At 41.4% G+C, this 72,089-nt stretch overlaps 1 protein-coding gene across 1 annotated transcript; it reads left to right on the forward strand.

Annotated features, from left to right (window-relative positions):
* Positions 1 to 18,819: 18,819 nt before the first annotated feature.
* Positions 18,820 to 48,789, forward strand: FAM199X (family with sequence similarity 199, X-linked). Its single transcript, XM_058658360.1, has 6 exons — positions 18,820 to 19,330; positions 28,645 to 28,864; positions 39,176 to 39,325; positions 39,546 to 39,707; positions 40,816 to 41,082; positions 42,485 to 48,789. Exons 1-6 carry the CDS (start codon positions 19,134 to 19,136, stop codon positions 42,653 to 42,655), a joined length of 1,167 nt encoding a protein of 388 aa, XP_058514343.1. The 5' UTR covers positions 18,820 to 19,133; the 3' UTR covers positions 42,656 to 48,789.
* Positions 48,790 to 72,089: the final 23,300 nt, after the last annotated feature.

Here is a 72,089-nt window from a genome sequence, read left to right on the forward strand (position 1 = left end):
TAGAGGATTAGCCACTGTATCAAACCCAATCCTTACTTCTTTAACACCCAAAGTTCCAGTCATACACTACAGTGTAATGGACTCACCCCAAAACTCAAGGCTTAAAACAATAATTATAGTGAGTATGTAGGACAGAAGTTGGACAAGGCTGACTGGGCAATTCCTCTGTCAAATGTAGCATTTTCTGAGATCACTGGTATCTAGTCAGTTGGCAAAGTTGGTCGGCGGCGGGGAACAAAATGGATTCTCTCACTTGCCCAGCACTTTGGTGGGCATGTCTGGAAAGCTAGGTTCAAATGTACTGCGCTTGTTCACTTGCTTGTTCTTGCTCACCATGCCCCAGATTCTTTCTCTCTCTTCGTGATGTCATCTGAGGTCTTTTGTACATGGCTTCTCTAGCAGAGCACTCAGCCTTCCTGCACAGCTGCTGAGGGGCAAAAGAGCTGCAAGGCTTGGCGATCAAGCAGTGTCAGTTTGCCCACAATCTGTAGAGCAGTTGATTGACAGGGCCTGTCATAATCCAGAGCAGAGACTTAGCCAGGGATTTGGATATGGAAAGAAATTAATCTCTCTTTTCTGGCTTGCCTTTCACTATTTGGGCTGCTTTTCAGTCTCTGGAGTTAACACATTTCTTATATTCTAGCTGTAACTGGGCTTTATTACCAGGTCTCTTCACACTTTTGCAAGTGCTGTCTGGTTATATTATCTGCATCTCTGGTCTCATCCATCACCTATCTATTGATGCACATCAACCTGTACCTCCATCCCATTCTTCTAGTCTGGAAGACACTTCTATCCTCTACGGATGTTTCAAACATGGGCAAAGCTGAGTTCATCTCTCTTACATTTGCTCTCTTTCTTGTCTTTGCTCTCTAGCATTTACCATCCATCTGGGAATCATCCTTAACTCCATCCTCTGTCTTATTCTCCTGCATATGGTTGGTCAGCATTCCCTAACTATTCAACCTGCAAAAAGGTGTTTCAATTTATCCACTTATCTCTATTCTAGACAAGGGAAGGAGTTCAACCATGCATTCATTCTGATCTATACAATGAACAGCAATTATAGTTTACTGTAACAAATTCAATTACTTCTTATCTTTAAATGAGAGGTCATTCACAAATCTCAGCAAATGGGGGGGGGCATTTAATTTTAAAAAAAAAAAGCTCTTCAAAGAGAAAGTCACTCAGACTGCCGGCAGTGGAATTCTGATGGTTTAGCATGAACTCATTTTGGCTCATGAGAAATCCCAAGTGAGGGTGTGTAAGGTGAGGACTTTAGCCACTAGGTTACTGTGCTGGGCCCCATGAACTGTTTTTTCAATTACTTATTTTTATTTTAAAGGCAGATTTACAGAGAGAATGAGACACAGAGAGAGATCTTTCACCCACTGGTTCACTCCTCAAGTGGTCACAGTGCCTGAAGCTGAAGCTGATCCAAAGCCAGGAGCCAGGAGTTAGGAGCTTCTTCTGGGTCTCCCACATAGGTGCAGGGTCCCAAGGATCTGAGACATCTGCTGCTTTCTTAGGTCATAAGCAGAGATCTGGATAGAAAGTGGGGACACTGGGACTACAATTCGTGTCCATGTAAGATGCCAGTGCACTGCAAGTAGAGGATTAGCCTGTTGAGCCACTGTGCTAGTCGCCGTCCATGAACTTTCGAAGTTCTTTCTTGTTAAAACCAAATGTGGGTAAGCATTTATAAGAAAGCCAAAGCAGAGAATCACTAGAATAAAACCTACATTTAAAAGAAATAAACCAGATTTCCATTGTCAAGGCTTTTTTAGGTACAGGGTAGGTCAACCCAGTGACTTGGTGACTGACTAAAGCTGCCTTAAAAACAAAACAAAACAAAACAAATTGAAAAACAGAGAGGAGAGTTTGCAAGTTAAGAAGCTGCATTTCAGCTGAAAGGTTTGGGTTTACAAAATTCTGGAGTGCAGACAGCCTGAATAATGGAGCCTTAAATTCCATGTAAAATCTCTGCCTAATACCTTGCTTCACTTCTAGATTAAGTACATATGCAGTATTCTAGAAATATATGATAGGCCTAAAATGATCGCATGGTGGTTTCCATTTGCTGCCTTCCAGAAAAGAAACTAAGTACAAAGTTTGAGTTCAGGACAAGTTAACTTCCTGCTAAAATACACAGACCAAAATCACTACAACGGATTCTCGATTCTCTAGGACATATCCTTTACAATGTTCAAAAGACATATCAATGTGACTGAACACATGAGAAACAAGACAATGTGGCATATATTGAACAACAACAATAAAAAAAGAATTAATGTAGACTCACTCTGAGTTGACCCATGTGTTAGATTTAGCAGACTAGGTGTGTTGGTACAACAGGCTAATCCTTCACCTTTAAGCACCAGCATCCTATATGGCTGCTGCTTCGGATCCCCTCTGCTTCAATTCAGATCTAGCTTCCTGCTTATGGCCTGAAAAAGTAGTGGAGAATGGCCCAAAACCTGGGGACCTTGCACCCAAGTAGAAGACCCAGAAGAAGTTCCTGGCTCCTGGATATGGATCAACTTAGCTCTGGCCATTACAGCCCTGTGGGGAGTGAATCAGTGAATGGAAAGTCTTTCTCTTTGTCTTTCCTCTCTGTAAATTTGTCTTTCAAATAAAAGTAACAACCCTTTAAAAATAATTATAGACTAGGATTTTTAAGTGGCTAGTATCATTATGCTCAAGGACATAGAGGAAAATACATTCATAATGAATAGCCATAATAAATTGACTATGACCATGAAGAGATAACTAACCTACAGGTAGGAGTGACCGGCCTAAGGTCCACCAGAGACAAGACATGGCAAGCCTGGTTAAGATCGATACTCCTGAATTGCTTTAGTTCACATTCTCATCGTTGTTTGTGTGTATGTGTTTGTATACTATTGAGAAAGTCTCATAAAATTTCTTCCTATTTCTGATTATTATGCATTATGAAGCTCGCAGCCCTGACACACACACACACACACACACACACACACACACACACACACACACACACATCTACATTGTTTCCAGAATTATCCTCAAGAACATAGCTTTAAGGATTTGACTGGATTGCACATAAAAGTACAGGGGGCGGGGAGAAAGACTAGAAAAACAGACAATCAAGCAATAAAGTCCTAACAAGATTCCTTCCTTCTCTGCTTTAGTCAATGATAGTGGCATGCATGGTACAATCCTCCGCACAAATGTCACAGTCCTGGAATTTCAGATCAGGAACTACACATTGTCCTTCAGTGCCTGTTCTTCCTTGCCCTTATCCCAGATTTCCTTCCGGGAACAGGAATGGGATGGCTGTATTTGATGCTTGTGTCCCAACAAGTATCACACAATGGAGATGAGGGGACAGTAAGGTGTTTAGGATTTAACATGAAAAGTATAAGTGATTTGCTACCCTGTTTACCTATTGTGAATTTTGCTGAGTGACCACTCTGCTAAGCCCAGTGGTAACTGGCACCCCCTCATGCATGCTCCTGTCTAGCCAAGGTCAAACAATATTTACATTTTGTGTGGATGAGAACCAAACCTTCTGAGTTTGAGTTTAGGCTATACCAGTTACTATCTGTGTTCAGCAGTTTGCTTTCTCTCTTGGCTCATCTTTCCTCATGCCTAGAATGATGATAATGGTATTTATCCCACGGGCTACCTGGGAGGACTCAGGTCATTCATGTGATCACTCTGAATAGCATCTGGCATACGTTGTGCACAATCAGCCCTGGCCACCATTTCCAAGGTCTGATTTTATTTAAAATATCCTAGAGGACTGCCCCTTCCAACCACAGCCCATATGCCACTAGACTTTCCTCCAGTGAGTCCTGGATCCAATCACCTTCTTTTATACTGGCTCAGCCTGACCTTCCTACAATACCAGACCTGACCAAGCCAGTCCAACTTGAAATCCCTTGGTGACACAGCCCTGTCTATGGAATGAGTCTTGAGGGCCCAGCGCAGTAGCCTAGCAGCTAAGGTCCTCACCTTGCATGAGCCAGGATCCCATATGGATGCCAGTTTGCATCCTGGGAGCCCCGCTTCCCATTCAGCTCCCTGCTTTGGCCTGAGAAAACAGTAAAGGACGGCCCAAAACCTTTGGACCCTGCACCTGCATGGGACAACTGGAACAGCTTCTGGGTTCCTGGCTTCAGATAGGTACAGCGATCAATGTGACCACTTGGGGAGTGAACCATTGGACAGAAGATCTTCCTCTCTGTCTCTCCTCCTCTCTGTACGTCTGATTTTCCAATAAAAATAAATGAATTTTAAAACAAGAGAATGAGTCTTGATTTTTTAGCCTGATGACAAGGCCCTTTGGGTCTCCCCTCTTGCCACTGCTCCATGACACCCCACGGCCCAGTGACATGGAATGCTACTGTGCCCTTCCCACTTGCCTCTAACATGTCATGTGCTCCACTTACTTCCTCCTGAACCTTTCCCTATCCCAGTTTCTGGGGCAGCACACTTTCTAAGCTTCTCTCTAGCTCCTAGCCATTCATTTTCCATTCTCCAGCATTTCCGTGAGCCCGTTAGTCTTCAACTTCTCTGTGTCAGGGTTCTCCAATGTTAGTCTTAGTCATTGCGTGTACTGCGTGCCCTGCTCCTACATGATTGCATTTACTTTTTAAAGATTTATTTCATCTATTTTAAATCCAGAGAGAGAGAGAGAGAGAGAGAGAGAGAGAGAGAGAGAGAGAAATCCTCCATCCACTGGTTTACTCACAAAGGCCAGGGTTGCGTCAGGCCAGAGCCAGGATCCAGAAGCTTCATTTGGACCTCCCACATGGATGCACGGGCTCAAGCACTTGGGCTGTTCTCTGCTGCTTTCCCAGGCACAATAGTAGAGAGATAGATTGGATTAGAGTAACTGGAACTTGAACTGGTACCCATAAAAGATGCTAACACAGCAGGTAGTTAGTTCCCTAATCTGTTATGTCACAATGCCAGACTCCACTTTTCCTTTTTTTAAAAAACAATAAAGATTTTACTCTTTGTTAGAGTGGTGGAGAAAGACAGGAAGAGGTCTTCCATCTGTTGGTTTACTCCCCAAATGACCACTATGGCTTAGGCTGAGTCAGGCCAAAGCCTGGGTCTCCTGCATGGGTGACAGGGGACCAATCACTTGGGCCATCTCCCACTGCTTTCCCAAGGGCATTAGCAGGGATCTAAATGAGAAATGTTGTACTGTGTGCCCTGCTCCTACATGATTGCATTTACTTTTTAAAGATTTGTTTCATCTATTTTAAAGCCAGAGAGAGAGAGAGAAATCCTCCATCCACTGGTTTACTCACAAAGGCCAGGGTTGCGTCAGGCCAGAGCCAGGATCAGCAGGGGATGAACAAGCACAGCAGGAGCTTGACCAGAACTTGACTATGGGAAGTTGACACTGCAAATAATTTAACCCACTGTGCCACAAGGCTGACCCTGGCTTCCATTTTTAACTTCCACTACATGCATATGTGCCCCAGATCATCACCCCTGACCTCTTTTCTAAATTTTGGATTTTTAAAAGATTTTTTTTTTATTTGAAAGACAGTTTTACAGAGATAGAAGGAGAGACAGAGAGAGACATTTTCTATCCACTGGGTCACTCCTCAAAAGTCCACAATGATTAGAGTTGAGTCAGTCCAAGCTAGGAGCCTGGTGCTTCTTCCAGTTCTCCCAAAGGGTGCAAAGGCTCAAGCACTTGCACCATGTTCCACTGTTTTCCCAGGCACATTAGCAAGGAGCTAGACTGGAAGTGGTGCAGGCTAGACTTGAATCAGTGCCCTGGTGGAATGCTGACACCATAGATAGAGGCTTGGCCTATTATGCCCTGTTGGTGGCCAAAAGTTTCAGTTTTGCACATCCTGATAGGATCGCACCAGCTAAACAAACACTTCAACCTCTGCATATCCAGAACTGAACCCAGATTGCTCACCCCACACTTGCTTCTGTTCTTCATACTGAATCCGTTGGTCATACCACTGTCACACAAGCCTGAATTTACCCTTTGTGTCTACGGCATCACCAAGTTTTGCCCATTCAATAACTCTGCAGTCTGTCTTCTTTCCATATGCACTTCCATTGCCTTAGTTCTGGCTCTCTCCCTCTCCAGCATGAATGCTTCAATGCTTTCTGCCCCATCCAGCCCCCCACCTTCTGTGGGTTATGCCTCCAAACCAACTGGCAACCTGCAACCTCCAGTGAAAACCATATCATATCACTTTCCTGCTTGAAAGTGTTCACTGATTCCCAATGCCCAATCATATCAAATTGTTCTACTCCCCATAGTTGCTAAGTACCTACAGAACCGGGCATTATCATAAAGAATGTAATATTGAAGTGGCCCCCACCAATGCTAGCATTTTGGCATAGGGTTCACTAGGCTACAGCCTGCAAAGCTGGCATCCTGTATCAGAACGCAGATCTCTATCCTGTTCTGCTTCTATATCCAGCTCCCTGCTAATATGCCTGGGAAGCAGCAAAATATTTCCCAAGTCTTTGGGCCCCTGCAACCCATCTATCCATATTGGAGATCCAGATGGAGCTCTGGGCTGTTGGCTTCAGCCTGGCCCAGCTCTGAACAGTGAGACTATTGGAAGAGTAAACAAGCAGATGAAAGTGCTCTCTCTCTCTCTCTCTCTCTCTCTCTCTGTGTTTCTCACTTTCTGTATGTGTGTCACCCTTCCCTTCAAATAAAAATTAATAAATCTTAAAAGGAAGACTCCTGCCTTCTAATTCATCATTTATCTGGGGAAGACAGCTACTTAAACGCATGTGAATAACATTTAGTGGTAAGCCCTGAGGGAGATATAGTCACAGCAAATTATAGGATCACAGGACTGAGTTCGGTGAGACAGGACTAGGTTTTCCTAATCTGTGTGCCCCCTGCAGCTGATACATACCTACAAGTTTGACTCACTGGAAAATTTTGCCTGAGTACTGAGCAGGTGTTTTTTCTGTTTTTCAATTTCCTGCTATAAAAATATGACTCATATTTCACATATGAAATAAATGCAATCTGTAGACTTTGGATCTTGATTAGAAGAAATCGACTAACATTTCTGACAATGAGACAATCGGGTAAATTTGAACACTAGCTAGACATTTGAAGATGCTAAGTAATTATTGAGTTTTTGGTGTTAGAATGTTTTCATGGGTATGTTAAAAAAAGTTCTTGCCTTTTAGAAATATGTAAGCAAGTATTAAATAATATCATTGAGGCCAGCATTGTGGTTTAGCCAGTAAAGCCATGACCTACAACACTGGAACTCCATGTGGGAGTCAGTTTATGTCCTAGATGCTCCATTTATGCTGCAGGGCCCTGATAGTGGCCTAAGAAAAGCAGAAGATGACCCAAGTACTTGGGGCCTTGCACTCATGTTAGAAACCCAAATGAAGCTTCTGGCTACTGGCTTTGACCCGGCCAAACCCTGTTGCAATTACCTGGGGTGCAAACCAGTGGATGGTAGATCTCCGTCTTTCCATCTCTCCTTCTCTCTTTCAAATAAATATCTTTTAAAAATAATGCAATGAGGCCTGGCACGGTAGTCTAGCAGCTAAAGTCCTTGCCTCACTTGTGCCGGGATCCCATATGGACACCTGTTCTAATCCCAGTGGCCCTGCTTCGCATCCAGCTCCCTGCTTGTGGCCTGGGAAAGGCAGTCGAAGACGGCCCAAAGCCTTGGGACTCTGCACCCATGTGGGAGACCAGAAGAAGATCCGGGCTTCTGGCTTTGGATCAGCATAGCTCCAGCCATTGTGGCTGCTTGGGGAGCGAATCAAGAGACAGAAGATCTTCCTGTCTGTCTCTCCTCCTCTCTGTATATCTGACTTTCCAATAAAAATAATTAAAATAATGCAATGAAGTACTTTCTGCAATCTGAATAAAAAATAACTTGGTAGTGTTGGGTGGCGTATATTCAATCGAGGTTGCTCATACCTATACCGATAATTGCTTTAGCATGAAATAAAAAACAAAACTAATTTCCAAGGCTTTCTGATAATTAAATAGAATGACACTTGACGTGACGTGTGATGTCTCAAAAACAAAGCAAAACATCAGCTTTGCTTCTCTGCTCACTCCTTTCACTCTAAGCATGGGAAACAGCTAGTCAGTGCTATGGGAATAAGAATCCAAACATCAGAAGTGCTGGAAATAGACTCAGCATCCTTTATCATGTTTTCCTGACAATGACAGTGTGGCTAGACCACCAGACAGTTCCTAAAACAGTCTCAGGCATGAATGGCATGCTCCAAGGCCAGTGAGACAAAGGGAAAGAAATCACAGTCCTAACACTTTTGCGGACAGGATAGTCAAACTAACAGACATAAACAAGGCTAGAATTGGGCAAAGCCGGTCCTTCTGCAGATAATCCTAGACCATGTCGCCACCTAGTGGCTATCATGTGTCCCTTTCATTCCTGAAGCCGCACTGAAAGTTCTAGAAAGAAACACTCTTAATTGTTCAAGGTTGCAAAATGACATGTTCTCAAGCCTTGTTTTAACCCCTCTCTCCCTGTCAGAAATGTCTACCTATGCACATTCTTTCGTTTACTCAAAAAATTTAATAATCAGTGCATAAGATTTGACACTGAGTTAGGCACAGGAGACATAATAGGAAACAAAACCAACTGAGCACGTAAACAAAGAATCACCCAGGACCCAGTGTGGCGATACAGCAGGTTAAGCCACCACTAGCAATGCCGGCATCCTATATAAGCACTGGTTCCAGCCCCACTATTCCACTTTCCATCAGGCCTCTTGTTAATGTTCCTAGCAAAGCAGTGGAAGATGAACCAAGTGCTTGCAAATCTGACACTCAGGTGAGAGACACAAATGGATTTCCTGGTTCCTGGCCTCAGCCTGGCCCAGTCACAGCCACTGTGGTCATTTGGGGAGTGACACACAGATGGAAGATCTCTTTCTCTCTCTTTGTGTCACTCTACCTTTCAAACAAACAAATAAATAAAATCCTTCTAAAGAGAACTACCCAGGACCAGCAGTGTGGTGTACCAGGTAAAGCCACTGCCTCAACACCAGCATTCCATATGGGCACCAGTTCATGCCCTGGCTGCTCCACTTCTGATCCAGTTTCTTGTTAAACGGCCTGGGAAAAGCAGTGGAGGACCGCCCAAGCGACTGGGCCCCTGCTACCCACGTAGGAGACCAAGAAGTTCCTGGTTTCTGGCTTTGGCCTGGCCAGCCCCAACCTTTGCAGCTATCTGGGCAAATAATCAGTGGATGGAAGATCTTACTCCTCTCTTTCTTCCTCTCTCTGTAACTCTACATTCAAATAAATAAAACTTCTTAAAAGACTTTTTTAAGAACTACACATGGAAAACAATTGGAATAGTCATCTTTACACCCATGATAATATTTAGCATTATTTGGGCACTTAATTTACGCTAGGTATTTGCTCAAGTTTTTGTTGTATGCCTATATTCCAATATTTTATAATTATTCTATATAAGACAAATAATTATCCTTATATTAGACATCAAGCAACAGAGTTAAAGAACAGTTAGGTAAATTTACCATGATTACACAGCTAACACATGCCAGAACCCATATTCAAGTTATGCCTGAGTCTAGAATCTGCACTCTTTCAAAAAAAAAAATACTACTTCATTTCCTTCCCAAATGCCTGAGTAACCCAAAACCTTGAACTTTCAAAATTTGCAGAGATAAAACTCAGGAAGTAGCATCTAAAATGGGAGATCAAACTGATCAGGAATCTGATTCCATTGTTTTAACTGTTTTCATTTATTCAAAAGACAAAGTTACAGGAGAGAGAGAGAGAGAGAGAGAGAGAGAGAGAGAGAGAGAGAGAGAGGTGGATGTATCCACCTGCTGGTTCACTTCCCAGCCTTGCCCAATGGCTGGGACTGAGTCAGTCTGAAGCCAAGAGCCAGGAATTCCCATGTGAATGCATAGGTCCAAGTACCCAGGCTCTCCGGTATGGGGTGTGGTGCCCCAACCAGGGTGTCTTAACCACTCTGCCAGACACCTACCCCAGATAACAGAACTTTTAAAGCATCCAGAGCATTGGTCATCCTAGCATCTTGCTAACTCCTCCAAAGACTTAGGCACAAGCGTCTCCTGTTGTTTCACCTTTGTGTAATCCAAACACTTTCGTTGCTTAGTTTTCGGGTGTTATTTGCTTTGTAGCCAGCTTAAGGATATTTGAAATGCAGCACTGGCAGGAGTCTAGAATAATGGATGACTTTTCGGAAAACATATGAGGGCCTTTTTCAGGCTCTTGTGAGAGTTGGGGGGGTGAGTATGGCTGTGAACTGTCACCCAACAGCAGCAGACAAAACTAAGTCAATCCTGAAGGCTCTGCGTCCCGCTCTGAAACAGTAGGATCTCTGATTCAATGTTCAACAGTAAATAAACTGATTCTTCCAAGGAGGGAAGGTTTTATTTAGGATGGGGAAATAACAGTCATAGCTCTGCAATTTCAATTCTTTGTATTAACTGTTCTTAACAGTTCAGTTGTCACAACTGTGTTACTATTTTATCTTCAAATGTAAATTATCACTAGAAATTAAGAACATCCTATTTTTCCGTTGCTGATAACATAAATAGGAGTGTGAGGTCCATTGTAAATAACTGACTACTTGATTACGCATGAGCAAGAGTTGTGATTAGAAAATGGATACTTTATTCAACAGTTTATGATATAAGGCCATCTGATAACCACAACTGAAGAAAAAAGATTTGCTTGGTTTAGTTCCCATGATACTTGCCAAACCATCTAAAATATGAAAAATGAATAGTAAAAATGTCTAAACATTAGAGTGAAAACTATACAACTAGTAGAAGAAAACAAAGAGGTAAAACTATATGACTTTGGTCTGAGTGATCACTTTTTTAGCTGTAACTCCAAAAGTGGAGGTAACAAATAGAGAAACCTAGACAAGTAGAATCACAGCAAATTAAAAAGCTTCTGCATGGCAAAGAAAACTGGCAAACTTCAGAGAAAATCAGTGGTCAATATCCAAAACATAAAAGGAACACAATCAACTGACTGCCAAGGAAATAACTCAATTAAGTATTGGGCAAAGGATTGGAATAGACATTTCTCAATATAGACATACAAATGGGCAACAGTTATATGAAAACTTGTTAGTAACATTAACCCATATGTAACTTTGAATTAAACTCACCATGAGAAATGGCAGCATTATTACCAAGAGCCAACCTAAGTCTCCACCAAAAAGAATGAATAAACACTACTACCATGGTGTATCATACTAAGCCCCTGTCAGCAGTGCCAGCAAATCCCATATAGGGACCAGTTTAATTTCCAACTACTTCACTTTTGATAAGCTCCTTGCTAATGGCCTGAGAAAACAGAGGAAGATGCCCTAACTCCTTGGGCCCCTACACCCTTGTGGGAAGCTGGGAAGAAGCTCCTGGTTCCTGACTTTAGTTTGGCCTAGCTCTGGCCGTTGTTTTCATTTGTGAAATGAACCAACAGATGGAAGATTTTTTTTTCCTGTTTGTAATCCTGTTTTTCCAATAAATATTTAAAACAGAGAAATGGATAAAAGAAATGAAGTACACACATAAAATGGATTATTCTTCATCCTTTAAACAGAGCAAAATTCTGTCATTTGTAATATGGTGAACATGAAGGACATTATGCAAGGTCAAGTAAGCCAGGCATAGAAAGAAAAACACTGCATGTTCTTACATATGCAATCCGAAATCACTGAACTCATAGAAGCAGAGGGTCAGCTGATGTTTTGCAAAGGATAGAGGGAATGGAGAGATGTTACAGTGCGAGTATCAGAAAGGAGGAGTAAGCTTTCAGACATGTAGCATGTAGCATGTGACTATCACCACTAACAGTGTATTATTTCAAAACTGCAAGGCAAATTTCAAATGTTTACACCAGAAAAAAGTATGCATTTGAGGTGCTGGGTATGTTAATTATCTCAATTTTATCATCTCAAATGATTACATATATATATATATATATCATCCCTTTTACTTCACAAATACATAGAAGTATAATTTGTTAGAATGTAATAGCACAACTATAAAAATAAGTATTTTCTATACAGTGTCAAAACCATCCATTTTACTTCATGATCACCATAAGTTAATTGAGATGTGCCTGACAACGCAGGTGTGTGCCAACCTACCCCTAAACAGCATGTCCTTTCATCAGCTCTATTTAGACCATGTGTTGCACATGTGCACCTAGGAGCAGCAAGATTAGCTGCTCTGCAGAAACCTGTCAGCAGTGTACATGCGGGGGTCCATTCCAGACCAAGGGAAAAACAACCACCGGAGATGGGGCCCAGCGAGGTGTTGTTAAAAGCCCTCCAGCTGCTTCTGAGGCCCATCAGAGTTTGAGAAGCCCTGACTCAGATTGTTTGCTTTCCTGTTGTTTCTTTAACTAAGCAGAAGGTTTGATGATTCAGGCGCTTTCAAAGATTTTGAATCTCTGTTGTGAGCCCAGTTTGCTGGGAAACCAATTAACTGGCAACAAAGTGTTCAGATGCTCATGGGCGTGATTCCGGTCTTGGAGTCCTGCTCATTGCTTGCTGATTCCACTCTCAAGGGAGGCCTTGTTCTTTCTGCCAGAAGGCTTCCGAGAGTGTCCCTGTGATGGTCAAATGCTCTCATCAGGAATACACTAGTTTGTCCGAACAACTACACCTGAATTATACATATAGGGAGGCAATGAAACAGGAGGAAAATTGAATTAAGGTTTGCCCTGTTTACCTTCAAAATACACGTTAAATCATCACATCAAAGAGCCATCCCAGGCTCCAGCCTCCAGGGAGTTTTGTGACCCCCCCAGCAGGGTTTCACAACACTTCTTTTCCTCCTGGCATTCTAAGCTGTGTTCAAATGGGGATGGCAACTGGTGTGCTGTAAACATTGATGAGAAAGACTACTTGCTTTCCTCAGCCACATCCCCCTAGTGCAGCATGCTGTACAGAGCAGGTGTCCACTGGCAATGTGTAAAGAAAATCGATCAACTAGTCATTGGCAGGATCTGTTTTGAGCAACCCTGCCAACAACAGGTTTGTGCCCATATCTGAGCCTCCAGGGGGCTGTTCGCTGCCTCCAACAGAGAGCACACCTGCCCGCAAAGAGAAGCCGGAACCCTACAACAACCTAACCAAATATCGCTTGCAGGTCCTTTGGCACGTCTGCTCCCCCACCCACTACTTTCACCAGGGTCCCCCGCTCCAGTATGAGCGCTGCTGACCGCCCTCCGCCTCGGCAGCTGGCCCTGGTTGTGGTGGACAGCCCCTGCAGTACAGCTTAGGGAATCAACGGTGGAGACAGTGGCCAGAACTCCGCCTGACTGTCGCCTTCACCTAACTTCGGTCCTGATGGAGCAAAAATAACATTTTCCTAGCTGCCCAGGGCCCGAGGACAATGCAGCTCCCAGAATCCTTTTCGCTACCGCTACTGCTTTTGCTCTCCTCACCCTTAAACCTCCGCATTAACCCCTTTGCATTCACCCATTTCTAACACATAGAATACCTGGTTGGGTTGGTTTTTCTTGTAAAATATCATGTCCGTCCACATAATTATCTATTGAGTATGTCTCCAGTTTGTTTATAGGTTGAACTATAAAGTTACCAATTGTTTTAAAATATCTGCGTTTATTGTTACATGATCTTGCCTTTAGGTTTTTGACCAGCGTTTTTTGACCAGTGTCCTTTCTACCGACTCCTACCAGTCGTCTTTTGGTTCTTCTCTGAATGTTTAACTGCGTATGTGAGGAGCACAGATTGGAAAAATGACTTTCTAGAGAGCACAGGTAAAGCTTCCCCCTGCGACGCCAGCATCCCATATGAGCACTAGTTCACGTTCTGGCGGCTCTACTTCCCATCCAGCTCCCTGCTTGTGGCCTGGGAAAGCAGTCAAGGACGGCCCAAAGCCTTGGGACCTTGCACCCGCATGGGAGACCAGGAAGGAACTTCCTGGTTCCCGGCTTTGGATTGGCATAGCACCGGCCGTTGTGCTCACTTGGGGAGTGAATCATCGGACGGAAGATCTTCCTCTCTCTCTCCTCCTCTCTGTATATCTGACTTTGTAATAAAAATAAATAAATCTTTTAAAAAAAAAGGCGTGGTGGCATACCACCTTAATCTTCCACATGAGGCAACAGCATCAGATATTGACTCCTGTGTGACCCCAAGTTGCTCGACTTCTGAGTCAGCTCCCTGCTTGTGGCCTGGGAAAGCAGTCGAGGACGGCCCAAAGCTTTGGGACCCTGCACCTGTGTGGGAGACGTGAAGGAGGTTCCTGGCTCCTGGCTCCTGGCTTTGGATCGGCTCAGCTTCAGCCCTTACAATCATGTACAGAGTGAACAAGAGAATGCAGGATTCTCTCTCTAAACCTCACCTCTGTGTGTGTTCCTCCGTTTATGTAATTCTCACTTTAAAATAAATATATTAAAAATTAATTTTTAAAATTAATTTTTTAAGAAAAATAATTAATGAATTTCTGAGTTTGAACGTCCACTAAGCTACTAATTGTCGCTGTCCCGCAGCGATGGACTTGGTGCACGGAGCCGATAATAACACGTGGACCCTGACTGATGGTCAAAAGCCGTAGTTTATTAGGGGCATCAGACTTTATACACTGAGGGCCATACAGGATTAGGGTAGAGATACTTAGTTCATCAACAAAACCATCAACTGTTTCTATGCCTTTGTTTGGAAGTCCTTTTCTCTTGTATATTACTTTCCACTCAACTGTTTTTTTTTTTTTTTAAAGATTTATTTTATTTTTATTACAAAGTCAGATATACCGAGAGGAGGAGAGACAGAGAGGAAGTGGAGCTGCCGGGATTAGAACCAGCGGCCATATGGGATCAAGGCGAGGACCTTAGCCACTAGGCCACGCTGCCAAGCCCTCCACTCAACTGTTCTTATACAAATGATATCTCATCAGGTATACAAAAGGTAGCCATTTGGTTATTCTCCTCCAAATATCCAAACAACTGTAATCCTGTGCTCACTGACCTTCTACGGTCACAATGTCCTCCTACAACTAATAGACCGATGAGATGCTGCGCAGGTAATATATGTTATTCTTTGGTATTAATAACAGTACTTACTTTCAGGACTGCAGCAAGAATATTAACATTTCATCTGTGAAAAACACCTACACTACTATCACACACAATGATCAGTAATGCTGTTTTTAATACCCAGGAAATAAACCAATAACTTAGAAATTTGGGTGATTTGGAGAACTACCTCAGAGCTGATTCTGCAGCCCCTTGAAATTGGGGGTGGGATTTCTTCTACATTTAATATAGGAATTCTTGGCTCCTGAGAATTGGACTAAATCTCTGATCATAATTCCTATCAAAGCTTTTTGTCTGTTTTGCAGTTTTAGATGTGTGATCTCTACCACATGAACTTGAAAATGATCATATTACAGCAAAACACAGAGATTTAAACTACCATCATAGGAAACTTGGAGATTCAACCATAGAGAGAGGCTTAATATACGTTTGTGATCTCTCAATGAAAATGTGGAATGATTACATTCTCAGATACTAGTGTTTTTTCCATCTTGAGCTGAACATTAGGCACAGGAGGAACTGAGAATCAAAATAAACCAATTTTATACTCAGCCTGAACTCTTTAAACTGAAGCACATTTTACTAACCATGTTCACATAATTTTGCAATTGCAACGCGTTTATTAGCTAATTTTAATTTTCCAGGACTGTCTTGCCCAGGCAAATAGTGTGATTAGTTCATTAGGATGAATTGGGTAAATCCATTCAGACGAGGCACAACCAAGGGACAAATCAAGTAAATGGAAGTGGTGTAAGAACACAAGATGCACTACAGTCGTCAACTCTTAGTGATTAAGAATTTGATATACTAGTTCATTGCTTATATATACATATATATATAAAACTTGAGTGAACATTATACATATCAAGTATATACTGTATGCATTACTGTAATAAAAAATACTGAACATACTACCTACTGGTATCATATGCTCTTGACTTTCACTTCATTGCAACTATTTTTGAATTTTTTTCTAAGATTTATCTTTATTTTGAAAGGCAGAATTACAGAAAGAGAGGGAGAAACAGAAATAGGTCATTCACCTGTTGTTTCACTCCCACAATGGCTGCAACAGCCAGGGCTGGGCCAGGTCATACGGATGCAGGGGCCCAAGTATCTCTGCTGCATTCCCAAGTGCATTTGCAGAGAGTTGGGTCAAAAGTGGAGCAGCTGAGACTTGATCCAGTGCCCATATGAGATGCATGCATCATACACAGCAAGGTAACCAGCTACATCACAGCACCAGCGCCCCCCCCACTTGCTTCTTTGAAAACTAAGCAAACCTTAATTTGTTTAGCACACTGTAAACTGAGGTTCACTTTACTGATTTTCTCACTAGCTCATGACAATTAAAGTAGTACTACATTGTGCCAACTTGATTGTAAAAACAGGTTTAAATACATGTGTTAATCATTGTGACAGCAGCTAGCCATCATGAGATCATCCAGATACTCCAGAAATTGTTCAAAATTAAATGCAAAAATAAACATACTTGTAGGAAACTTGCAGACTCTATCATTTAGGTTCTGGTTTGAAAACGCCTGCTTCTAAGAGTATGTGTAAAATATGTGTATATTTAGACTATTTTTGCTATCTTATTTTTTTAAAGATTTATTTTTATTACAAAGTCAGATATACAGAGAGGAGGAGAGACAGAGAGGAAGATCTTCCATCCAATGATTCACTCCCCAAGTGGCTGCAATGGCCGGTGCTGTGCCAATCCAAAGCCGGGAACCAGGAAGTTCCTTCCTGGTCTCCCATGCGGGTGCAGGGTCCCAAGGCTTTGGGCCGTCCTTGACTGCTTTCCCAGGCCACAAGCAGGGAGCTGGATGGGAAGTGGAGCTGCCGGGATTAGAACCGGCACCCATATGGGATCCCGGGGCGTTCAAGGCGAGGACTTTAGCTGCTAGGCCACGCCGCCCGGCCCTATTTTGTTATCTTATGAACAAATGGTGGTGCTGTCATCAGAGTACCTACACTATCATGCACTACATGAGTCCTCTTTCACCTAGACAATTGAGACTCTTCCTTGCAAACATGAAGACACGACCACTTCAGCCTCTGACCCCTGGGATGGTGCTTGGGGATCCTAGGCCAAACCATCCCCTTCTTCACGTCTACAATTCTTAAATCGGACAAATCTGCTAGATAGTGATAAATGTTGATTTTGGAAACCACATTCACACTGCAACATACCTTCTTACAATCTAAATGAAAGAAAGCAGACCTAATCACAGCCAGGCAATCAAGGAATTGAAGCATAGAACACAGATGAACCTCTTTATAGCTTCCATATCCCAAATGCAGATGGAAAATATTTGAAAAAGAATTGCACCTGTAACAATGTGCAGAGATTTTCTTTTTCTTGTCTTTGGTCACTAAACAATACAGGATAACAAATATCAACATGGTATTTACATTTTATGAATTATTACAAATAATCTAAACATGATTTATTGTCAGAGGTTGCACATAGGTTGTGTATAAATACTATGCCATTTTGTATGAAAGACCAGAACATTTACAGATGTTTGTGCTTTCAGGGAGTCCTGGAACCAATATCATGTGGATACTGAGGGACAACTGCATACATGAATTTTAAAGTAGTCATTGAAGAATTGTTTTCATTGTAAGTTGCACTGATAGGCTAGGGTAGTCTATGGGGTTTGTTTGTGTGACAACTCTTTACTTCTTCCCTGTTTCCTCCCTTTCTGCTGAGTTTTTTACTCCTTGTTTCCACCTATCGCTCAAAGATCAATGTTATGATTTTTTCCTATAAAGCTAAATATATTGAATCCAAAGAACACTGTTAATCAAAAAGCTACAACCTTGTAAGTTTACATGAAAATATGCTTCATTTTATAAAACAGTAGTTTCATTTTAAAAATGTTCTTCATTTGGCAAAATAAAAAAAAAATTCGACAATATTGGGTTTGCTTCCAGATACAACTTAAAACTTTAACAACTTTAAAATCTGGACTCGTGTCTAGATTACAAAGAAGTGATAAGGAGAAAGAACAGAGCTTAATGCTTAGTAACTTAGATTATGTTTAACAAGTTAAACTCAATTTATTTCAGGGGGTGGTCCGAGGGTTATGGGATGGGGGTACAGGGAGAGCTTAAATCCCCTTTGGAAGGCTTCCAACAAATGGAAATGCTTGAGCTGGAGCTTTGAGGATTCTCAGGGGAGGAATGACAAGGCATTTCAATCCGCGTGCATAATGCCAGCGAAAGCACAGAGTACCAAAGAACACCGCTTGTCCAGCAGCTCCCAGTAGCCCCGTGGTTGTAGTGTAGGCTCTTGGAGTTGGATGTCAAAAGGTGAGGAACGGGGCTATCTTTGTACTTGGCTCAGTTTCCCCAGACAGCTCCCTACACAGTTCCGGGCGCACAAACTGCAGGGGAGCTCAATAAATACTTGTTCAATTGAGATGGGGTGCTGGGAACTATTCTTTCACACACACACACTCGCTGTGTGACTTTGGTCAAGTCCCTTTGCCGGGGCTCGGGCTGCTGCTTAGTCATCGGAAACGTGTGAGAAAGCCTGGGAGGAGTTTGACCGGAGGTGCCCAGCACTTCCAGCGCCCAGAATCGCTGAGTCGCTACGCGCAGGGCGAGGCTGGGCTGGGCAGAGCGAACAAGGCTGCGGCGCAAGGAGGTTCAGTTCCTCCTCCGCTCCAGCAGGGGGCACAGAGAACGGTTCCCAGCCGCCTTTCCTCGCCAGCCCGGCGCCGGGAGGACTGCAGCGCAGTGGGCGGGGCGGGCCGGACAGGGCGGGGCGGCTGTGACGGGCTAGGGCGGGCAGTGGCGGCCACGGCGGCGACTGCAGAGGCCACTGTGGCGCGGACTGGGTGGCCGACGCGGTGTTTGTTTCACCTAGCAGCGTCTTTGAGCTGCCTCGCACAGTCCCGGCAGCATCCAACCCGGGGCCCTCAGCCTGCGCGAGAGCTACGGCGGACAAACCCGGGATCGGCGGCGATACCCGGCAGGTCAGAGTGGGGGCAGGGGCGGCGCGCGGGAGACGCTCTGAGCCAGAGGGAGAGCCTGAGCCAGGCCATCTCCAACCATGTCCGACGAGGCATCGGCTACCACTTCGTACGAGAAGTTTCTAACCCCCGAGGAACCCTTTCCGCTCTTGGGACCCCCTCGCGGGGTGAGCACCTGCCCCAGCGAGGAGCCGGGCTGCTTGGACATCAGCGACTTCGGTTGCCAGCTGTCCTCTTGCCACCGCACCGACCCGCTCCACCGCTTCCATACTAACAGGTATGAACCCCAGTTTAGGGGGAGGGTAGGTTTCCCACACCCCTACCTCTGGCTGGGGACGCTAGGATGCCCTTACCCTTTCCCCCCTTCTGTTCCCGGTCCTTCCCCAGGCTCGTGTTTCTCATCGCCCCCTCCCCCAACCTTCCTTGGACCAGAGCTCATTCCCGGGCTCCTTCGCTTTCCCTCCTTCTTCTGTTCTCCCCTGCCCTCCGGTTTTCCTTTCTACCCGTGCCCTTTACTCTGTTTTCCCCATTCATCTTGTGGCCGTAGCAATCCCTCCCTTCCCTACCCTTTCTCTGCCCTTCTTCTCTCCCCGCCTCCTCCCTCCCCTGTTTATAGACCCTTGTGAATCCCAAACCATCACCCTGGATTTTCAGAGGCTCCCCATTTCCCATCCATCTTCAAAAGTTTAACCCCTTCCAGTTCCAATACGCTGTAGAGTGGCTTTCAGGATTGACTCAGTCAGTCCAGGAATCCTGTGAAAGTGGCACTTGTGAAGCAAGAACTTTCTTCCCTTTCCCAGTTTTTAACAGATGTTATCCACAGTCCTACTCCCCACCCCACCCTCACCCTCCCCATTTTGTGGGGGAGCATGAGGAAACCAGTCAATTCCTTTGTTTTTCTTCCCTCCTTTCTAAACTTTAGCCTTACTGCTTTAGGCCCTACTGAAATGTTTAAGCTTAAATCCAGAAGATTCTCTCAGGTATGGTACCTTTTGGTTTGCTCCCCCAGTTGGGGTTGGGGGACAGCAGACATAGCAAGGTCTAGGTTGAACTTACAGAAATTTATTCACATGGTTCATTTCTAACTGGTTTTATTGGATGGTAGTATTGGGTCGAATTCTCTTTATGTGAACACTTAATATCACATTATGGGAAACTTAGAAGTTAGGGATAACAGTTTTGACTTTTAGGTGGTTATTTGAGATACAAAGTGCTCAGAGTGCGCTCAAAACACTGGGATAAACTAAGGAATCTAGTTCGGGTTATTGATTCAAGCTTAAAAATACCAGTTTGATTGAATCCTTCCCCTGTTTAATATCTTGACCATTTCCCTCCTTCTAGTCTGCAGATCCATTGAGCTTTACCAAGTTTAGGGAAGTATAAAGTATTTTTGCCTAAAAGAAACTTTAATTTAGTCCCTTTGAAAACAAGGTGAGACTATAATCATACAGAATGCCTGGGTGACAGATTTTAGGAAGTGACACATTTGTTACAGCTCTTCCAAATCCTCCTTGTGAAAAATGAAGAAAGCTGAGGGATAGAGAGAAGACTGAGTTGAAGGTCACAAAACCTAATCAAGCAAAGATGTGATCAGGCCAAGCCTACTCCTTGGAAGCCAGGGATGAAACTTGGAACAGAACTAGGGGTCTGCTGTTATGAGGGGTCCTTGTAGGTTGTTAGACTCACTCACAGAAGCCTATTCAATCAAGGATATCACCATAGCGTGAAAGTGAGATATTCAAAAACTAAAAGCATCCTAAGAAACAAAGATACCTGTGTCCGTAGTTGGTATTAAAGTCTGACATAGCATTGAAGCCAAGTCACATACACAGGAAAGGTAATTAAAATGATTCCAGAATTGTCTGTTCCAGTGGTTAGGACAAGGCAGTGGAGACAACACTGCCAAACCCAGGGGAGGTGATGGAGAGTAAAATGATACACATTTTACAGTTTGTTCTGTTCTTCCTACTCCTCCCCATTTCCCCCTTTTCTTCCTCCGTTCTTAGACTGTGATAGTTCAAGGCTGTTTTCTACAATGGGGCAGTGAGGGGGGAGGGGGAAATTGCCATAAGCTCCAGAATTATTTTTCTTAGATACTTTTTTTTAACCTACCCCTCCTGCCAGATTTTTCACCATGCTTGGAATGGCAGCAGGAAATCTAATCCTCTTTCTCCTTTCCTCAGAGGATATGGGAAGCTAAATTAACAGCATTTATAGGAGTTGATGCTTCTGTCCTAGGCCTATCCTGCTTTTTACATCTTGTCTCCTTCTGGCATGTTCTGGCTTCTTACCCCTTTCAAGATGGCTTTTGAAATGACCATATGTTTTCAGCCATTTCTTTTCTGGGAGAAGCAAATCATATATGTGGGCAACATTAAGTTTAGGGAGTTCCCTTATTTGGGAGGCATATGTCTTTCTTTTTTCCTTGATAGCCTACCATCCAACCATTCAAGCAACAATTTCCCAAATTAAACCTGAATACTGCAGTTTTGAAATTCTACCTTGAGTTTAGTCCCTGCAAAACAAATTTCACAGAAAGTAGAAACCTGGTTAGTGAGTAGAAGAATGGTTTCTTAAGTTTGCTTCCTTTTTGTTACTTTATAAGAAAACTGTGGAGGTTGTCTAAGTAGCTCTTTTTTTAAAAAAAAGATTTATTGTATTTTTATTTGTAAGACAGAGAGAAAGAGGGACAGAGAGACACTGATTTACTCCCCAAATGCCTGCAATGGCCAGAGATGAGGCAATCTAAAGCCAATAGCCAGGAGCTTCTTCCATGTCTTCCATGTGGGTACAGGGTCTGAAGGACTTGGGCCATCCTCCATTGCTTTCCCAGACTACAAGCAAGATTGGAAATGGAGCAGCGTGGACTTGAACCAGTGTCACAAGTGGAGACTTAGCCTGATATGCCAGAACACCGGCCCCTAAGTAGTGTTCCTTTTCTTTCCAAAGATCGATTTTTTCTTATTGGAAAGTGGGATATACAGAGAGGAGGAGAGACAGAGAGGAAGATTTTCCGTCCACTGATTGACTCCTCAAGTGGCCGCAATGGCTGGAGCTGAGCAGATCCAAAGCCAGGAGCCAGAAGCTTCTTCCAGGTCTCCCACACAGGTGCAGGGTCCCAAGGCTTTTGGCCGTCCTCGAGAGCTTTCTCAGGCCACAAGCAAGGAGCTGGATGGGAAGTGGAGGATCTGGGACACAGACTGGTGCCCACATGGGATTCTGGTGCGTGTAAGGCGAGGACTTTAACTGCTAGGCTACCTTGTCGGGCCCAAGTATTGTTCTTGATAAGGGCTTTGTGATGATGTTTTTGTTTCTGTTTATGTGCTGTACTCAGGGATACTTCTGCAATCTTTATTAACCAAAAGAGACACAGCATTAATGGTCCTTAGCCCCTGAGTTCAGTGCATAGAGTGTTCAGATTAGAGTCCCCAGGGACATTATTGTTGGCATGTCACTGGTACAGGTTCAGTGGAATATAAGTTGCAGGGATGCAGCCCATTTCATAACAAGTTAAACTTTCTGGGAGTGTATTTGAGGATTTTATTGCCAAATTTGTTTTGTCTAGAAGTTTGGAAAATAGGATAAATTTCAGTAAGTCAAAAACATTAATCATCTTTTTGATCAAACAAAACTGAAATGTCAGTGTGGAATATATATACAGTGTTTAAGAGTTTTCTTTTTAGGGCCAGGCAGCGTGGCCTAGCGGCTAAAAGTCCTCGCCTTGAATGCGCCAGGATCCCATATGGGCACCGGTTCTAATCCCAGCAGCTCCACTTCCCATCCAGCTCCCTGCTTGTGGCCTGGGAAAGCAGTCAAGGACGGCCCAAAGCCTTGGGACTCTGCACCCGTGTGGGAGACCTGGAAGAGGTTACTGGTTCCTGGCTTCAGAATGGCATAGCATCGGCCGTTGTGCTCACTTGGGGAGTGAACCATCAGATGGAAGATGTTCCTCTCTGTCTCTCCTCCTCTCTGTATATCTGACTTTGCAATAAAAATAAATCTTAAAAAAAAAGATTTTTCTTTTTTGTTTTGGGGAGCAACATTTTTCAGATATACATGGAATTTTCCTGTAAGCACTTCAGTGAGTGATTTTTCTTCTTCTTCTTCTTCTTATTTTTATTTTTACATTACAGCAGCCATGTCTAAACTGCCATAATCTCACATGATGTATTATAGAGGTAGACTTTTGGCACAGCCATAAAGGTGCCACTTGGGGCAGCTGAACCCCATATCCTATGTTAGCAAGTCCTGCCCATACCTCCACTTGGAATCCAGCCTCTTTCTGATGTGAGGCAGCAGATGATGGCTCAAGTAGTTAGGTACCTGCTGCGCACGTGGGGGGCATGGATGGATCTCCAGGCTCCTAGCTTCACCCACACCAAGCCCTAAGCTTTGCAGACATTTGGAAAGGAAAGGAACAACACAAATCTTTCTCTTTCTCCTGCTCCCCTCTCTCCTCCTCTTCTTCCCCGTTCCTCTCCTTGCTTCCCTCCCTATCTTTAAGGTCATCAAAAGATATTTTTTGAAAAAGGATATTTATAAAGTTGGAAAATTAAAAAAAATATTGGGCAATCCTGTGATTATAAGGGGAAGGAAATTATCATGGATTCGAGAAGTGTTATTCTGCTTTTAGAAGTGCATCTGTACCTTGACATTGAACAATGGTGAAAAACATGTGGGAGGACAGTGCCCTCTTCTGTACACCCTACTGTCAGATTATGAAATGAGCTGTATTGTATAAATCAGTTACTCAGTTTTGTGAATTTTGTGTTTTGTTTTCAATCACCATTATAGAGAAAATCCCCTGGACTGCGTATGCCTCAGGTACTACCCACAGTTTCCTATCTAAATATAGAATTGGAACTGCAAAAGAGCTATTGGAACTACGTTGAAAGAATCCAATTTCAAAGAACTCGTGAGACAAATTGTGGATGAGGGTCAGGCTTTGCCAGAATGCCTTTGCCAGAAATACAGATTAAGGAATAATTAATAGAAATTCCAGTGGCGTGATAGGAGTGAAACCACAGGTTACACAGATTGAAAGGGAATTGAAGCTTCAGTACATTTAAACAGTGAAAGGAAGGAGGAAGTACAATAATTTAGAAGGGAAGTAATACCTTCACTGTTTTTGCTTCATTTGCAATTATTTTATTTTCTAGAGATTGAGATTTTAGCCTCTTGGAAGCAGGCTACGGGAAAAGGAGCAGTTGAAAAATTAAAGAGGTGGGGGAGGTACACTCAGAAGCCCAGGTGAAACAATGGGGATTGGGAAGATGCAAAATGACCTCAGACATCCTGAGGTGGAAGTGAGGAAGCTGGGGGTTGGGCTACCTGCCATACTTGTGTGGCCCTTTGGGCTCTAGAAAAGTTGCCCACTGCCTATAGGGATTATGCCAAGGAGTCAGTGTTGAATGCTAGTAGTGGTGGGGAGCTGGCTGTTTAGAGGATAAATGCATAGCATGGCTGTGGAGGGAGCTTCATGAGCTACACTGTTGGGATTTTACTCAGTGGTGCTCATTGTCTGGGTTCTCATCCTGAGGAGTGCTGGTTAGGTCCTTTTGAGAGGGGAAGAGGGTTGCAGAGGAAGATGTGAGGACTGCCAAAACAACCACTGGAAATCTTTAGTCTACATGTTCTTACTAAAAGCCTTACGGAGGAATGTCCCTGACTTTACTTTTTAATTAAAATTTGGGCAGCCAGCCTAGTTATTGAGTTAAACACTATTTCATCAGGATTCCTTACAGCATTTTTTTCTTGAAAGAACGTCTCCTTTGAGAGTAATGTCCTAGTTTATAGGCAGAAACTGTAGTGTTGGGCAGCTCTGTGTTGGTGGAGTAATTGAAGGTAGGCAGACTGGCAGAGTTCCATGATAGAAGCACATGGTGGACACTCATTGTAAACTTGGAACTGATAGTAATCTAAATGAGGGGATATTTAAAAAGCTATCAAGGCTGCTACTCTTGAACACTTTCCATGGAGGTGCAGATACTGTTCTTTTAATGTTCTTCCTATGTCCTGTATCATTTTTCAAAATCCAGATCAGGCTGTAGGTACCATTTGTGACCTATTTCTTTTTGCCCATCTTGTGTGTTTTCCTTTGCACTAAATATTCTGAAACTATTGATTTTTCAGGATTATGAAGTCCATCATTCAACTGTATTCTTGAACTACTCCCCATGATTTGGAGGCATTTATTTTCCCCCTTTTGCCTTTTACAAATAATACTGTTTGGATGTGTTTGTACATACATCTTTTTTTCCCCAAAAATTGCTCTTTAAGGAAGGGAATAGATTCCTAGAAAGGAAATTACTGGTTCCAGATGAATGAACCTTTTTAAAGCTTTTGCTATACAAATACTACCAAATTACGTTTCAGAAAGATTATGTCAGCTTACATTCCCAGCAGCAATGGATAAAATTACTTCCTAGTTTGTTCTTTTTTACTTTGCCTTAAAATAGTAATTAATTTTTATAAATTGGCAGAAATAGAATTTTAAAAAATCCTTAGTAGTGAAAAAAATGCTCTCTGTTAGGCAGACTATTTCAAGGATGAGCCCAGTTTGTTTGGCACAGAAAATTAAAAATTAAAGGCTTCTGAGAATATTCTGATACTTTATATATGCATGAATTTGAAACAATAGGGGATGTGCTGATTTTCACGAAGAGGAGAGCAAAATACAAAGCAAATGTACAACTCCTTTGTCAGTGAAGCTGAAAAGAAATTTTAATTAAAAACAATTATTATCTAACAGTTTTTCCTAGCATGCTACATACTATTTGGAACATAGAAGATATATGAATAAATGTTTGTGGAATGGGTGAATAAAAGAAAAGAGCCATTTATAACTTGAAGATGTAAGGAAAAGTGGTTTATTTAACACACAATGTGGCTATGGTTTACTGTCTAGAGAGAACTTCACTGTTCATAGCTTTTTTTTTTTTTACTTGAGAGGTAGATTTGCGGATAGAGAAGGAAAGTCAGAGAGTGAGGTCTTCCACCTGCTGGTTCATTCCTCAAATGGCTGCAATGTTCAGAACTGGGCTGTTCTGTAGCCAGGAGTTTCTTCTGGGCCTCCCATGTGGGTGCAGGGTCCCAGAGACTTGGGGTAGTCCTTCTCTGCTTTCCCAGGCCATTATGAAGGAGCTGGATTGGAAGTGGAGCGGCCAGGACTTGAATTGGCATGTACATTAGATGCTGGCATTTTAGGTGGAGACTTAACCTACTAAGCCACAGTGCTGTTCATAGTTTTTATTGCAAGAGCTGGAAATGATAGAAATAATGATAAGGTATTTGGGGACTCTTTGGAAAATAGAACTTTTGAATTTTAATTAGCCATTATAAAATAAAGGAGGAATTTAAAAAAGCACATCATTTGAAAATAAACTGAATTTAATGAAGGATGAGAAGCAACATAATAATAGAGAAATAAGAAGCTTTTCTAAAGGAAATCATTATTTCGGTAGGTTATTAGTATCAAAAACACTAGATAGTTTAAAGATTAATTCCCTATGCTAAGTGTAAAACAGCGAAGATTATCTCATTAATAGCTTACAATTAGAAATTTACAAGTGAAAACTGAAATATTTCAAAATGAAAAATTAAAAAGAACTCACACGAAAAATCCTTGCCGTGAGTACTATAGGCCAAGTGTTATGATCTTAGTACATAAAGAACTCAAGCAATAATGAAAACATTCACGCCTAGAAGACACTGAACAAAAGAGCTACTAAACATTTAAAATTCTGACCTTACTGTTAAAGCAATAATACTTGATGTAAAACTTTTTTGTTCCATCAGATACAGAGCTTTCAACAAAATTTTTAATGCTGTTGAAGTTGTAGAGATGAACACTTTAATATGTTGCCTTAGAGAAGATACAACACTATTTTGATTAAAGACAACATGACCCTTAAAAGCATTGATATATCCTCTGACTCAACTTACTTCTATAGCAGTCTATCTTGAGAGAACTTATGCTTGAGTAAATAATTATTAACAAATGTCTTAATGTTAGAAAAAATTGAAACAGCCTACATATATGTTATTGGGAGAATAAGTTAGTGAGTTTTTACAGGTAGCAAAATGGTTTTTAGGTAATATAGTTTGAGCCTATCCCTGTTTCAAAAACCTGAAATGTAAAATGTTCCAAAATCTGAAACTTTTTAAAAATTTATGGTTATTAGAAACATGTAGAGAGAGAGCTTCCATCAGTTGGTTCACTCCCCAAATGGCCACAATGGCTGGATCAAAAGCCAGGAGTCAGAAACTTCTTCCAGGTCTCCCACACAGGTGCAGGGTCCAAAGGCTTTGGGCCATCCTCGACTGCTTTCCCAGGCCACAGGCAGAGAGCTGGATGGGAAGTGGAGCAACCAGAACGTGGACCAGCTTCCATGTTCTGGGATGTTGGCATTGCAGGAGGAGGCTTAGCGTACCACGGTGCTGGCCCTCAAAATCTGAAACTTTTTGAGGGCCATTATGGGTGGTAGTACCCTAAATGGAGAATTCCACAGCTGGCTTTGTGTGACAGGTTCAGTCAAAATGCAAGTACAGTCAAAGTATTATATAAAATTACTTTTAGGTATGTGTGTGTAAAGTTTTATGAAACAGATAAGTTTTGGAGTTAGCATTCTGCAAGATATCTCATATAGATATGATAATATTCCAAGTTGAAAAAAAATTAAACAGAAATCCAAAATACCTCTGGTCTAAAACATTTCAGATAACTGATATTCAACCTGTGGTTAAGAAAGTATTCAGTGAAAAAAAAAAACAGATAATAAAATATAGGTACTTTAAAATGCTAATTTTGTAAAAACGAAAATTCATAGAAAAAGATACCAAAGTGCTATGGATTAGTTCTTAATGGATAATTGACCCTTTTGCTATTCTTCACCCCTTTGTTATTTACTTCAATTTTTTTGCATTGATCCTTACAATGTTACCATGTTAACTTTGTTTAAATACAGCAAACATTTCTTGTATTTGTGTTCTTTTTTGGTGCTTTCCTTTAGCTTGCAGTGGCTGCCTTCTTCCTTCAGTTTAATAATAACTACCATGTATTAAGCACATTTTATGGGTATTAAGTGGTTTGTGCACATTCTCCTCTAACCTTCAATAAGTCCATTTTTACAGTTGGGACAGAGGTTTTTGTAAGGTTCTGATTTGCTGAAGATCAAATAGGTAGCAAGTGACAGAAGAAGAATTTAAACTCATTCTGACTCCACAGAGTTTACAAATAACCACCATGCTATTTTGTTTATGGATGAAGATGTTACTTCATTGCTAACTTCAATACATTCCTTTGAAAGTATTTTATTGTAAAGTTTAAGACAGCTGTGAAAGCATACTCATCACATAGTTTGAACAATTATTCATACGTGAGATCATGCTTCATCTGTACCCCCTAGCCCATTCCTCAGCACCTTCTCTATTATTTTAAAGTAAATCCCAAACATGTTTCACTCATAAAGATTTTACTATATTTCTTTAAAAGCTATAGGTTTCTTTAACGCATCATATCTAAAAATAAATTCATTATATGTGTCATAAATATTCATATTAATATCTTGGAATTGTGTTGTATTTTTCAAGGTGGAACCTGACTTCTTGTGGAACAAGCGTTGCCAGCTCAGAATGCAGTGAGGAGCTATTTTCATCAGTTTCTGTTGGAGATCAAGATGATTGCTATTCCCTGTTAGATGATCAAGATTTCACTTCTTTTGATTTATTCCCTGAGGGAAGTGTATGCAGTGATGTCTCCTCTTCTATTAGCACATATTGGGATTGGTCAGATAGTGAATTTGAATGGCAGGTATGTTTTTTTTTTTTTTATTGGCATCATTGCTAAGTATGTAGCAGTATAATTTCCCTTTTGATGTTCTCGTTTCTACCTCAAAGCAAATTGGCCTAGTATTTATCCAGCTCTGGAAACTCTCAGGCTTGTTTGAGGATTAATAATTAAAAGGAATATATATCCTTTATTTTTGCTACTGTACCTTTAGGATTCTGATGCTGTGATATCCTTTTGTAGATTTTCATGTAATTTCATACTGGTGTACTGTTATAATTATTATATATAATCAGGACCTTCCTACCCATGAATCCAAGCAAATTTGGTTTGCCTACTTTATAAAAAATAGCCTTCATATCATCAGGACACACACTGGCATCATGTTATAAATCTAATAACTTAAACCACTCTTACTACTACCACATAACTTAGGTTCTAGTATCAGAAACACAATGTGAGTTCTCATCATGTCTCATATATGATGTAGAGATGTTTATTCTCATAGCATATATATTTTGTAAAATGACTTTATGACAAGTTGTTTGAAAATGATGAAAATGTGATATATTGACTGCAGTGTGTCACAAAATGTAGACTATTTTATTGCAACATCCATTTTCTGATTGTAAATGATAAAAATATTTAAAGAAGCTTTATATACAATAAATGTTTTATTCAACAGATGAGCTTGAATAGTTACCATGTTTGAAAAAACCATCTAAATACTAGAAAGTATATTCTAAAAGAATGCTACTTTATTTCAAATCGTTTTTTATTAAAATATCAAATAATACTAAATGATACAATTTTTTAAAAGAAGTTTGCCCAAAGTCCCACTTCGCTGTGGTTACCACCGTTAAGAGCTTATGCATATACAAGCATACTTCCCTTTTAGAAATATATTAATGGGATCATATTTCATCTACTATTTGGCCCTATTTCTTTTTCACAGATATAAAAGTTGCTTCATAATGGTGATTATTTAGGTTGATTTCTGCTTTTTCTTATAAAAAATGTTATGCTGAAAACTAAGACAAGTTATAAAGGAAAAAAATATTCTAACCCTTCTGTTTCTGCTTTGTTTATTTTGTTTCAACTTGCATGCTATAATGGTTATAAATATGTTTTGAGTAAAAATGTGTAATTTTTTTAATTTAAAAAACAAGGTTTAGGCTGGTACCATGGCATAGTAAGCTAAGCTTCTACCTGAGGCACTGATATCCCTTACGGGTTCAGGTTCATATCTTAGTTACTCCACCTAAGATCAAGCTCCCTGCTTATCAAATGGGAAAACAGTGGAGGATAGCCCGAGTGTTTGGACCCCTGTGTCCGTGTGGGTGACCTGGAAGAGGCTCCTGGCTCCTGGCTTCAGATTGGTCCAGGTCAGACTGCTACAGCCATTTGGAGAATGAACCAGTGGATGAAAGATCTTTCTATCTCTTTTCCTCTGTAGCTCTTCCTTTCAAATAAGAATAAAATTAATCTTTTCTTTAAAAAAAACTGAGGCAAAATTGGCTTGGCCATTTTAATGATTTTGAAATGTAGAACTCAGTGGTTAGTATACCCATAATATTGTACAGTTGCCACAGTTATCTGATTTGAGGATGCTTCTATCACTCCCCAAAGAATACCCCATTAGAACATAGTTCCAGTTTCCCCCTGAGCCTGTCAGTTGGTAACCGCTAATCTGCTTTATGATTGCTTTTCTAGATGTTTGCTATAAATGGACTCAAAATGTACAGCCTCTTACGCCTGTCCTCTCTCATTTTGCATTATATTTCAAAAGTTCATGTTGTAGTATATCAAAACACTTCATTCCTTTATTTTTTATAAGATTTATTTTATTTTTTGAAAGACAAAGAGTTAAGAGAAAGAGGTGGAGGAGGAGAGAGTGGTCTTTAAAAATCTGTAAAAGACTTTTTGAGTTTTGTGGGTTGTCTTTTTAAAAAAATGGTTAAAAGAGAAAGATCTTGCATCCATTGGTTTACCCCCTACATGGATGCAATGACCTGGGACTGGGCCAGGCCAAACCAGGTGCCAGGAATCAAGAGCTCCTTCCAGGTCTCCCAAGTGGGTGGCAGCAGCTCAACCATGTTCCTCTGCATTCTCAGGTACGTTAGCAGTGGGCTAGATAAGAAGTGGAACAGATAGGACTCAACCAGTGCCCACATGGGTAGTGGCTTAACCCACTATGCCATGACAGCAGCTTCTTGGGCTGTCTTTTAACTTGATGGTGCCAGTCACTTGATAGTTTACTTTGACACACACACACACACACACACACACACACTTGTAATTTTAACCAAGCTCAATTTATTTACTTTTTGTTACTGTGCTTACAACGTCATATTTTAAAAGCAAATGCCTACCTTAACAGTGTGAAGATTTTCACCTGTCTCCTTCTCAGCACTGGGTTTCTTACATTTAGATGTTTGATATATTTTGATATTTTTTTGTATGTTGTGTGAAATAGGGGTTCAAAATTGTTCTTTTGCGTACACATATCCAGTTGTCATGACATCATTTTATTGAAAAGGCTATTCTTTCCTCATGGAAAGATTTTGGCATCTTGCCAAAAATGAATTACTTGCAGGTGTAGGGATTTATTGTGGGATTCTCAGTTCTGTTCCACTGATGCACATGTGTATACTCATGGAGCATAACACTTCTGATTACTATAGCCTTGCAGTAAGTTTTGAAATTGAGAAATAGAAATCCTCCTATTTTGTTCTTTGTACAGATTGTTTTGTTTTTGATTCCTTATAGATTTTAGCATCAGGTTTACCATTACCACAAAAAGAGCAGTTGGAATTTTGATAGTGTCTGCATTGAATCTAGATTACTTTAAAGGGTTTTGCCAACCTGACAATGGGACACAGACAGTGTTCCAGTCCCCGAGGAAAGGAGGGAATGTCTTTATGTGTGTCTTTAATTCTTTTGCTGTTATTTTTGCAGTTTTCAGTGTTAAAGCCTTATGCAGAGATACTTTAGAAAGTTCATGGAAAATGGTTGAAAGTTTATTTTTGGTACAAAATAATTTAAATTCAAGCATAACTCTTTTTATAATATGCATTTTCAATGTATATGTTGAAGTTTCCTCATACTGCCTTGGTGAAATTTATTCCTGACTGTCATATTCTTTTTGAGGTGAATATATCAATGGTATTTTCTTAATTTCATTTTGATTTCTTATTGCTAGTATATATAGACATACAGTTAATTTTTAAATATTATAAACTCACGTGTTAGCTTTGATAGTTTTTTCTTTTTCTATGTGGATTTTTTTTATATTAAGTTTTCTGAGAAAGACTTTTCCTCCTGATGCTGGGAGGTTGAACTTACAGTCTTCTGCCATTGAATCTAATGTTAGCTGTATCATATCAAGGAATTTCCCTTCTGTTTCTAGTTTGTTTGGTGTTTTTTTTTTTCCTTATCATGAAAGGATGTGGGGTTTTGTCAAGTGCTTTTTCTGAGAATTTGAGATGATCATATGATTTCTTTGTATAAGGTACTATATTAACTTTCATATAGTGAAACACCCTTGCATTCTTAGAATTTCTAAGTCTTAATTGGTCATGTGTTTAATCCTTTTAATGTGCTTCCGGGTGCAGAGTTTTCAAGCATTTTGTGGAGAATGCTTACACACTTGCATCCATATTCACCAGGGATATTGATCTGTAGTTCTCTTTAATTCTCTTCGTCTAGTTTTGATATCAGGATAATACTTGAACTCACAGAAAGAGGTGGAAAGTGTTCCTTCCTCTATAAAATTTTATAGTAAGATTTTCTCATTTAAATATAAAAAAATTTTCATGATCTTCATAATGAATGTGTTAGTATCCCTGCCATTGGATGTGCTAGAATTTGTGAAATCATTCCTCTGTTTATAACCTGTTTCATTTTTTTCTGTTATAGTTGACAGCGGTTAGCAGTTTTGTATGGATACCATTTTTTTTTCAGTGCCTCATATATCAAGTGAATACTTTATATTTAAAATCAAATTACAAATGCAGTCAGATGAAATCCTCCCTTATCATTCTGAGAAATATCTTTTCCTCTTATTTCTTGTGATTTATTTACTGTTTAGATCTTATATGTGATGTTTAAGATAGCAAGCATTTTTAATTTGTGATTGCTGAATTAGCTCATGAGTAGATAGAGTAGAAAGCCTGTCCTAACCACTGACTGTTCATGAACATGAATGACTACGCTTTGAACAAAAATCAGGGCTGCTTTAGTAATGTACTTTGCCACCTCTGAAATTGAGTATGGGTACTCTGTTACCATGGATATTTGTTATTTAAATACGCTGAAAGGTTTAAATGCAGTCTTGTCTGTGGGACTTCATAATGGTGAGCAGTCCATTATCCAAGAAAATAATTGCAAATTATATGTTAGGATTAATACAGACTAAAAATCGTGTTGTTCTAGCTTAAAAATGTGAATTACCTCTGTTGTAAAAACTGCATCTCCATAAATCTTTCTTTGTAATAGGTGTTTTAGCTACAGCTAAAGTAAATGTAAATGATTCATACATCCTCCTGGAAAGGAAGAGAAATTTCACTAACTGCATGCTAAGGCAAGGTTTTTAACCTTAAGATAAAGGAGAATTTTAGCATTTGAAATAATATTACAGCATTTTTGCTTTGCTGATAGTCTTCTTTGCTTGCAGTCCTTTTATTATTGAACATACATGTGACTAGTGTTAGAGTTTGAGAAATTATTTCCATTGCTGATCCAGGAAAGCTTATAAAATTTAAAAAAGTGAGTAATTCAGCTGTCATACTTGAAATGCAGAGGTACAATCTGAAATTACACATCAACTATTACAACAGTGAGCTTACTTGTAAAATTGTGCTGCACTCTGCAGAAAATATGGCAGAGGTTTGATTTAATTCTCCCTGTGTGTCACAATTACTGATTATAAAATAAATATAACAAATACTGTTTATGAAAAATATGAGAATCATTAAGCATTTTTATTCTGATATATATTACCAGTTGTAACCTGGAAAATTACTGGTGCAATAAATACAGCAGAAGCCATAGAACGAAGTCTACTGTATGACTACTCATCGTGTATCTCTAATTGACTACTTGACATTTCCACCTGGATGACCTTATTATTTAATACTAACATGCTATCTGATGCTGAGCCCCAACATCACTGATGCAACTTGCAATTATAGTGTTTCCATGGGAAAAAATAGGCTGCTTAGTGAAATGTTTTATAGCACAGTGGGATGACTGTTCTCTGCTCAGAGGACGCTTGTGCTTGCTTCTCCTATGATTGCTACAGCCTCTCCATTTCCCACATGGCATTCTTCTCTCATGCCAACATACCTCCGAGGCCGGACTGCCTGGCGTAGTGGAAATCCGTGTTTGTGTCTTCCTTTGGTTTCTGTCTCTGGTTGTTTGGACATCATTTTTTCTACGTGTAAGATGAGTGTTTTGTACTAGAAGATTGGTAACATGATTTCAATTATCTTTCTGTAAAATTAAGATTTTTCAGTGTATCACCCAGGATAGGTTAGATGATCCTGAAACATTACCAGTCTTATTGTGACTTCAACATCTGATTCAATTGCCCGTATCCTTTCAGTTATCAAACAGCTTTGTAAATTGCTTTTCATTCAAAAATGTTTATATTTGTTCCCATTCTTCTTTCCATTTTTGTCTGTTTTCATTCAGGCTCATTCACAAGAGCTTTCTGCATAATTGCAATCTTCATACTACATTTTGTTCCCATTAAGCTTTCTAACTTATGTCTCCTGAAGTCTAGCTGTATCAGGTTATTTCTACTGAGAAAATGTTATTGTCCCATTTTTTTATTTTAGAGATTTATCTTATTTTGATTTGAAAGGCAGAGTTACAGAGACAAGGAGAGAGAGAGATATCTTCTATTTTCTGCTTCACTCTCCAAATGGTCACAATGGCCAGAGCTGAGCCAATCAGAAGCCAGGAGCCAGGAACCTCCTCTGGGTATCCCATAAAGGTACAGAGGCCCAAGGATTTGCTTTCCCAGGAAAATTAGCAGGGAGCTGCATAGGAAATGGAAAAGCCGGGATCCTAACTGGTACCCATATGGGATGCCTGTGCCAAAGTGGCAGGTTTACCGGCTATTGCACATTACCATCCTGTCTTGGACTTCTTCTAAAGGTGACTTCATGTGTGCATGGCTGTTCAAATTACTGTATCTTGAGGAGATTCCCAGAGCATCTTATTCAGTTGCTGTATTGCTCTGAGTCTGGAACATTCTGTTTCTTATGATCATGGTCAGTAGTACAACAGGTATTTCTAATACAAATCCATGTGCAAACAGCATCCCAAATGCATTCCTAAACACTTTTAAGAACTTATCCATTCTTACTTCTGTTACACTCATATGATATACCACAACCGCAGCTGGAGGCCTAGCCTACTACGCCACGGTGCTGCCTCCCTTGCCCACTTCTGCATATTATATTATGGCTTCTGATTCTTCTGTAGAACCTTCTGAACCTTAGCACTAATTTGATATGTTAATAGTCATCTGTTTTTCACCCCCATTGTACGTTTTTTATTCTCTGATTTTAGTAATTTATTCTCCCAACCTAATTGCCTTTCTCTTTTTCCTCTTTGGCCACTCTGAAACTTTACGGTATAAAATTTTATCCAGCTGGGCCCAGTGCAGTGTCCTAGTTGCTAAAGTCCTTATCTTGCATGCTCCAGGATCCCATATGGACACCAGTTCTAATTCCAGTGGCCCTGCTTCCAATCCAGCTCCATTCTGTGGCCTGGGAAAACAGTTGAGGATGGCCCAAAGCCTTGGGAGCCCGCATCCACATGGGAGACCCGGAAGAAGCTCCTGGTTCCTGGCTCCTGCCTTTGAATCAGCTCAGCTCCAGCCATTGCGGGCACTTGGGGAGTGAATCAACAGATGGAAGTTCTTCCTCTCTGTCTCTCTTCCTCTATGTATATCTGACGTCCAGTAAAAATAAATTTCTAAAAAATTTTATCCAGCCATTTCAACAACATAAGACATTTGCTAAGGGTTCATGGTACCTGTTTTAAGGGTTCAAAACTGAAGCAAGGGAAAAAAAAAACCCTGGTTATTCCAAACAGTTCACAGAAAATGGAATTAGAGCATAAGTTTATTTGGGTCCAAAAAGTGTTGAAATCCACGCAAAGTCTTTTTTATAATACACATTTCCATGAATTTTCTGAAAAGAATTTCATATACATGATTTTCATATGCGTGGATTTCAAAAATTTCTTGCGCCAAAATAAGCTTATCTCTTATTTCCATTTTATATAAGCTGAAATACCTGCATACTTTTTTTATTGTTACACATGGCTCATTTCAGCCCCTCACCACTCCCTGGAGATTAATGACGTTAATCACATTTTACTTAAGACTCTAAAGCTCAAAGAAGTGAACCAACATACACAAGGCCATACTACTAGGGTGCAGGAGAGTTGAGATTGGAAATTTGAGATCTTGTTACTTCTCTGTGAAAATACAGAGGATCATTTCTTGTTTTGTGCTTCTCCCAGCAAATACATGTACAGAGTTAAATGTGCAAATTTTAAGTGCCTAGCATATGATCTGGCCCTGGCAGATATTCTTTAAAAATTTAGAAGAAAAACATTTTTTTCTTAGAGTTTGGAGGTGTAAGTATTTAAGAATTCCTTTTATACCTTATTTATCAAAGAGGCTTATTTGATGATTGTCTCATTTTTTTTAAATGAAACAGGAAAATAGAAAAACATTTCTTTTTTTTTTTTGTCATTAAACGAAATACCCTTTGTGTGTGTGTTTAGCCAACTTCCTTATATGATGCTGAGTAGATAACATTGTTAGTGAGACTTAAAAAAAATTATGATTATTTGAGAGGGAGTGGGGAGAGAGCAAGCACCCCCATCTGTGGTCTCATTGCCCAAATTCCACAGGAATTCAGCCCAGGGTTGCAGGGACCTACAGGAGCCCTCTCCTACTGCCGAGAGTGGACATCAGTAGTAAGCTGGAATTTGAAGCTAATTAGGACAGTTGCAGTCTAAACATCATCTTACATAGGAATTGACCCCAGTTTTTTCACTTCAGTCATCTCTTCTATGCAGTTACTTCCCAAATACATACCTGCAGTCCCTTGTAGCTATTCTAAGTTTTAATCTTATAGCTTCAATAAACTGGTAGATAATCTCATTGGTGACTTGTCATCTCAAAACAGGCAAAGTCATGTGCTCTGTTGTCTATGTTTGTATAAATTATTTTTCTGTAAGCATTAGATTTTAATTCTTCTTGAGTCCCCTATACCTATTACAATGTTGCATGTACTACAGAAGTCCAAATGCTTACAATCACAATGGTTTTTATGATTAAAGTACCTCTTCAGATAATCTGAAAAGCCTAGAAATAAGACACATTTTCTACCTCTACGGAACCAGAAATCAACAAAAAAGTGCTGTTTTGTACCTTGAAACAGTGAAAACAGTATGCTTGGAAATTGCCTTATTTCCTTTGTAGAGAAAGAGTACATAATATAGTCTTTTTCCTCCACAGTAATATAGTCATGAGTGCTTTAAATATTTGTTAAATTAAAATCCATTCTAACTATTGAAGGTGATAGCTCCATTTATCACCTTGATTTTCCTGAGTTTTATAGGTGTAGGCATATGTATATAATGTATAAAATTATATACATTAAATGGGTACAGCCTTTTGGATATATCAACAGCACTGCTAAAAATTAAGTCTACTCTTTTTAAATAAGAAGTATGAAATTGAACTGTACTTTTGGCTGTTGGTCTCATTGGAAACTGGTTTGATTTTCTATGTACTTGGGGTTTGCTTTTATTTCTCCTGGGCATTCTGTTTTTACAGTTTTCCTTTCATATGTTTTCTCCAAAATGGTTAGCCTCATGTTAATAGCACATTTGAAATATTTTAGTTGTCTAGAGGTTAAGACAGATTTAGGACAAGGACCATGATTTATTTGTCTTCATGTTGGCCGTATGTCTTGCAAGATAGAAACCAGTACTTCTTATGATTCTCTGCAGGCCATATCCACATTTGCATTATAAATTAAAGATTTTAATGATGATTGACTTTTTTTTTTTAAAGATTTATTCATTTTATTACAGCCAGATATACACAGAGGAGGACAGAGAGGAAGATCTTCCGTCCGATGATTCACTCCCCAAGTGAGCCGCAACGAGCCGGTGCGCGCCGATCCGATGCAGGGAACCTGGAACCTCTTCCGGGTCTCCCATGCGGGTGCAGTGTCCCAAAGCCTTGGGCCGTCCTCGACTGCTTTCCCAGGCCACAAGCAGGGAGCTGGATGGGAAGTGGAGCTGCCGGGATTAGAACCGGCGCCCATATGGGATCCCGGGGCTTTCAAGGCGAGGACTTTAGCCACTAGGCCATGCCGCTGGGCCCAATGATGATTGACTTTTACATTAACATTTTAACAAGTCCTCATTATGATTTTAAGTTTTTAAAAATCCTATGTTTATTTTTATTTGAAAGACAGAGTTACAGAGAGAGAAGGACAGAAAGGGGGAGAAAGAAATCTTCCACTTGCTGTTTCACTCTCCAGATGGCCAAAATCAGTTGAAGCTGGGCTGATGTGAAACTGGGAACAAGGTGCTTTCTCTGGGTCACTTGGGTTATCTTCTGCTGCTTTCCTAGGTATATTAGCAGGAAGCTGGATTAGAAGTGGAGCAGCTGGTAGCCTAGCAGCTAAAGTCCTTACCTTGGACGCACAGGGATCCCGTATGGGCACTGGTTCATGTCCTGGCAGTCCCACTTCCCATCCAGCTCCCTGCTTGTGGCCTGGGAAAGCAGTCAAGGATGGCCTGGAGCCTTGGGACCCTGCACCCGCATGGGAGACAAGGAAGAGGCTCCTGGCTTCAGATCAGCTTAGCTCCAGCCATTGTGGCCACTTGGGGAGTGAATCATTGGATGGAAGATCTTCCTCTCTGTCTCTCCTCCTCTCTCTATGTCTGACTTTCCAAAATAAATAAATATCTTTAAAAAGAAAAAAAAGTGAAGCAGCCAGGACCTCAACTGCTACCCATATTGGATGCCAGCACCACAGGTGGAGGCTTAGCTTCCTATGCCACAGTACCAACCCCAACTTAAACATTTAGGAAGTATTTTTCATTGAATAAGTGAACATACACACAGATTGTGTTGATGTTGTTACTTTACATAAACTTGTCATAAATCACCACTAATCCTCTGATTTTATATTTATCATTAATCTTATTGTTTAAATCAGCTTTTTTCTAATGTGCAAAAGATGTGGTATTCAAATATTTTTCCTACCTTCACTCTCCTTGTTTTTATAGTTACCAGGCAGTGATATTGCCAGTGGAAGTGATGTACTTTCTGATGTCATACCCAGTATTCCAAGTTCACCTTGCCTGCTTCCTAAAAAGAAAAACAAACACCGGAATTTAGATGAGCTCCCTTGGAGTGCAATGACAAACGATGAGCAGGTAATGGCGTCGGCATTTAAGGGCGTATAGAGGATGTGGAGAATATGTAAGAGCTCAGCTTAGTGCCTGTTGTTAGCTAGGTTAAACCTGGTGTTCTTAGGAAGTCTGAATTTGAGTTTTAACTGTTTGTCAGGGAGCAGATATGTTAAGTACATAGAACGCCATTGGAATGAACAGAGGTTTTGAGCATTAATGTTTGTTGTCCTTTCTCACCACACAGGTGGAATATATTGAATATCTGAGTCGCAAAGTTAGTACTGAGATGGGACTTCGGGAGCAACTTGATATTATTAAAATAATTGATCCTTCTGCTCAAATCTCCCCGACAGACAGTGAGTTTATTATTGAGCTTAACTGTCTCACCGATGAGAAACTAAAGCAGGTATGTGAAGAAAATGCAGAAAAAGCCACTATCTTCCACGAGGCTTGGATAATTCTATGTAGATCATCTGTAAATATATAGGTAATTAAAGTCAGAATCACTGCTGTGAGCTATAATACTAGAAAAAATTATGGTAATATTTGAAAACATGTCGAGTTTTTTTTTTTTTTTTTTTTTTTTTACTGAGGTTTGTGCCGGTCTCACTTGGCAGTATTTTCCTGAGTCAATGTGGAGCTGTTGCACGGATCAGAGGCTAACTCTGTGCTCAGGGCTCCCATTTCTGGATGCCTGAAAGCTGACAGAATTTATTTTTAAGAGTTATTTTATTTATTGGAAAGGCAGATATACAGAGAGAAGGAGATACTAAGAGAAAATCTTCCATTCACTCCCCAAGTGGCCACAACAGCTGGAGCTGAACTGATCCAAAGCCAAGAGCCAGGAGCTTCTTTCAGTGCTCCCATGTGGGTGCAGGGTTCCAAGGCTTTGCGACATCCTCTACTGCTTTCCTGGGCCGTAAGCAGGAAGCTGGATGGGAAGTGGAGCAGCCGGGACATGAACCAGTGTCCGTATGCCCAGGATTTAGCCACTGAGTCATTGAACCCCACTTGTATCTTTCTTAGGAAGGTTTACTTACTGAAAATCAGAGAAAATAGGTAGATAGATGTGAAGAGGGAGAGAGACAGAGCTCTTCCATCCACTGGTTCACTCCCTGAATGACCTCAATAGCCATGGCTGGTCAGGTTGAAGCCAGGAGCCTAGAACTCCAGCCATATCTCCCATCTGAGTGGCAGAGGCCCAAGTTCTTGCGCCATATTCCACTGCTTTCCCAGGCACATTAACAGGGAACTGGATTAGAAACAAAGCTCCCAAGACTTGAATTAGTGTTCATATGGGATACCTGCATCCTGGGTGGCAGCTTAACTCACTGTGCCACACTGTCACTCCTGGTACTTGTGTCTGCATTTAAAGGTTTCTTTTGCCCTTCTATCTTATTTACACATCTGCAAAAGTATCAGAATTTTAAAGACACTATGACTTCTTTCTCCAAAACTTTGAGGGTATGATGTCAAGGTACACCACTAATATGTTTTTGTCTGTGTGTCTCAAGGTCAGAAACTATATCAAGGAACATAGCCCTCGCCAACGGCCTGCAAGAGAGGCCTGGAAGAGGAGCAACTTTAGTTGTGCAAGCACCAGTGGAGTGAGCGGTGCCAGTGCCAGCGCCAGCAGCAGCAGTGCCAGCATGGTCAGTTCTGCAAGCAGCAGTGGGTCCAGTGTTGGAAACTCTGCTTCAAACTCCAGTGCCAACATGAGTCGAGCACACAGTGACAGCAACCTGTCTGCAAGTGCAGCAGAGCGGATTCGGGATTCAAAAGTAAAACGTCTCATCACTACAAAACTTTACCTTTCAATATTAACAGTAGTCCTCCTTCATCTAAACTTACTGGAAAGCTAAAATAATCTTGCTATCTAGATACTTGTGGGGTTGGTTTTAATTGAACAAGTAGGAAACTCTGTGCTTGAAAGGCAATCTCAGCTGAGTGCTTTGAAATATTGTTTTGACCCACAACCGTATCATATTGAGTTTCATGTTTTTTTGTGTGTGTGTCTGAAATGGCATTAACTAATGGAACTAACAAGTGATTCTTAGGATTGCAATAGTGACTGCAACTCACTGCTGAGCAAATTGCACTCCATGGCTATTAGCTCTGAAAATATCTGTGTCTTCTACTGTGTGTTAAATGTTTCTCTGAATATTTTAATTGTGCATGCTTCTTCTGCTCTCACATTATGATGTTATGTACTGTAATTTCTAGTCACTATATTGTGTAATTTGAAAAATTCTGTATAGTGTTATTAGGCACTTAGAAGAAAGTATATGTACGTATATTTAGAATGCTTCTGTGGCTTAGCAGGAGAATTCTAGTCCCTGGCAGTGGCAAGAGTCTAGAGTTAAGAATGATAAGAGAATCTCTCAAATTCTTTGGAAACTCAGTGGTGGCTTGAAAATGCACAGTGATTCCATTCCTAGTTCATGATGAAACAGCAAAAATGTAGCCAACTCTGATGCCAAAGGATTTCTCTGAATTTATGGTCATTGCTTTTTGGTGTCAGTTCACCACTGACAAGGATTGAAATACCCAATGGGTTTCTAATAGTCTTTTTTTTTTTATTATGGTAGATTGTCATAATTGCCCTATTTTATTATTAACCATTATTGTTAATCACTTAATGCATTTAATTTACAAATTAAACTTAATCATATAATGTATATATAAAAGTCTTTTAAGATGGTATTTATGATACTTGCCCAATATGAAAGAATGTATGATTTTTCCCCCAGATTTTGTGACATTGCTAGTGATTTTGGATAAAAAGTTACCTTAATACTATAAACATTACAGATTTGGCAATAATCTCTACTTTGCATTCAGTATTCTCCCCTAATATTGATTGTGTAATCACTATGCATTAACAACAGTACACCATACTTTGATTAAAAGAATCTTTTATATGACCAGTTATCCATACATAGCCAAATTGACCATTTTTCAACGCATCTTGATCGGTATTTTATTGGTGAAATACTGTGAAAATGAAATCTAAAGAATCATTTTCAGTTCAGTTCTCAAAGTCTGTGATTCACTTTTTGGGGCAAGGATCAAACAGCAGAGCCTTTTGAACAGCTCATAAAAATAGCAAATAGAGAATTTGATCCAGGCTTGGACCTACCAAGTACTAAACCTTACTGACTTAAGAATTTTTTCTCTTGACAGAAGAGATCCAAGCAGCGGAAATTACAGCAGAAGGCCTTTCGCAAGAGGCAGCTGAAGGAACAGAGGCAGGCCCGGAAGGAGCGGCTCAGTGGGCTCTTCCTTAATGAAGAAGTTCTGTCATTGAAAGTGACTGAAGAAGACCATGAAGCAGATGTTGATGTTTTGATGTAATGAGTGTGAATTCATCAGCATTCTTTTGAAATAAGCATTGAAGTGTTTTGTCCTTCTTGGTTTACATGCATCAAGACCAAAATTTTGGTTAGAGCTGTGCTGATGTATCATTACTAATTTAAGTCTGTGATTTGCAGTGGGTGGTCCTGGGACCTGCAGCTTCATCATCACCTGAGACATTGTTGGAAATGGCACCCTTGGGCTCCACCCCAGACCTAGGGAATAGCAAAACTGAGGGGAGAAGCCCAGCTGGTGTGTTTTAACCAGTTGCCAGATTATTCAGAGTCACTCTGTTTAAGAACTACTGGTTTGGGTAAATGTTTTGATGATTTAAACTTAAGTGGGTTAAGTGGGCTTTCTCAAAGACTAGAACTTTCACAGTTTAGAAGAGTTCAAGGTACTGCTGACATGTAGTTTATTATGTCAGTGTGTGTACTTATATCGAGATCATAATTCAGATTCCTTCTTAGTATGATTTCTTAGTTTATACTTTTCCTAAAGGGCCATAGCATGATTCTCAATTCCTGGTCTCTTCTGAAGCGTGAGCAAGGTGTAGATTACTGTTTACAATAGTGCCTTCTTTAGAGCTTTAGTTCTATTTTCATTTGTGAAGTCAAAGGTATAAAAAGAGGCCCTAATATTTTTCCAGTTAGATTTGTTTTCGTTTTTTACCTTCTGTAAAATCAGACTCCTTTCTGGAAGTGACAACTACTGAGAAGATAATGTTATTAGAAACTAAATTTTAGATTTGATGCTTTGTTAATATTGAAATGGAAAAAAAGCAGTTTGACAAAATAGCCAATTCTGCTTGTCTACTGCTTTCTGAAATTTTAGGCTGTAAAACTATCCCAAAGACAGAAAACCAATCAATAGCTCTCTCTGATTATTTTTTTGTAAGTCAGTTTTTTTTTCCAGCACAGCTCTAAGTTTTAAATAGTTGATGTAATATCTTTTTCTGGCATGTGAAAAGCTTACTGTTTAAAATTAACTAATGAGAACCCTTAGAGTTCTGCCAAATTTCTCTTATAAATTATTAGAAATATGCAAAGCAATGAGATAGAGAAAATACTTTGTCGGTTGTTAATAGAACTCTATGTGTGAAGTTATGGAGTTACTTTAAATATTTGCATAGAGAGATCGCTTTTATGAAACTATAAATAGTGTGATCCCTTTGCTTTTATCACATGCCATTGAACATTCACTTGTTCAGAGAAGATGGGAAGTGATACTACTGACAATCAAGCTGCTTTCCAACTTTCGTAATTTACTGTGTGTAACATTAGATTCATGATTCTGTAGGAAGAGTTGTAATTATTATTTTTAAAAACTTTCGAGTTTAGAGGTTAGTAGGATTTTTACTGTCATCTTTTTGTTGCAACCAAGTAGCTCATTAAAAAAGAACCATGATTTACATTCTTAATTCTTAGTTGACATGAAGGCTTAAACCTTTACAGTTCCATATTTTGAAAGCTTGATTTCATCTTGGTTCCTTAAAGGTTTAAAGCATTAATTGTAAAGATGATCATTCATTGCAACTTAGCTGAGATCTGTGGTTTTTAAAAACAGCTAAAGTAATGCTTTAAAATTTGAATAAAATAAAAGCATTTATATGCAAATGATTTGCAGTGTGAGAAGCCCTTCTGACTTCCCTACCCTCTTTGGTGCTCTTAACCAGCTTAGGGGGCTCAATGAGAGTTGAGGGATGGACCTCAGAATACTCTGAGGAAGACATGATGGGTCAATCTCCTTGTTTCTCCTTCAAAGTCTAGGAAAAACAAATAGATTTGAACAGCTTATCTGCTCATAGTAAGGACAACATCCCACAGTAGAGTTGCCTGTTTTGATCTGTTCTTTGGAGAACAATGAGCAGCATTTATCTGTTTTTCTAGTACTTGGAAACTGTTTACTTAACAGTGACCAGTAAAAAATCCTAAACAGGGTCATTGAGGTAACTGAAGACCAATTCTTTCCCTCTCGCAGTGGTCACGTAATCTTACTACCTTAGATTTAATTGAAGTCACTATTGGACAAGTTTACCCAAGTGCCACCAAAGCCAAGTTTGAAAACTTGGAAAGCTTTGAGTATTTATAGACTGGCATGAAGTCTTCTAAATCCAGATGCACTGTCTTTGTAGTACTATTAATTGTAGGTTAACCTGCGAAGTTGTTTTTAGAGATTAAAAATATTTCTGTCAGTTAAAAGAAAATAAGGTATAACAGCTTGGACTTATCTATAATCCAAGAACTTGAAACTTTGTTTTACAATCCTGTGGTTTTTTTTCTCTATCCTCCAAAAAGAAACCAGCACAAAAAAAAAGACACAAACAAAAAGTGCTTTGGTGTTTGATACTGTGCGCTAATTATTTTTTTCTGTTTCAAGGCCTCATATACTTAATTCAAATCTCTTTTGAAATAAGTTATAACTCAATTTCACATATTTCTGAGTTCAGTTTTTAAAATCAAACTGAGTATGTTTTAAAATATAAACCTTAGCTAACCATTTGTTGCAAGGTGGAACTCTCATGTTCCAGTGTCACTGCTCACTTACAGAAAATGGACATTGGAGAAACAAGTATCTCCCTTTAAAAATTATTCTTGTTAACTTAAGGGAATGAAAAAATCCCCAGTATATTCAGTAGCATTTTATTAGAGATTGGTAGTAGTCTAAACTTACTACAGCTTTTTAAAGTATAAAACCCTGAATTGGACAAAAAGGCATGTATTTTTCTACAGTTTTGCAGCAGACTGAAGGGAACTATGTAGTTTCATGTGAATCGGGTATAAAGAGCTAGTTCATTTTGTCCCAACAAGAACTTAAGAGTATAATAGCATTTTTATGAGAATTCTTTCATTTATGTTTGCTCTGGCAGTTTTGTCCAATTTCTCTTTCCATTAGGTAAATTAGATAAGGTTAAAATTAACCCAGAACGTTACTGATAAAATAAAATGCTGACTCTGCATAGGTTGGGTAGACATCTCAAGCTAGCTTTTTCAAGTATCAAATACCCTCATGAAGGAAAAATTACAGGAAGTTATAGATATTCAGATTCTGATAAGCTTTAAAAATTGTAAAATTACTCAGTGTCTTTGTATTTAAGCCAAAAATGTTCATGTACAACCAGTGTAGAAGTCTTATTTGTTTCATGTTCTGTAGTAAAGACTTTTTCTTTTGTGGCTCACTCTGTATAGCCTCATGTGCCTTAAAAGTGGTAAACTCTGTACTTTTTGTCAATATCAGGCTTTCCAAACTCAAAAGCAATCTGAATGTTGTAATTCAATTTATATAATGCCCATGATATTAGAGATGAGTAAATTATATCATTAAAATGAACCAATCTATAATAATAGAGTGAAACAAAACAAAAATATTCAGATCTTTAATTTTATTTGCATGGATTTTGTTTTGGCCCAGCTAGATCATTGAAGAACCATTAAAATTACCTTAAATGTTGCTTAATGACTTTTTTTCATTTTGACTTTTCCTGAAAGAGATCATAGCTGCCAGGGTGATTTTTTTTTTTTAACTGAGATAGTGTTTAATGACCTGGAAAGATCATTTTCAAGGTATAGGCAAAGGTACTTTGAGGACAAAGATTATATAATAAATTGATTATCTGGTTAACTTTAGGGATTCTTTGAATTCACTTATGTAATAGCGGGAGCACTCCTCACCCTTTTCCTTTAATGATTTACCTTTTAGCACTTTTATCTTGAAGAATGCTGATTTGGAATTGGTGGGGAGTAGTTAAAGTAAGTTATAGTTTGGAATAGTTGGTAGGAAAATTCACAGTTGCAGTCAAATGGTAGTTTTGATGTTGAGTGCCATGACATTCAACATATCTAAACTAATCAGTTTAATCCTGAAAAGGAATGTTAGTTAGGAATTGAGTATTTGTATACACACGTATGAGGATACTTCAACAAAGTTTGTGGAACATGGAATTGAAAGTGTAAATTTATTTTAACAAAAAAGAATTTTGAAATCCTGGCATACTTTTTCATGATCTGCATTATTTGTACCAAATTAACGTATTCTTTTAATTCTATTTTTTCCATGAACTTTCTGAAGTGACTTCATAACTGTGGGAACTTGGATTGGTTTTTAAGTCTGATAAAGTAAGATAAATTTTATCTAAAATTTGAAATTTGAGGACCATCAGATATTTTAAACTAGACTCTATCAGCATAGTATCTGGGACATAGCTCCTCAGAATGCTCACGTGTTATTTCTTTGGAAAGGAACTAGCTTATTCCAAAGGGCTTAGAAGGAATTCTGAACATTCCCCCAACTGGCTGTTAAGAGTAAGGAAACTGCATGGTAGAGCTGAAGCTCTTATGTTGATGTGCTAACATTTACTTTTCCTAATTCTTTCCCAATAAATTATGTTCAGCTCCCCTTCCAATCATTTTTTAATTAAGAAGATCCATCTTTTAGCCTAGGTCCTATAGTGGTAAATTAGATTTTAGTTTGACATACATACTGAACCGAGAAAACCTGATTTAGTCTTTTCTGAATTCAGTATCTAGTGCTTTTTCTGTATTGTCAAATTTTTGTTGCATCTTCACGGTCTGTGGAACCTGTGGAAATCTATGTTGCTGTTGTTGCTGTTGTTGTTGTTTGTGGGGGTGAAAAAGGAGAATTGCTCTAATTATGCATATACACTTGGATTATGTAAAGATAGTTGTAGAATTAATATGTACAAATGACAAGTTAACACTTACTGTTCTGAGTTGTTCTGAGGAACAGTGGCCTGAATCCATGGCTTGTTTTGCAGCACCTGCCCTAAAACAGTAGCTGACCTATTGGATTTCAATTTAGATTGAGGATTAGGTTATCTAGCTGAGGCTTTTAGGAATAGAGAGGATAACGTCTGTTCCTGTGTAGTGGATTGATTTAATTTCCTGTTGGAGCACCCTAATTAAATAAATATTATCCATTCTAAATCTGTTTTATTACAGATTTAATAAGATTGTTGACAAAAGCTATTAATAACAAGTGTGTGTAAATCATTTCACAGATGGTTAAAATCTTCAAATTGCTGATGGGAATTTTTTTTTGTTTGCCTTTTTAGGTTTCAGAGATTAGTTATGTAGCATCAATATCATAACCAAAGCAAGTAGGAAGTTGGCTAGTTTGGAGAATCTTCAAGTAGTCTTAAATACTGTAATGTATCAGATTGTTAACCAGGATTTTTTCCTGCATTCCTGCTAAATATATGACTATATTAATGCACTTTTGTACATACAGCTTTTTTCTGTACATTCTGTACTTAACTACAGTGTATATAAAGCCTGATTTTTCCTGAAGCTATGAGGGAATACCAGTGGCTGTAACACAAGTCATTTCTATTTTGAGTTTCTCCTTGTACTTGAAAGTAGTTCAGTAGTTAACGCTAAATGAGTGTGTATGACTGTAGTTGTCAGTGTGGGAGAACTGTCCTTTGCAACTGAATATCAGAGTGGAAAGTGTCATTTTGGTTATTACTGGTTCTTTCGATAGATCTTCAGTTTTTACAAACTCTGCTGCTTGTATACTATTTTGTATTCTGCATCCATATTTCACATCAGCTGCTTTTCATGCTCCATCACAGAACATTTCCCAACAGAGAGAAGTTGCTGTCTTTTTGCTTATGATGTGGGGTCCAAGACCCTAAACTTGGTCGGTGAAAGTCCCAGTTACCCTAAGTGTCATTGCCAAAACTTTTTTTTCCTGAAGAGTTCAAGTTTCTTGACAGGTTAACTTGCATAGTAAAATGAAAATTAGGTCTTATTTTTTGCTGGCAAAATATAAGATCGATTTTTTTGTGTGTGTCTAAAATCTTTTTTTTAAGTTACAGTTTTGGGAAGGAAATGTGTGTGGTTCTATGAGAAATCCACGAGCCATTCAGATTTTCAGCAGCAACTCTGGCCGCTAGAGGGAGGTATGTGGCTGCTCTCTTGTTTGGGACATGTCTTGGCTGCTTTTCTTTTCGCATACACCTTATCCTGAAACTTTCTTTTGTGGTATTAAACGCTTTCATTGATTAGTAAGAGGTAAGTTAATTAAGCTATGTTTAATGCAGCCAAATATTATTCATGATTTTCTGTAATCTTCAATTTTTAATAAACATGAATTAGATATTAAGTGAAACTGTATGTATGTGTGTATGTTTTTTCTTCTCTCAGATACTCTGGAGTCACACTAAGCAGTTTGATAGGCATTAGCCACTGGTCGGTATTTGAAAGAATTAAAGATGACTAAAACAGGAAAATTGCATCCTTAGTCCCATGAATAATACTCCATATGCCCCGTAGCCCCATGTAGCGAGAGGTAACTTGGTGTTTTGTGAGACATGGGTGTGTAACAGCTTCATCTTCACAGAGAGTTCTGTTGCACACTGCTGCTCCTGAGCTTTGGCGATTTGTACACTGTTCTGGGAGTCTGTCCTTTGATTCAGAAACAGTTGTTGAGCAACAATACTGGGGCACAGAACTAAAACAGACATTTTTAAAGGCTCAGCTTTTTTAAACTATGTTTACCAAAAAGAAGTTTTAACAACAGTGAAAATACATAAATCTGGTTAGCTCTTGGATCATAAGCAAGCCTAAGTTGTTTAACTGCTTTTAATTTTTAGAAAGGCAGAGAGACACAGCATCAACCCAAGTATGTGATCTTTAAGAACGAACACTCATGTATAACTATGGCGCCATCATCATAACTCCACAAGTAAAGTAAGTTCCTTTTAGTGTATTTTCAAAATGTATTTATTCAGCTGAATCACAGAGAGAGCAAAGGTGAGGGAAAGATTTTTCTATTGGTTGGTTCACTCCCCAGAAGGCTGCAATGACTGGGGCCAAAACCAGGAGGCGGAAGCAGCTCTGTGTAGAATCCACATGTGGGTGACGGGATGGAAGGACTTGGGCCATCTGCTGCTTCCCCAGGCACATTATCTTTGACCTGGATCAAAAAAGCAACTGGGACTCCACCACACACTCAGGTGGGATGCTAACAAGGCAGGACATGCTGCGTCTTATTCCATTGTACACATTACTGGTCCCTATTTTAATATTTTTTTTTTTGAAATAGGTTTTTCTTTCTTATATTAAATTCTTCACTGACTCATAGATCATAGAGTAGCATCACCTTTTTTTTTTTTTTAAAGATTTTATTATTATTGGAAAGCCGGATATACAGAGAGGAGGAGAGACAGAGAGGAAGATCTTCCGTCCGATGATTCACTCCCCAAGTGAGCCGCAACGAGCCGGTGCGCGCCGATCCGATGCCGGGACCAGGAACCTCTTCCGGGTCTCCCACGCGGGTGCAGTGTCCCAAGGCTTTGAGCCATCCTCAACTGCTTTCCCAGGCCACAGGCAGGGAGCTGGATGGGAAGTGGAGCTGCCGGGATTAGAACCAGCGCCCATATGGGATCCCGGGGCTTTCAAGGCGAGGACTTTAGCCTCTAGGCCACGCCGCTGGGCCCTATTTTAATATTTTTAATTGGTATGCAGAACTGTAGATACTCACTATGTGACATTTAAATGCTTGTATACAGTGTGTAATGATCAGAGTAGGGTAATTGATAGATCTGACATGATTTTCTTATATTTTACTTCAAAGTCCTGTACTAGTTATTGAAATACTCAATTATTGTCAATCATAATTACCATGTTATGATATAACATATCAAAATTATTTCTCCTATCAAACTATACTTAGCCTAAAATCACTTAGCCACCCTCTTTCTATCCCTGTCTTCTCAGAGCTGGCACACACCATTCTCTTCTCTACTTTATGATAAACTTTAGTTTCTACAATAAAATGAGAACATGTGAAATTTGTCTTTTTGTACCGGACACATTTTCTTTTTCCACACATCCACTGATGAGCAACATATGTGATTCCAAATGGTGATTATTGTGAGTAATGCTGTGACAAAAATAGGGTTATAATTATCACTTCAACATACTGATTATTTTATTGGAAAGGAAGATTTAGAGAGAAGGAGAGACAAAAAGACCTTAAATCTATTGGTTTACTCTCCCAAGTGCCCACAGTGGTCAGAACTGACCCTATGCAAATCTAGGAGCCAGGAGCTTCTTTGGGTGTCCCAAGGAATCGGGCCATCTTTTAACTGCTTTCTTAGGCCATAAACAGGGAACTGGATAGGAAGTGAAGCAGCTAAAACATGAATCGGCACCCATATGGGGTGCCAGCTCTTGGAGGTGGATGATTAGCAATTAGAGCCAGACAAAATTGAAAGCTCGGGATAAACCCTTTGGCTGTATATTTAGTAATGGGATTGCTGTGTTATTTGGTAGTCCTGTTTCTATTGAGAGGAGTGTTTTCCATAATGGCTGTAGTAATTTACATTCCCACCAAAAGTGTATGTTTCTCTACATCCTTAGCAGTATTTGTGAAATTTCTTAAATTCCTTATTGCCAAATATCTGGTCCACTTATTTAAGATCTAAATCATAATTTTAAAGCCATTTGCATTTTTAAAGATTTATTTTATTTGGAAGTCCAAGTTAGAAGACAGATGATATTAGCATCCCAAGCTTTCAATTTTATGAATATTTCAATGACAGGATATTCATTGCAAAGTCATCATAAACGATATATTTGTAGCTCAATTTAAGACTTTACTCCATAGGCCACTACACACTCATTTGAGTTAGTACCAGGATAAGGTAGTTTTACTGTTTGCTAGTAATTGTGTCTTAAGCACAATTACAAAGAAAGTGAGCTCTGTTGTTTTCAAATAAAATCAAACTCCAGTTGTTTTCTTCACTATTTTGTGACTTAAGCCACAGAATAGTTTGGGTGACAGGCAGGAGAGTTAGTAGCTCCTCATGATCAAGTTCAACTAAGTTTTCTCCATTCCATCCACTTACGGACCCAAGAATTTTCTGTTTCAGCCCAAAGTAGATGCTCCAGAGATTTGAATGTAAGAGTTCTGTGAGGATCCTAGGGGGAAGGGGAGAGGAATATAAGGAAAAATAGAGATTCTTATCCTGTTATCCCTTAAAAATTAATACATCTTGGGGCTGGCACAGGAGTATAACTGGTTAATCCTCCAACTGCTGACATTGGCATCCTAGATGGGTGCCAGTTCATGTCCTGGCTGCTCCACATCCCAATCCCGCTCCCTGCTATGGCTTAGAAAAGCAGCGGAATGGCCTAAGTCCTTCGGCCCCTGCACTGACATGGGAGATCTGAAACTCTTGGCTCCTGGCTTTGGATTTGTCCATCTCTGGTTGTTGTAGCCATTTGGAGAGTGAACCAGTGGATGGAGGATATCTGTCTCTTTCTGTAACTCTGAATTTCCAAGTAAAATAAATTCATCTTAAAAAATACATCTTTTTAAACAGATGTAGCTGACATTATTGACTTTTGTTTGGTATTTTAGCTTAGCCATGTTCAAACATTGATATCTTGATGACACTTTGGAGATCATCTAGCTTAATGGTTTTCAAACTTGAGCAGTGCATCAGAATCCCCAGGAGGACTTGCTAAAATGCTAATGCCCAGCCTTCACCCCGCCTTCACCCCTCAGCTTTTGATTCAGTAGGTCTTGGGGTAGGGCCTAGTAATTTTCACTTTAAGGAGTTACTATGTGATGTTGATGTCTCTCAGCCAATGAACACCTTGAGGTGTGTTGCTGTAATATCATACCTTCATCTCCTATCCTCCGTCCATTTTAATGGGAACTTTATGCTAAGAAGAAAGTGACCTCCATGCTGGGAACCCACGGACTTGGGCATCTTCCGCTGCTTTCCCAGGCCGTAAGCAGAAAGCTGAATCAGAAGTAAAGCAGCTGGGACATGAACTAGGGTCTATATGGAATGCTGGCACCACAGGATGTTGGATTAACCTGCTGTGCTACCATACCTGCCGCCCCCCAAATCCAATGGAGCTTGTGTTTGCCAGGGCTACTGTGGCCCAGCCTGACATGATTCTTACCCAGTTCTAGCACTTGCAAACAGGTACTGCAGCCCTGCCTGACCTAGCCCATCTCCAGCCCCAGCTCTTGTGGTCCCCAGAGGGAGCTGTGGCCTAGCAGGGAAGTTCTCCAAGTTATCCTACCAGACCAGTTCCCAGCCCTGTAGTTTACTTGTGCTGGAAGGTGCCAAGGCCCCACTTGACATGGTCTGCCTTCAGACCTGCCCTTTGCATGTGCTGCCAAGTGCAGTAGCCTGGCCTAGCCTGGTTTCCTCCCAGCCCCAGATCCCAAGAGTGTAAGTTACATGGTCAAGTCTGGTTTGGCCTATCACCACCCGCAGCTCTGACACAAACCAGTGCTACAGTCCCACAGGCATAAGCCCACAAGTGCCCTACAGAATCTTTCCCCAGATTTGGTTCTTTCACATTACAGGTGAGTGCTATGGCCCAGCCTGATGTAGCCTAGCACCTGCCCTGACACGGGTGGGTACTGTGGCCTAGCCCAGCCAGGAATGCCCCCCAGCCCCAGCTTTCGTGAGTGCTGATAGGTAATGGGCTTAGTCCAGCCCAGGTCTTCCATGTGGGCAGGTGTCTTGGCCTGACCCAGGCATGACCTACAGATCCCCTACCCCAAACCCTCCGTTTCAACTCCCTTGTCCACCTGCAAGTGTAGTGCAGTGGCCCAATCCGAGGAACCCCCAGAAGTCACTTCTCTCCTGTCAAACATGTACTAGACAACCCCTACTCCAACATGTCCCTAGACCCTGTTCCCTGGGTAATCTGCACTCCCCTGCCTCCCAACTATGCAGCAGTCTGCCTGAGGGTTGGAGTGATAAGCAACTATACTGGCACATTGGTTATAATTAACACAGATTTGGCATTAACCAGGCACAGAATGTCTGCCAGCTATCGACTGCTTTTCTCCCAGCAGTGTAACACTTGCCTAGATGCAAGGCAACCTAGGCCATTGCTAACAGCTGGGGATCTAGAAGCTTTCTTTTGTGTCTGCTCTGTGTATTTGGATTTTCTTTGTATCCCCAAATCAGAAGTTTCTAACTTGTTGTCTAGGGCTCAAAACTGCTAACAAATCTTTTTGTTTGTTGATATATTTTTCTGGACAGTGTTTCATATCTTTTTTTCTTTTTTTAATTATTAATTACATTGCATTATGTGACACAGTTTCATAGGCTCTGGGATTCCCCCAACCCCTCCCCATACCCCTCCCCCCATGGTGGATTCCTCACAAAGATTAGTTACTCCTCACTAAAGTATTGAAGATTTCTCTGCACACTCCTCCTAAAACTGTTCTGCACCTCAACTGTTGACATATGCCTTGTTAGAGTTATAAGCCAGTTTAGACTATCCTAAAATCTGCCAAGTTCAGCAAAATTATGCTTCAACACTATAAACTGCTAAATACTAAAATGAAAATAGACACAAGACAGCTGAATAGTACCCTATAACCATTTTAAGGTATATAGCAGCCAGTTCTGCATATAAACTGAAATTGAAATGTCAATGAAGTAGTCACAGGATGTGGTTAAGAACTTGCATTTTTTAACATATTGGTTACTCAACACCATATAAATTAACTCCATAATGTTGTAAATTCTTGCTGATGTTGTGCTGGGGCTTCTAATTGATCGGGATGATACTTTGCTGGCTCTACCTTCAGACCAGAGAAGGTCTCCCTAAGAAGCCGTTGAACTTAACTGGACAATAAGATGCTGGACTCTATGCTTGGTATATGCTTGCAAAGAAAGAATCTTGACTGAATTTGAACTGTAATACTGCACCAAGGTGGAGGAAGTGTTTCATGTCTCAAATGGGGGATCTTTCCCCGATGACAAAAACTGTCTTTTTAGAGAAATTTTGGGTTTTGAAACCAAGGGTCATTTGCAGAATGTCTGGTGGTTAATGTGGGTGAGAAAGCTGGAAATTGTTGGATTTTTGTCAATCAGGAATGATTTATAAAGTTGTGAGACTGGGTTTTTGTGTGATCTAAAAACCAACTTTGATTTTTCTTGTATGTATACCTTCCAAACTTTATTTTTGCCCCAGAATAAACTTCCATTTTTTCCCACAAACTTTAAAAATACCCTCATATGTCAATTATGTCCAATCAGCCTAGACATAGAACATCTGTAAAATCAAATTGAGCTATAAGTGTATCATTTGTAATACCTTTGAAAGAAATAAATATTCTGTCATTGAAACATTTCACAGAATTGAAAGGTTGGGATCTCATGGGTTAAAGAAACAAGTTTCAGAAATTTGGAGTGGGGTGGGTACAGAGTCACAGCATGTTAATCCTCTGCCTTGTGGTGCCAGCATCCCATACAAACTCGGATTTGTGTCTTGAGGTACTCCACTTCTAATCAGCTCTCTGCTTATGGCTTGGAAAAGTAGTGGAGTATGACACGAATCCTTGGTTCCCTGCACCCACAAGGGAGATTTAGAAGAGGGTTTTGGTTCATGGCTTCAGCTCTGGCCATTTTGTTCAGTAGGGGAGTGAACCAGCAGATGGAAGAGCTTTCCCTCTCTGTCTCCCCTTCAACTTTCCAATAAAAATAAATCTTGAAATTTTTTTTCTCTTCCCTCATGAACAAGAAAAGGCAAATTTGGAAGTAACGAATTCACCCAATTTTCCCTAAACCTTTATCATTCCCACCCTGATTAACCATGTAATAATTATTTTAAAAATAAAATAATTTTAGGGCCCGGCACAATAGTGTAGCAGTTAAAGTCCTCACCTTGCATGCGCTGGAATCCCATATGGGATCAGGTTCTGGTCCTGGTGGCTCCACTTCCCACCCAACTCCCTGCTTGTGGCCGGGGAAAGTAGTCGAGGAAGGCCCAAAGCCTTGGAACTCTGCACCCGCATGGGAGACCTGGAAGAAGCTCCTGGCTCCTGGCTTCAGATTGGCTCAGCTCCAGCCGCTGCGGCCGCTTGGGGAGTGAACCATTGGACAGAAGATCTTCTTCTTTGTCTCTCCCCTTCTCTGTATATCTGCCTTTCCAATAAAAATAAATAAATCTTTAAAAAATAATTTTAAAAACGGGGACAGTGACAGCACCATGTGTGTATATCATAATGACATGGAATGAAAATGATATTAATTTAGCTGTCTTAACTATAACATTGATAGTCTGTTACTTCATAATTGTATAACACGTATGCTGGGGAAAAATCTTCCACTTGAGTTTTGGAAATACTGAATTAGATTTTACCAAATTGTTTATCACATCGGAGGTAACAGAATCAGTTTGTACTTTAAAAATCTGAAAGAAGATATAAGCCTTCTTTTTAAAAAGAAGATTTATTTTATTTTTATTGGAAAGGCAGACATACAGAGAGGAGGAGAGACAGGGAAGATCTTCCGTCCGATGATTCACTCCCCAAGTGACCACAATAGCTGGTGCTGTGCCGATCTGAACACCCACATCCCTTATTTGCCTCATGCCCCAGCTTCTCCTCTTTCACAATACAGCTTCCTGCTAATATGTCTGGGAAGACCAGGAACCTCTTCCAGGTCTCCCACGCGGGTGCAGGGTCCTACGGCTTTGGGCCGTCCTCAACTGCTTTTCTAGGCCACAAGCAGGGAGCTGGATGGGAAGCAGGGCTGCTGGGATTAGAATCGGCGCCCATATGGGATCCTGGTGCTTTCAAGGTGAGGACTTTAGCTGCTAGGCCATTGTGCTGGGCCCCAATCTAAGCCTTCTTGAGGTCAAGAGGCTAAGTACTTCACCATGACAGCTTAAGGACTAGAATTTAACACTCGGGAGCTATTGACTAGTGGTTCCCTAGCATCACTTGTCTGCATACTATAGTGCTGGTGGGCATAGAGGCTTGCATGCTAGTACAATTCACATCAAGGCATGGGGAGAAGCACCCAAAGATTTTGGTATAGAGGGATCTGAGTTAAGCTTCAGCTTGTAACACCGGCATCCCATGTCAGAGTGATGGTTTGAGTCCTGCCTCCTTTGCTTCCTATCCAGTTGTCTGTGATTGTGCCTTGAAAGGTGATGGATCAAGTACTTGGGCCAGAGATACCGACATGGGAGACAAAGATGGAGTTTTGGGTTCTTGATTTCAGCCTGTCAGAGTTCCAGCCTTTGTGATCACTCAGGGGTGGGGCAGGACAGTGATCCTGTGGATGGAAGATATCTCCCTCATGTCTCTTTCAAATAAGTGTATAAACCTTCCCAAATGTTCCTAATGTTATGAGTGTTGTGGGGTCTCAGATTAAACAGTCGCTCACAACACCCACATCCTTTATTTGCCTCATGCCCCAGCTTCTCCTCTTCGACAATGCAGCTTCCTGCTAATATGTCTGGGAGGACTACAACTGAAGAATCAAATTTTTGAGCCACTGCCAGCCATGTGGGAAACTCATTTTACTGTCAACAAAGTAGGAGGGTACAGATGGTTTAGAAGTGGCTTTTCACCCCCAGGGTTCCTGTATGAGGGGCGTAGTCCACAGGAGACAGTGTTTAGGTGACAGATCTTAAAAAAAAAAATGTTTGAGCTGGGCCCGGCACAGTAGCCTAGCGGCTAAAATCTTCGCCTTGCACACCAGCATCCCATAGGGGTGCTGGTTCTAATCCTGCCGGCCCTACTTCCCATCCAGCTCTCTGCTTGCAGCCTGAGAAAACAGTCGAGGATGGCCCAGAGCCCTGGGACTCTGCACCCATATGGAAGACCCAGAAGTGCTCCTGGCTCCTGGCTTCGGATTGGCTCAGCTCTAGCCATTGCAGTCACTTGGGGAGTGAATCATCGGACAGAGGATTTTACTCTCTGTCTCTCCTCCTCTATATATATATCTGACTTTGCAATAAAAATAAATAAATAAATCTTAAAAAATAGCAAATATATTTTGATATGCTTTTTGTACCTTTATACTGTTTTGTCTTACAATTATTGAAGCTGGTGTTTGTTCCCTATTAGTTCTCATTTTTCATGTTCCTTTTCCATGGTTCCTTGCATGTGTGTAAAGATCTTTGCTAATTTAATATTAATAATAGTTTGATTATATTGAGCTTAGAGGAGATTTAAATTCCAGAGTCATAAGAAAACAAAAACAAACAACAAACACAACTTAGCACTGGGGCTGGCATTGTCACATAGTAGGCTAAGCCTCTGCCTACAACACCAGCATCTGGTATTAGTGCTGTTTCTATTTCCAGTGTTCCATCCCTGCACTTGAAAAAGCAGCAGAAGTTGGCCCAAGTGCGTGAACTTCTGCACCTGTGTGGGAGACCCAGAAAAAGCTCCTGGCTCCTGGCTTCCGCCTTGCCCAACCCTGGCTATTGTGGCCATTTGGGGAGTGAACCAGATGGAAGATTCTCTCTGCCTCTCCTCTCTCTTTAACTCTGCCTTTGAAATATATATTTAAAAATGAATCTCTAAAATTAAAATTCTAGCGCCATCTCATTTTCCCCCAGTGTTAACAGTCTTTATTGAAAACATGATACTGTTTGCTTCTTTGCAAATTGCTACTTCTTTTAGAACAATTTAGATCATAATGGTACTATTACGATTGCAAGTCCTAGTCATTGCAAAGCAAAGTAAAGCAAAGCAAAGCTATTTGAAGGCTGATGAAATAAAAGCAATTTACGATTCTTAGGTATTTCGTTGACATGTATTAAAATTCTAGCTGAGTTCTCTTAGTGTTAGATTATGCAAAACTAGATTAGTAATGTGTGAAGTTTATTTTATATATTTGCCTAATTCTCTATATGCTAAAAATGTGCCAACAATATATAAGGAAACTGAAGCAAAAGCATTACTTGCATTGGTCAGCTTTTGGCTATTTTTAAATACTTAATAGAAGCTTCTTGAGAAAGATAACATTCATTTTTTGCTAACACTTTGGAGATTCACAGTCCAAGATGGTGTATCACTACACTAAGCACCTTGTGGGGCTGACATGGCAGAGAAACAATCTCACGGTGAGCTGGTAAGGCAAGCAGCAGAGATGCTGGGGCACACTCTTTACTCTCTTCATCATCTCCCTTTGTTATGCCATCATGACACATCACCCTAGCAAACTCATCCAATGGAACCATTTCCCCCAAAAGTCCCAATTTGAGACACAGTATTGGACAAAACCTCCACCCTAATTCATCAACCAACAGCATTAATCCAAAAACTGTTTAACCTAAGACTTGGGAATTTAAATGTCTTCATGGGAAGCTGAGTCCTGTTCAAACCTTAACACTATCTTAGCTTAATTGCAAAAAGAACTTCGTGTATAATATGATGCTTAGGGTTGCTTATAGCAAGAACAAATTCGTCAGCTTATGAATCAGGTGCATCTAACTGCTTTGCAATGGAATAATTGTTTCTTAGTGAGCCTAGTAATAATGATCGGTGATTCATCATTTTACTTAGTGGTTTGTCAAAGGCCAGAGTGTAACAAATATGTCATGTTTGCTCAGTGATATTAGCTTCATTTATGTCATTCGCATTCAGAAAATTACCTAGTCATTAACATGCCGTGAGTATGTCTAAATAAGGCAGTTATTTAATACTTATTTACACTGAGAGTTTGCCCATTACAAGACCACTTAAGAAAATTCAGCTAGGTAATTCTCTGACCTGCAATGCTGAAATCTCATGTGGGTGACAGTTTGAGTCCTTACTGCTCCACTTTTTTTTTAAAGATTGATTTATTTTTATTGGAAAGTCAAATATACAGAGAGGAAGATCTTCTGTCCATTCATTCACTCCCTAAGTGGCTGCAAAGGCCGGAGTTGAGCCAATCCAATACCAGGAGCCAGTAGACTCTTCCAGGTCTCCCACATGGGTGTAGGGTCCCAGGGCTTTGGGCCTTCCTCAACTGCTTTCCCAAGCCACAAGCAGGGAGCTGGATGGGAAGTAGGGCTGCTGGGATTAGAACTGGCACACATATAAGATCCCAGCGCATTCAAGGCGAGGACTTTAGCCCCTAGGCTACTGCACAGGGCCCCTGACTGCTCCACTTTCTTTTCTTTTTAGAAAAAAAAAACTTTAAAAAAATTTATTATTATCATTTTATGATACAGTTCCATAGGCTCCTGGGATTTTCCTTTTCCCCTCCCCAATCCCCCCCACCAAGTTTCCCTATATCGTTACTAAAGTATAGTTCTTCATACACAGTCATATGTCCATCATTGCGGGCATGGACAATGGCAGAGAGTCCAGCATCCTATTGTCAAGATATTGTAAACAGTTTCATTGTAAGTCCATCTTTAGGTGCCACATGGACCTATTTTGACCCATACAATGCCACAGTCGGTATTATTTTCCTGTGGGACCAGTGCAATCTATGGAACTCAGTGAGTTCTTGCGAGCTCAGCACATGCGCAGTTCACTGTTGTCGCCTGCAGTCCTAAAACTTTTGCCACAGTTTACAAAATGGCACCTGATGTGCCACTGCTAGTTCTTGATCTGCTGGCCATCAGGTCTGAGGGCTACCCAGGCCTGTCTTGAGTGGAACCTGTAGAACGCCACGTTGATACAGTTCACTGAGTCAGAAATGAGTTCACTCCCAGCTCAGCATATGCTCAGTCCTTTCCCTTGCCTTTGCCTCCTTATGCAAAATGGCACCCAATTTGGCTCTAGGGGGCTGACTGGGCTGTGAAATCCACGCTGTTCTTGCACTGTCTGTCTGGGATCTGCTGCTGTGTCTGCTCCTGGTCAAATCAAACGGACCAGCAGGACGGACGGTTCTTTGCTGGGTTTACCTCCCAAACTCCCAGTGAAAGTCCCTTCCCTCCTGGTTGCTGGTGGAGTTCAGATCACTGTTAGCTGAATGCTGCTGGAGTATCAGTCACTGCAACACCACACCACTGTTTTCGCTGCTTTTCTGTGTCTGTCAGTTTCCAGGTACCACTCTGCTGTTATTCTGTCCTCTCCTACTTCCTGGAATGTGTCCTCTCTGCTTCATCGTGATTAAATGTTTTCCTGTCCGTTTAAACATGTCCTTTCCCTATTTCACCATCTTGATTCTTGACTACTCCACTTTCAGTACCAGCTCCCTGCTTATGGCCTGGGAATGCAGCAAAAGATGACTCAAGTTCTTAGACCCCGCTTCCACATGGAAGACCAAGAAGAAGCTCCTAGCTTCCAGTTTTGGAGTGACCCAACTCTCTCTGTAAAATCTGCCTTTTAAATAAAATAAATAAACCTTTAAAAAGAAAAGAAACAAATTCAGCACCCAGTGTGGTGGCCTAGTGCCTGAATCCTGACTTTGCATAAGCTGGGATCCCATGTGTTGCCAGTTCATGTCCCAGCTGCTCCACTTCCCATGCAGTTCTCTGTTTGTGGCCTGAGAAAGCAATAGAGGATGAACTAAAGCCTTGGGACCCTGCAACCACATGTAGACTCGGGAAAAACCATGGCTTCTGCTTTCAGATTGGCTCCACTCCAGCTACAGTGGCCACTTGGAGAGTGAAGCAACAGATGAAAGATCTTTCTCTGTCTCTCCTTCTCTCTGTAATTCTGCCTTTTCAATAAAAATAAATAATTTTTAAAAAGAAAAAAACAGAAATGCAGATTGAATAAATACTTTATTATTTCAATCACCACCACTTGCAACAGAGCGTTTCAACACTTATCTGTATCTCCAAAAGAAATGTTTTTCAAGCCTCAGCTGTAGGCATTTCCTAGGGTGCTTTGTACCTAGTTAAGTGTTACATTGCTGAGAGAAAAGCAGGCCAAAGCTGGTGGGCATATGTGCCTGGTTAGTGCGAAATTTGTGTTAGCTATACCAGTGTGCCAACAAAGTTGCTTATTCTTTTGTTTTCTTTCTTTTTAAAAATAAGTGGGGAAGATAGGGAACTATGGGCTGGAATACACCACCCAACCCCCAGGTCAGGCTGTAGATTGCCCGGGGAAAGGGTCTGGGGGTGTGCTGGGGAGGGGCAGCAGAGGGCATGCTTGAGAGAGAAGGAATGATTTCTGGGGCTTCTACAGAAAGTGTCACTGCAATAGCCAGTAGGCAAGGAAACTCAGGTGGAGTGGTCTAGAGTAGGGACACCAGAGGCATGTCTCAGGACAAGAAACCTGTCTAAATAGCATCACCACTGCCTGCTGGTGCTCACAAAAGCTTGAGCTAGGGCACATGCCTGGCTGGGTAACGCCTCAGTACCCACTGGCGAGTGTCAGAACAGTGGGTGGGGTCACATCAGGATAGGCCACGCACCCAATAGGACACAAGAGAAGCTGATCTTGGGAGCAGATTCTGTAGCAGAATTGTGGGCTCGCCTCTGTAGGACTGTAACACCTGATGGATTACATGGGGAGCTGGGGGTGGTGATGGGAAGAGCCAGGCTGGACCACAGAACTCACCTGACAAGAACACACCTGACACTGATGGGGACTGGGGCTGGAAGAAGTTCAACTCCCTCTACAGGTCCTTAGAGTCAGAATGGGTGTGTGACAGGCCAGGCTAGGAAGTGACACCAGCCTGGTAACGAGAGAGCCATGTCTGGGGTGCTTCAGGCTGGGCTAAGCTGTAACACCCACGGTGAGAGCCAAATGGGTATGGGGCAGTCAAGCTAGGCCGCACTACCCACCTGTGACTGCCAGAATTGGGGGCTGGCCATGTCAGTCTGGACATCAGTAGACACAAGCACACACAGGATCCGGAGCTAGGAGAAGGCCTGGTAGGTGAACTTGGGGAACTTGCCTGCCAGGCATAGTCCCTGCTGGTGAGCAAGATATCTGGGGCTAGGAACAGATTGGAACAGGCTGGGCTGCAGCATCCATTGGTGAATATGTGAGCTGGGTCTGAGGGAAGGATGCACAGGATTAGTCTACAGCATATAGTGGCACGAGTGGGAGCCAGTACATGATGCAGGTCAGGCCAGATTGGACTGCAACACCCATCAGTTCACATGAGGGCTGGGGGTGGGCCAGGCTGGGATAGGTTGCCATAGCCACCTACTGGCATGCACAAGAACCAAACTGGGTGTGGACCAACTGTGCTAGGCCACAGTACCAGCTAGAAAGTGTCAGGACTGGGTACAAGTCATGTTGCGTGGACCACAGTGCCTCCTGGCAGGCACAAGATCCTAGACTGGGAACTTGCCTGGCAGGAGAATGATGGGCACTCCCCTGCTAAGCCACGCCTGTTGGTGGTAAGCACCAGAACCAGGGCTGGGGGGGGTGGAGCAGGTTAAGCAAGGCTGTGCCACTTATTAGCATAAGTGAGCACTGGGTTTGGAGGCCCGTTGGCCCAGTGTGCACAACAGTTGGATGGCATTTGGCTGTGCTGAGCTGGGCTGTGCTGCAGCAGAGGCTGGCACGCACAGACAGACACACACACACACTAAAACAATATGGGGGTCCAAATGTTAGTTCTTTGGGGTCACCCTGACTAGGCCACGGTACTTGCTGGCATGCATTAGGAACATGTCTGTGGGGGACTGGCTGGGCTGGGCTGCAGCACCCGTCAGTTTGCATGAGATACGGGCCTTGGGTGGAACTGACTAAGCTGTATTCACCATTATGTGTGTTGGCTGGTGCAGGTGGCAGAACACAGCTGACTCTGCACTCACTGTTGCAAGTAGGAGTCAAGTCTGAGGTCACCCCAGGTGATGTTCCTTAGGGGGACTCCCCAGCTAGACTAATGGACTCAAACTCTGGCCACGAGAAAAATCACAGGATATGTGGTCTGACTTTGGAGTTCATTTATCAGTACTGGGCTTCCTTAGTTGCTGATGCCTGTACAATAGGCTGCATGCCCAGATATGCAGGGGAGGGGCATGGCGATCAGCTGATGTAGGCCCTCAAGGAGAGCTGAGTGCCTCACCAGAGGCTCTAAAGCAGAACAGATTGGACAATTCCCCTGGCCAAACTTTGACAGCATGCTCCTGGTTCTAAAGATACATTAAAGTAGACTTTGTCAAGCAGTCAACCTTGGAAAGAGTTTCTCAACCCTGGAACAATGAAACTGACAATGTCTCAGAGCTAGTGAAACCTTTCAAATAACACCCTTGGAACACTCTTCTCCACATCCAGGGTCTCCAGGATGTCAGCAAAATGACTATCCCTTATCTCTGTGTGCTAATGCAGTTTGACAGCAAGGAGTTGTCCTCTCTCCCTTCCCCTTCACGGACACAGTAGAAAAAAAAGGACCGAAACGTGTTGTCACTCACCTTCCTGCCTAACTGATCCTCCCCACCCTAATCAGAAGCCCACATGGGCATGCATTCCTCTCCACTATATAAACAACATTAAAAATGAAATTTAAATAATATTTTTCAATTAAAAAATTCAAAGCCTCCAAGCTGCTTTTCTCATGCTAATGCATATCTTCTAAAATATTTATCATGTTCTTTTTTAGAAAATTTATTTATTTATTTTGAAAGTCAGAGAGCGGGAAAGACAGATAGAGTGGCTTCTATCCTTTTGGTTTGCTTTCCAGATGCCTGCAATGGTCAGGGCTGAGCCAGGCTGAAGCCAAGAGCGTTTTTCAGTCTTTTTACTATCCCATTTGTACAGTACTGGATTCGAAGTAGAGCAGCTGGCACAAGAACTGATGCCCATGCAGGCAGCAACACTACTTGCTATGCCACAACTCATGCCCATACACAGATTCTTTTTTTTTTTTTCTTTTGCACAATACAGTTTTATTTTGCACCACGTTTACATAGTTGATCAAGGGTTGAAGGATCAAGGGTTATGGGAAAATGGGTGAGACCATTGTTTCCAAATTTTCTTTTTCTTCCTCTGATATCTGGGACAATGGGAGACACAAGTGGAGAAGCCTCACCCAACCTCCCAACTGCTCCAGTACCTGGGAATGGGGAGTGGCCACCCAGTATCTAACCAGTGACCCCAGTGTGAAGCATGCTCAAGGGTTCTGCTTAAGTGGTTTCAATGATTCTGAAATGCTGTTGATCTTGCCGACTTAATGATGAGGAAATATTTCCAAGGTCACTGGCTGACATAGTCCATCTTAGAGTCTCCGCTCATCCAGAGATTTGCTGTCATCGCTTATTTGGGGTAGCTGTCCAATTTGTTGTGTCCTGCTCCCTCTGCTGTGGTCCTAGATGTCCTCTGCAGACCCCAGTAGGCTGCCATATCCTCCATGTGCATTTGGGCATGCAGTTCACTGCTCCATCTTTTCAACTGAGGAGGCCAAGTTTTGACACATGCACTCTACAGTTAGAGCACAGAACCTGCAATTCTGCCCATGGTTGGTTGCCATTCTGAGTACAGTAGTTCAGTTGGTAGGGGGCAGGATCCTCAGAGACCTCGTCTGAGGTGATCTCAGACCTGACTTTTATGTGTGTGCTTTCAAGTACAGGGTCTGGCTCAGTCTGTCACCAACATTAGCCTATGCACACACTGGTAATTGCAATTGCTGGTTCAGTTTGGTTTCCAACTCCATTTCCCCCCCCCTTTTCCTTCCTTCCTTTTCTTACTTTCTCTTTCTCTCTCTCCTTTTCTTTCTCCCTCCCCCTTTTCTTTGTCTCTCACACTCACCAGTGGGAGTTGTAGCCCATCAGAGAGGTGCCCAGTTTCCTTTCTGGGCCCACTCCCATTCCTCAATCTTGCTTTCTCCAGGTGGTTCTGCAGTCTAGCTAGACAGGATTTACCCCCAATCCTAGCACTTGCCAGCCGATGCTGTGGCAAAGTCCAACCAATTTGCACTTACCCTGACTCATGCTTGCACCCGTGGATACAGTCGGTTAGCTCAACCTAGCTCTCCTGCTAACCCAGTTTACATGCAGACCAACAGGTTTTGTATCCACGTCTGGCCTGGTCTTCCCCCAGTTGCAGTTTCCCAGTTCTTACCCTTGCCAGTGGAGCAGTGACCCAGAACGAGAGCCCACACAGCCCCCACCACCAGGCTTTCACCCTTCCCCATGGGTCTCATGTGTACTAATGGTTGCTATAACCTGGCCCGGCCTCTGCAGCCTGATTCCAGCTCATGTAGGTGGGTGCTGCAGTTCCTGGCCCTAAGGTGAACTGGCTGGTGCTGGGGCCCAACCCAGCCTGTCCTAGGCCCCATCTTGGTTCTCAGATCTGCAAATGTGTGTTAGGATCTTGCCCAGCCTGGCCTGACCTCAGATCTGAGACACACGTATGCCATCAGGTAGTGTAACCTGGCCTGGTCTGGGCTTCTGCTTGCGTTGGTTCTTGTGTTCACCTGCGGCGACTGCGTCCTGACAAAGCAGTTCATACCCAGATTCTGAAATAGAAACGTTTTCTAGGAGCTGGCATTTTGGCAGAGTAAGATAGCTTGTTATCTGTAATTCTGGCATCAAAGTGCCAGTTCCAGTCCTGGCTGCTGTTTCCAATCCAGCTCCCTGCTAATGTACCTGGGAAAGCAGCGAGTGGTGAAGTAAGCAACTGAGCCTCTACCATCCATGTGGAGACCCCAGTGGGGCTCTGGACTCCTAATTTTCATCTGGACCATCCCCAGCTACTGTGACAATTTCATGAATGAACTAACAGGTGTCAGGATTTTCCTAAACAGTGTTTTTCAATTTTCTAAAAAAGATTTATTTATTTTTATTGGAAAGTTAGACATATAGAGTGGAGGAGAGACAGAGGAAGATGCTCCATCTGCTGATTCACTCCCCAAGCGGCTGCAGTGACTGGAGCTGCGCTGATCTGCAGTCAGGAGCCTGGATCCGCCTCCGGGTCTCCCACATGGGTGCAGGAACCCAAGGCTTTGGGCCGTCCTCGACTGCTTTCCTAGGCCACAAGCAGGGAGCTAGATGGGAAGCAGGGCCGCCGGGATTAGAACTGGAGCCCATATGGGATCCTGGTGCATTCAAGACAAGGACTCCAGCCTCTAGGCTACCGTGTTAGGCTCTATTTTTAATCTTTTAAGATGGCATCTTGGGTCGATACGGTGGCTTGGTAAATTAAGCTTCCACTAGTGGTGCTGGCATCCTATACGTACACTGGTTCATTTCCCAGATGCTCCACTTCTGATCCTGCTCCCTGCGAATGGCCTTGGAAAGCAGTGAAAGACCTAGAAGAACCTCCTGGCTTCGGATGGACTAATCTCCAGCCAGTTGCAGCCATTTGGGGAGTAAACCAGTAGCTGAAAGATCTCTGCCTCTCTCTGCCTTTGTAACTCTATCAATTAAAAAAAAAAAGCATGGCATCTTGTTTCTACAAGCTTACTAACCAGATTTTTTAAAATTTTTTTTTTATTAATTACATTGTATTATGTGACACAGTTTCATGGGCTCTAGGATTCCCCCAACCCCTCCCCGTGTTCTCCCCCCCTTGGTGGATTCCTCCACCCTTATGTAGTATTACAGATCAAATTCAGTTGAGATTCTTTCGTTGCAAACATATACCAAGCATAGAGTCCATCATCTTATTGTCCAGATACATTCAACGGTTTCTTGGGGGAGACCATCTCTGGTCTGAAGGCAGAGCTGGCAGAACATCATCCCGATCAATTAAAAGCCCCAACATAGCATCAACAACAATTTACAACATAATGGAATTAATTGTCATGGTATTGAGTAACCAATATGTTAAAAATGCAAGTTCTTAACCACATCCTGTGACTACTTCATTGACATTTCAATTTTAGTTTATATACAACCAGCTCCTATACACCTTAAAATGGCTATAGGGTACTATTCAGCAGTCTCGTGTCTATCCTCATTTTAGTATTTAGCAGTTTATAGCGTTGAGGCACAATTCTACTGAACTTGGCAGATTTTAGGATAGTCCAAACTGGCTTATAACTCTAGCAAGGCATATGTCAACAGTTGAGGTGTAAAACTGTTTTAGGATGGGTGTGCAGAGAAATCTTCCATTCCCCAGTGAGGAGTAACTAATCTTTTTGTCCTACCTAGTAAGGTGTATGTGAGTCCATGCTGACCGTTTCCTGTCTGGTTCTAAGCTTTCCTTGTTGTTCTCTGTCTATCTAATCTAATTTTGTTTGTTTTACTAACCAGATTTTACATTTCAATTACATTTCAATTGTTAGCTAATAGAACTCTGCAACATATTTAAGCTAGAATTATGTAACCTCCTCTTCGAACCTCTAAAACCAGTCGCTCCCTGTTGTGTAGTGCCTGACCACAGAAGTCTGTGTTGTTGATCGAGTTCATGTTGATGGAGGAAGGGGAGCATGAGAGGAGTAAGGCTTATTTTATTTTATTATTGCAAAGTCAAATTTACAGAGAGAAAGAGAAACAGAGAGAAAGATCTTTCATCTGCTGGTTCACTCCTCAAGTGGCCAAAACGGCCAGAGCTGAGCCGATCAGAAGCTAGGAGCCCCGAGCCTCTTCCAGGTCTCCCATGCAGGTATGGCTCCTACGGATGTAAGCCATCCTCCACTGCTTTTCCAGGCCACAAGCAGGGAGCTGGAAGGGAGTGAAGCAGTCAGGACACAAATCAGAGTCCATTTGGGATCCTGGTGGTTGTAACGCGAGGACTTAGCCACTAGGCTATTGCGCTGGACCCGCAAGGCATCTCTGTTAACACAATTTTATTTGAAGAGTACAGTGTACTTGAACACCATGACTAGATTTCATTCCTTTTGTTCTTTTATAAAAGCCTCTGCTTTGTTCTGTTCATAATTTCCTCCTATTCCATAGGAGGCTTTTCTCAGTGGGTTTTATGGGTGCACGTCTGTTCCTCTATCTATGCCTTTCCATCTTATTGGTGCCTCTGTATTCCCCCATACTTGCCAACCCCCTAAAACAACAGCACTTAGCTGCTCTTTAATATGGCCCCTGGGCTCTGCACTGGCTACTGCCCTCAGCCTCGCTGGCATACTTAGGCCGTCCATTCATGACTGTATTCTCTCTGCTGGGAAAGTAATTTCCTCTTCTGATTCTTAGCCATCTCCTTTAAGATCAGGTTGGAGATTCTTTTCTTCCAAGTGTCCCACACAATTTAGCATCTTCTTATTGAATGGGTGTTCACTGATTGAATAGGAATGAGCAAGAGAGATGAGGCTGCCTCTTTTTCCTGCGGTTAATTTTCTTCATCTTAATTTTTTTTAATTCACTTGTAGGCAGATTTTACAGAGAGCAAAGGAAAGGTTCTCTATCCGCTGATGTACTCCTCAAACAGCAAATCTGGGAGCTGATCCCAAGCTGGGCGCCTGGAAATTCTTCCAGGTCTCCCACATAAATACAGGATCTCAAAGACTTGGGTCATTCTCCGATGTTTTCCCAGGCCATTAGTAGTGAGCTGAATGGGAAGTGGAGCAGCCGGGAAATGAACTGTTGCCAATATGGGATGCCGGTGCTGCCCAGTGGAGGATTAGCTTGCTGAGCCACTACATCACCTCCCTGGAACTTTTTTTTTTTTTATGTCATGAAGGAGACAGAGAGGGCACAAGAGGAGGAGGAAGAGGAGAGAAAGAGGAAGAATGAATTTCCAGGAAATGAATGGGAGAGTTGCATGTAACTAAATGCTATGAAGAAAGTTAAATCAGTAATGTGATGGGGAGTGGAGAATGGGTCATGGACAACCCAGGAGTACCTAGGAGGAGAAGCCTTGGCTTTGTCTGGGAAGACAAGACTAGAAAGCAGCCCATCCGTGGGACCTGCTGGGGCAGAGATAGCCTGGAGCCCAGCGCTGCATTACAAACAAGCACTTTAAAGATTCTAATTGCAGACAGAAGGATGACCGCCACTGCTATCCATGGGACCTGCTGGGGCAGAGATAGCCTGGAGCCCAGCGCTGCATTACAAACAAGCACTTTAGAGATTCTAATTGCAGACAGAAGGATGACCGCCACCGCTTTTCAGGTTCAAAATGTAATGAAATTTTCCTTCAGGAAAAAATATTCATGCTTTCAAAACAGTGTTGCCAGGCCCAGCACGGTAGCCTATTGGCTAAACCACCCCCTCCCTTGCATCTGCCAGGATCCAGTATGGGCGCTAGTACTAATGCCCAACTGTTCCACTTCCCATCTCCCTGCTTGTGGCCTGGAAAACCAGTAGACGATGACCCCAAAGTCTTGGGACCCAGGGAGGCTCCTGGCTTTGAATCGGCTCAGCTCTGGCCGTTTTGGCCACTTGGGGAATGAATCAGTAGATGGAAGATTTTTTCTGTCTCTCCTTTTCTCTGTAAACTTGCCTTTCCTATAAAAATATATAAAACAAAAACAGTATTGCCATTACTTTTCAGGTGAAAATGTGATCAAGTGTCTTCCTCTAGGTAAAAGTACTTGTAATTAAAATTTAAAAATCCTTGGGCTCGGCACGATAGAGTAGCGGTTAAAGTCCTCGCCTTGAACGCACCGGGATCCCATACGGGTACCGGTTCTAATCCCGGCAGCTCCACTTCCCATCCAGCTCCCTGCTTGTGGCCTGGGAAAGCAGTCAAGGATCGTCCAAAGTTGTGGGACCCTGCACTTTTGTGGGAGACCTGGAAGAAGCTCCTGGCTCCTGGCTTCGGATTGGCTCAGCTCCAGTCGTTGCAGCCACTTGGGGAGTGAACCATAGGACAGAAGATCTTCCTCTCTGTATAAAAAAAAAATTAAAATTCTCATCCAAACACTATCATTGATCATGCAATATTTAACTTAATACTCCCCTGAGATGAGAGAAGGGAAAACTATCAAGGATTCCCAGTATATCTGGCCAGCCAGCAGCCATATCCGGCATCCTTGTCAAGGTCCAGCTGTAGTTCTGGAGGTACGGTCATAGCCCCAGAGCCCTTGACAGGGACACCCCTTTCTGAGGAACAAAGACACTCCTTAGACCAGGGCCTTTAGGTTGCAACAAGGAATCTTGCCCGTGTGACCCAGAGAGGCTGTAAGAGGGTAGCTCCCAGACAGAAACACAAATTTGGCGTCCTTAAGGTCCCGTTGCCAGTAGGACACATCATCAGAATTAATACTGTTTCTTTGTGTGTTCCTACCTCTCCCTCTGCTGCAGGACAGAAATTCTATCATAGGTTAATGCTTCAGTTAAGATGTTTTTCTCTCTTTTAAAAAAGACTGTATTTTGAAACTGTCACATAATGCAAAATAATTAACAATAAAAAAAAAGACTGTATTTGAAATGTAGCGTGACAGAGAGGGGAAGAGAAAGAAAAAGATTCCATCTGATGGTTCTCTTCCCAAATGGACACAACAGGAGCACAGAACTCCATCTGGTCTCTCTCCAAAAACTGAGCAGAGAAGGACTAGCCTGAGAAAGTAGAGATGCAGAAGCCAATAGGATTTCAAGAGGGCGTGGCCCAGCCAATGCCCCCCCCCCCTTTTTTTTCTGGCAATTTGCCCAGATCTCAACACAGAGCCAGTCTCTCAAAATTATCAAGTGGGCAGCCTTGACAGCTCTTTGACAAGAAAAGAGGAAGGCTAAGATGGAATTGAAACCTAGGATAGAGGTGGAGGTGGAGGCAGAGAAGGTGTGAAAAACTGTCTTGGTCCGTTTCCTGTTGCTATCATTGAATGCCACACAATGGATCACTTAATAATAGAAATGTATTTGGCTCACAGTTCTGGAGGCTGGAAAGTTCAAGGCTATGGCATAGGCATCTGCTCAGCATCTAATGAAGATCTTCATCATAGCATGATGAATGGCATCATGTGGTGAGATGGAGCAAGCGTGCCAGGGGGAAGTATCATCATCATCATCAATAGAACTACTCCTAGGATAACTCACTGATCTGTTGAAACAATTAGTGAGTTGATCCATTCATGAACTCAGAGCTGTCATGATCCAGTCACCATCCAATAGTCACACCTGAGGTACTACTACACTGGGGTGCAGTCTTCCCACACACGGATTTCAAAGGATGTGGATGGGGAATTCGTTCATGTTATAGCCAATGATTTGTGTCTGAAGCCTGTACTGAATTAAACAGATGCCCTGACAGTTTGAGCACTAGGGGGCAGTGTTATCATCTAACAGCCTTGCAGCAAAATTAGGTAGCCTCCTTCATGCTGTCTTCTAGCCTTTCGTATTTCTTCAGAGTTTAGGCGGCATCTACATCACTATTAAGGACTGAGGGAAATGTGTTTTTGTTCAGTGTTGGGGATGGAGGATACAGGGAGAAATATCCATCTTTCAGCCATTGGTCCACTCCCATAAAATGGCTGTAATAGCCAATGCCTGTGCCTGGCTGAAGCCAGGAGACTGGGACTCTAACCAGGTTTTCCATGTGAGTGGCAGATTCCTTGATTCTAAAGATCCACTGTAGACTATCGAATAAAAATATATTTTAAATATTTATTTTACCTGGAAAGGCAGAATTGCAGAGAGAAGAGACAGAGATCTTCCATCTGCTGATTCATTCCCCAAATGGCCCCAACGGCTAGAACTGAGCTGATGCGAAGCCAGGAGCTTCTTCCTTGGTCTCTCTCACATGGGTGCAGGGGTTCAAGGTCTTGGGCCATCCTCTACTGCTTTCCCAGGCCTTAAGCAAGAATCTGGATCAGAAGTGGAGCAGCTGGGACGCTGGTGCGCAGATGGGATATTAGTGCTGGCAGGAGGAGGATTAGACTGTTATGCCACTACACAGGCACCAAATTCAAATCTTTAAGATAGGCATTAGCCATGTGAATTCTATTAAGCTT

Source organism: Ochotona princeps, chromosome X, assembly GCF_030435755.1.
Source record: "Ochotona princeps isolate mOchPri1 chromosome X, mOchPri1.hap1, whole genome shotgun sequence".
Taxonomy (NCBI): domain Eukaryota; kingdom Metazoa; phylum Chordata; class Mammalia; order Lagomorpha; family Ochotonidae; genus Ochotona; species Ochotona princeps.

What these genes read in the sequence shown, in the direction of transcription:
- FAM199X (XM_058658360.1), top strand. Translation starts at nt 19,134, where the DNA reads ATGTCCGACGAGGCATCGGCTACCACTTCGTACGAGAAGTTTCTAACC. An exon ending in CACCGCTTCCATACTAACAG is followed by an intron (nt 19,331 to 28,644) that starts GTATGAACCCCA and finishes GTATTTTTCAAG; the next exon opens with GTGGAACCTGACTTCTTGTG. An exon ending in AGCGGATTCGGGATTCAAAA is followed by an intron (nt 41,083 to 42,484) that starts GTAAAACGTCTC and finishes TTCTCTTGACAG; the next exon opens with AAGAGATCCAAGCAGCGGAA.